The sequence below is a fragment of the Nipponia nippon genome, unplaced genomic scaffold, assembly GCF_047370975.1.
Source record: "Nipponia nippon isolate SJK-2023a ecotype South Korea unplaced genomic scaffold, ASM4737097v1 scaffold_4, whole genome shotgun sequence".
In the NCBI taxonomy this organism is placed as follows: Eukaryota; Metazoa; Chordata; class Aves; order Pelecaniformes; family Threskiornithidae; genus Nipponia; species Nipponia nippon.
This window is the reverse complement of record NW_028262358.1, coordinates 18362233-18432854: the sequence shown is the minus strand read 5'-3', so window position 1 is coordinate 18432854 and position 70622 is coordinate 18362233. Positions and strand designations below refer to the sequence as shown.

Below are 70622 nucleotides of genomic sequence, written 5' to 3'. Positions count from 1 at the left end.
TGAGTGCCCAGCTCTGCAGATGAGTGGAGGAAGATGTTGCAGCGTAGAACAACAAGCCTCAGTGTAGGAGCAGTCATGCTCCATTAGCCCTGTCTAGTTTTAAGTTATTGCACTACAGCCCTCAGACTAGCATACAATTTTCCATGTACCAAACTCTCTCCATCAGCAAGATGAAGCACAAAGTGCCAAAGTCTGAGGTAGAACAAAGAGTTCACGGTGCGATCTGTATCAGATTTGTCCTTGCTATTCCAACTTGATTTTTCAATCCTTTAAGGATGCTTTCAGCTTACCTTGATGTACACTGTGACATTCTCAGCCTAGCAGCCAGAGGAGGAAGGCTGGAGCCTGCTCCCCAATCCTCTTTACACTAACCTGATTTAGAGGCAGACCTCATACACAGCCCACACACCACTCGTGCCCCATCAGGATCTTCCATGTCAACACCTCAACCCTTTCTGTCATCAGTTCAGCTGACAACAAAGTACCAGCAGGCAGCTCCCAGCTCTTGCAGGCATTTGAAAAAAGTCATCTATGACTAGACCACTACAGAGGAGAGATCCAGGATGCATAAACCCTGCATAGATATGAGTCGTCAGCATTTATGACTCACACCCCTTCAGGTTCAGATGATCCAACTCAAAACCAAACAGGCCTGTTCCCCAGTTGGCCCAAGCAGACTTATCAAGGTCATGAGCACTTGGGGAAAAACCTCACTGAAGCAATCATTAGAAGAAGCAGGGCACCTAGATTCTGCCTCTCGCTGGAAAATTTGGATAGGTAGAAGCATTTGACCTGACCGGGTTAAGCCTCTTCATATGGTGACCCATAAAGACAACGGAACATCCCAGGCAGGCTAGTTTGATTGCTTCAGGTTCATAACCATTCTCATTGCTGTACACTCCCTCTATAGGAGGGGAAAGAGAGTCCCTAAGCTTTCCACTAACTCAAGCACTGAAGCACAGCACAGCTATTTCCACACACAGGCAATAAACCAAACAACTTGTCCTATCCAGATCCAGAATTCTGACAAAAAAGCAACGCATCCCCTTTTCCTCCCACAGCTTTGGCTTCTGCTGGAGGCCTCAGCTGTAGCCCAAAGTTCAGTTGATTTCATGCTTCAGTGCACTGTTACTGCCTTGTAGCTCATTTTTCAGACATAAATATGCAAGCATACAACAGCACACCTCATTTGAATGCACGCTAAGAGCAACTGCCTCTGTGCAGGTTGTGTAACATCTGCAAAGGAAGAACCCTGCATCAGGATCTGCCATTAAGAGTCACCCGATGCATGGACCAGATGCAAGTCATCTGCGTGCACTCAGCGCCTCTGTTAAATCTCATCAACAAGTCTCCTGGAAGAGTGGGAAAACATGGATCTAGTAGGTAGGCTAAGATGCACAACTTGTCCTTTGATTAACTATAAGCCAGGAAATGAAAGGGATATTGAGACTAAAGGATTAAGGCTCAAGCTAGTTTCTAAGACCACCTCTTCACCCCGGTCATTGATCTAGAGGTTGATAGCTAATTACATTGTTCACAACTTTCAGAACAAATGCAGCTCATGCCTTCAGGTACCGGTTTCCCCAGTGACATTTCAAGGTTTGTTTAGGCTGTCCCTGGCCTCACTGAAGCTGTTAACCCACTCAAACAGGCCCACCAGTCAGGAAAACCAAGAAATAGATTAAAAAATTTAAGCGCATTATAAACACGACCCTCCTGCTCTAGGCAGATGATTTGTATGCTGCGTTACAAAGAGATCCCAGAGTCCTCTCAGCCCGGCAAGTGGGGCGAATCCTTCTTTAACGCATCTCCCCACCTCCCACTGAGCCCCCACAAGCGCTGAATGAGCGGGGGCTCGATGGCTTCAGAAAAAACCAAGTCCTTTGCCAGTCCGGTCTGATACCAAGTGATATTTCAGACAACCAGCTCCTGCCAAGCAAGCATTCCAGTCTGTTGACTAGTTCTCACTACAGCAAGACCTGCTATTAGGTCAGGCTATGGAAAGGTACATTAGACTGAGTTTGCAGTCCAGCCCAGGCAATTCCTTAGGGGATTACTGCCCAAGCAGCCAGCAAAGCACTTACCTGATACGACAAGCCATCCTTGCGGGGGCTTAGCCCGATCTCATCCATAGTTGGGGTGTTCATCATCACTTCAGTCATTTCAGCTGATCTCAGATAATCAGGGCTAGAAACAAAAGACAGCATTCAAATCATCTGAGGGGGCTCCAGAAGGGCTGAGCAAGATTTAAGTAGCATCGGGAAAGAAAAGCAGGCAGCGGAGGCTGTCGGCAGTCTATTTCTGGTCCCTTCCTTCCTGCCCTCCCTTGGAAGGGGGTGGAAAGAGCCGGTGAACCGGCGCTACAGCCCCTGCCCCCGGGGAGCAGCCCCCCGCCGCCCTGCCCGGGAGCGCGGCCCCCCGCCGCCTCGGGAGGCTTCAGCAGCAGCGCCTGGCTCCTCGCTCCGCTTCCCCCAGCTCTGCCCCCTAAGGGGGGAAAGTAAAAAAACACAGTAAATAAGTGCAAGCGCTGGGGGTTTTGTTCTCTTTTTTTTTTTAAGCTGGTGTGCTTTAGCTCCTGCTGACTTATTTTACAACCTCAGGGACTTCCAAACCAGCGGAGCGCACGGCGCCAATTCCAGCTCTACTTTTGCAGCCTTAATGGCATTTCCAGCTCGAGAAAGTGAATCCCCGCAGTTCGCCGCTCCTCTCTTGCGGCTCATCCCGCTATTGCTCGGCTCGCGCCGCCGCTGCCAGCCTCTTCTCCCCCACAGCTTTCGGCAGAATCACGTCGCGGGGCTCCACGCCGCCCCGCGGCATCGCCTCCTCCCGGGGCACACGGCTGAAGCCCCGGCAGACTCCGCTTCAAGCCACCCACGGCCACAGCGGCGAGCGACCCGCCGGCGTAGAGCCGCCTCCTCCCGCCCGTGGGCCGCGACCCCCCCTCCCCACTCACCAGGGCAGGGGACACAGCACAGACATGAAGTCCCGGCGGAGGCTGCCCCGCGCCCTCGGGGGTGGGGGGGTGGCGGGAGGGGGCACCCAGGCGCTGCCCCACAAGCGGAGCGGCGGAGCGGCACCGGCGGACGCTGCGGGACGCTGCTGCGCTGCCCGGGACCCCCGACCCCGCGCCGCTGCCGCTGCCGCCGCCGCCTCCCGTCTGAACCCCGCAGCCCCCGCCGCGACGCCTTAAATGGCCCCGGGGGGCGGGGCCCGGCCCGCGGCCCCGCCCCTCTGTTTGACGTCAACATTTTCATGAATGGCTTCGGCTCGCGAGCGGGAGGCGGTGGCGGGCCCGGCCCGGCCCGGTCCGGCCCTTTCCCTTCATTATTTTTCACGGTGGCTGTGCGGGCCGAGGTGGGGGGCGGCCCCCAGGACCGCTGCCGGCCGGCCGGAGCGAGGATGCACCCAGCATCACCCGGGCCGGGGCCGGGTTTCATCTGCGGGAGAAGAAACCCCCTTCGTGGGGGTGATGGCGGGGGGGAGGCCGGGGACAGGCTCCTGGCCCTCGGAAGTGGCAGTGGCCTCCGGTCCCCGCTCCTCTGAGCGCCTTCTGTGCCCAGCACCTCTAGCTGGAGTAGCAGCAGAGTGAGGAGCTTCACCAGGCCGAGCTATATTTAGCAAAACGTGAATCAATAACGGGAAGGCGCAGGAGGAGAAGGAGGCGAATCCGTTTGCTGCCCGGGAGGCACGAGCGCCGTGGGCAGCTACGGGTGAAGCGCGTTTCTTGCTTTCCCCTCCCAACACGAAACTGCTGGAAGGCAAAATGCATCTTTGGGTGAAAGGCCTGGGCGCCCCCAAACCCAGCTGGAGTCCTGACTGTGTGCATGGATCCGCTGATGGTGCTCATCCTAAGGAACGGGCTGTGCCCCAAGGCAGATGCCCACAGGGCAGGGCTCTTGGGACAGGACAGGCCCTCCAAGGCTTCTGAGGGATGCTCGGTGGTTTTGGGGACTGCTCTCCCCGCTGCTTGCACGCCCAGTGAGCAGTATCTTGCCGTACGCTGGCAGGTAAAGTTTAGCACAGGGGCTGTTTTTGCTCTACCTGTTGCTCCATGCTGCTGCTCACTTTGCCAGTGAAGCGGATAACCAAGCACGCAACTACAAACGCTTCTCGCATTACCGTGCCTCACCTTCAAATGCAGAGCATACAGCTGCCGCAGCGCTTCATATACGTGTCTATGCACGGGCATATACACGTTATTTGCCCCAGTGTTAAAGTGCTGACAAATGCAAGTTCAGTGTTTCTGAAGGGAAGCTTTGCCCTCAGCTCCACTCAGCCAACCCCCAGACTGTATATAAATGTGTACATACATACGTGCATGTGTTTCCTCAGACCGGATAATTTAATCTTCTTAGATTCATATTATATAATGGGAGCGTATGTGGGTGTTTTACATCAGGCTTCAGCAAGCTGCTGCTTTGTGCCAGATTAAAATGAATCACAAGGAGCTGATCGAGCCCCTGCAGATGCGTGGAAATTCAGGTGGGTGCGGGTGAGCTCGCTGCAAAGGGCCACCAGTAACCTTCCGCAAGCTTAATGGGAGGGAGGCAGCAGGGTGGACTCGGTGCACACGCTCCCCTTGCCCCCATCGGGCCTCCTGACAGCGAGGTTTGGAGCGGGGGAGAGGAGTAAGAAGACAACCAAGTCTCCAAAGTGCTGGGGAAAACCCTGCGTTTCGCTGACCACTCTGGGAAAAAGAGAGAGGCAGGGTGCTTCAGGCGATGTTGATTCACGTTATGGGGTCTCTTAAAATTAACTTTACAGCCTGCCCTGAGTGCCCTCATCTCCCACTGTGTCCAGCTGAAACGTGGGACGTGAGATGGAGCCATAGCTCAGTTCCCTGGGATGTTTCATCAAGAACAAGCCTGCCTGTCTCCCTCAGGCATACACATACTTGCTATGGATTTCCTGGTCTTGTGCATAAAAAATAAAAGCCAACGAAAAACCTGCGCGCCCCCAGGTCCTTCTTGCACCAGGCACACCGAGTCGTCTCTCTAAATACCCTTCTACAGTCGGCAGGGCTTGAGGTCCAAGGTTTTCCCATCCTTGGAAAGCGTATTCCTTTAAATATCTAATTCTTGACACACCCGAGCCCCGAAAGGAGAGCTAGGGACAGGACCGGGGCTCGCCCTCCCCTCCGTCCACCCTCCAGGGCTCCGGCAGCCACTGCTGAGAAAAAGCAGCTCAGGTCAACTCTTCACCCATGTCCTCTGGACGCCCATTTTGCCATCCCAGCTGGCACGGGCAGATAGTTTCATGGTTCCACCTAGATAACAGCCTTTTGGCGGGGGGGGTAATACAAACAAAGATCCTTGGGCGCGTACGTGCCGAGGGCGCGGATTACTTCCCAGCGACTTGGTGAGAACATCGGCCCCGGCCCTGGCCAATTCCCATCGGGAGGCCTGGGGATCGGTGCTTTTATTGCTCGCTTTGGCTCTAAGCCACCAGGAGATTTATTCGTGTGATTAACCATAAGCGCGTTAATAGTCCTTTTGAAAGAAAAGGCACACCGCCCGTGATTTCCACCAACCGCGCTTGGGTGCTTTGCTGGCTCAGGCGCAGCTTAACCCCCCCCCTCGCCCCCAGAAGCGTAATGTTTCTTGGGTGAGGTGTGTACCAGGAGCGCTGCACCTTTGGCCCTTCCCTTGGGGGAAGTCTTTGTGAAGGTATTCAGGTATCCCAGGGATGGGGGGGATGTTTTATAAGCCTGGGCAGGTGTTCTCCATGCAGGGGAGTTGTCCTGTAATAGCTGTGCCTGCTGCTTCTTTGCTTGCCCCGGCCAGGTATGAAAAGCTGGGGCTACAGAGGCGGAGCAGGAGGAGCTGTTATACCCTCATCTGCGGCACCTACCTTAATAAGAACAAGCTTTCCCTTGTAGAGAAGCCTTTACATCAATGTCTGGGCTGAAGGTGAGGGAGCACCATTAACCCTTGAGCTGCTGAGCCACCACCTTAGAAATCTGCGTGTCCAAGCAATCAGTTTTCATTACATCCCAGATCCTAAAAGGCCAAATTCTCACTCCTCTCAGGGGGCAAAGCAAGAGGAGTTTCCTGCCATCCGTGGCTCCGCAGCCGTGAAGCAGTACACAGGAGGAGAGAATAAAATGGGATCAGATCGAAGTACTTAATGAACCACTGTGCTCTTCTTCTGCTCCAGTGATGGGAGCAAGATGCAAGCACTTCAAAGCGCCATTTTTTTGCTTTTCGTTTTCAGCCGGTTCTAGTAACTGGAGCCCAGCCTGCCCTGATTTCCACTTCTTTCCTCCTCTCATGGGCTCACCAGACCCCTGTTCCACTGCTGCATGTTTTTGCATTAAACACTTGGGACTACCTGGTCACCTGGGGGTAGAAGCAGCAGCACTTGGGCTCTCAGCTGGGCACTGAGCTGATTGAAACCAGATGAGCTCTCATGGCTTTTTTTTTTTTTCCCCTTCAGTTAATTTTATAAATCTCTATAATATTTTGGGGTTTGGGACAGTATAAACCAACAGAAGACTAGCAAGTGATAACAGCCATTCACTCGTACATTACAAATGGGCAGCAATCTAGCAGGAGCAGCACGCCGGTGCAGAGCAGACCATCGCTATCCCCACAGAAGGCACTTGTGCATAGCCAGAGCCGAGGAGAAATAAAACTACCGGGGGGTCATTTCCCCAGGTTTTCCCCTAACTTGCTTGCAACGTATGAGTTTTCATTGCATTTACCTTCAACCATGCAAATATAACCATACTACTCATCCAGATTTAGATCCAACAGGGGCTAACCGCATGGTGGCCACGGGGCTGAGCATCCCTGCAGCAGCGCTGGCATCCCAGGCCCTCCACAGCCATACGCTGCTGTTGCCGAGAGGGTAAGTAAGGCTGTGCGAGGCGACGTGACCGGCACAGGGTCACCCCTGGGGTCACCTCCATTCAGGAGCGGAGCTCGCTGGCTCCTGTCTCCCAGCCAGTGTTGTGAATCCTATGGGGAAAGTTTCCTAGTGAAAAAATAAACTCTTCCCACTCGGAATTTAAAAACAAAACCATGGAAACATTGCTCTCCATCCTAATGTTTTGCAAAAAGTTATTTTAACAAATTTAAATTTGGGACTCAATTTGACCGGCTGGTGCCCTTTGAAATAGTTGAATCCAGGCCATCACCGCAACCAGGCCTCGAGCTCCGGCTCGCCTGACACCCTCGCCAGCACCTGGGACATTAAAGCCCCCCTCCCCAGTCGAGAGGGCAGTGGTGGTCAGCTTCTCCCTGATTCCTGGTACCGACACACATGGGAGCTGTCGTGCAGCATGCAGGAGCTTGCTTTGCTCCCCCATGTTTCATGGCCCCCTATAAATAGTTTGCATGTCTGAGGATGCTACAGACAGATTGAAACCCCTGCCATCCGCAGCCCCTCACCTCGGTGGCATCACTGGAGACTGTCCCATACGCCTCTGCCCAGCAAAATCTTCCTAAGAGGCGGGAAATGTCCAGGCTGTCCCTGCACGGCCCTATCTGCGCCTGACCCAGGACGAACCCTCTCCTCTCCGTGCTTGTGGTGCACAGTCTATTTATTTCCTCGGAAAAAAAAAAAAATAGGCTCTCACGGTGTCATTCTTTCCAGCCACTTTCCACCCAGCATCACATTTCACGGTGACTTCCAGATGGTGCTTGAGAAGAAAAAGCCACTTGACGTGCAGCCATCCTGCCCTGCACGCCTGGTTGCGAGGCGGGTTGGGGTGCAGAGAGAAAAAATGGGGTTTGTGCCCCGTGTCGAGAAGCAAGGAGGATGGATACAGCTGGCAGAGCGGAGGGGTTTGATTTTACAGATCCGGATGGGCTGCTAAGGGGCTGGGAATTGGATCTGCTTTTGCAACGTTGCCTCTGGTTTTATTTTACACCGATCCCCAGGAAGGAAGGGGCCGTTGGTGGGAGCTGAGCCCGCAGCCCTCCGACGAGGCCGGCCTGGGAGGGCTCAGCAGGTTTCCATCCAGCTCTGCAGGCCCAATTCAGCAAAGCCCTTAAGCTTGTCCTGATAATTAAGTTTGTGCTTAAGGGCTTTACTGAATTGGGGCCTTTGCTCGCGCGGAGACAGCTGCTGTAGATAACTGGGAGGAGAGCGGAGGGGGCGGCGATGGAGGGGAGGAAAGGATGGAGGACACGATTGCATCTCTGGCTTGAGAAACCTAAAATATGATGACCCTGTTTTCTCCATGGTTTTCCTCACTTTTCTTCTCTGTTGCTAAAGATAGTGCAGCTCGTTAGCCATATGTCCATCTTGGCCAGTGTTTCACCCAGCACCTGGTCCTGGACGTGCCCTCGCGTAGCCTACAGGCTTCCCGGCACGTCTGTCACTCGGGGCTGGTCTCTGTGATGGGGACAAGGGGAAGGCGATGCCTGCAAAGCTCTTCCCTGACTTTCTGTGTGAACACAGCATAAAAATCGTGGAGGATGGGGAGAGGGGCAGAGGAAAGGGGTATAAAAGCAGTCAGTGCCCTCGCTTTCTGTTAAAAACTAGCGATCGCTTGGGGGGGGGGGGGGTTCTTTCTTGGAGCCCACAGCTGAGAGGCTGAAACAGCATCATCTTTACTCTTCCCTGGCCCTCTCCTTTGCCCACTGCTCCCACCAGAAGGGCAGTTTCAGAGCCATTTTGCAATAAGGTAAAGTCCATTGAGCAGCAGAGAATTGGGCTCAAAACTCATGGCACGGGGGTTTGGTGGCGACCTCACAAGGCTTAGATGTCCCACTAGCACCTCCTTCAGGTTCCTGCAAAAGGAGGTGTCATCTTCACCCTTCTGCTGAACCCTGACAGCACGCACAGGAGATCTGCTCTGAAACAGCGTGGGTGAGCAGCAGAGCCCCGTGTGCAGGGGAGGAGAACGTGTCCTCGCTGGTCTGCTCTGGAGATGCACCGAGGACCCAGCGTCCGCAAGGAAGCCAGCAGGAGATGCGAGCTCTCAGCACAGCTCCAGATCATGCCAATGAAAAAGGACACGTTAAGAACAAAGAGTATCTGGGTTAATATTTATATTCTATCAGGGGAAATGAAATGTATTTTGGCTGGAATCAGTGTATGGAAGACATTTTCGTTTAAAAAATGGAATCCTTTACTGAATCACTGCATTTCACCTTTTCATTACGCTAGGGTTTTATTTATTAGAATCATAGAATCATTAACTGCCAGGTCCACTTCTAAACCATGTCCCTAAGCACCACATCCACAGGTTTTTTGAACACTTCCAGAGACTGTGATTGTACCACTTCCCTGGGCAGGCTGTTCCAATGCCTAACCATGCTCTCTGTGAAGAAATTTTTGCTGATATCTAATCTAAACTTCCCCTGGCGCAGCTTGAGGCCGTTTCCTCTCATCCTATCACTTGTTCCTTGGCAGAAGAGACCAACCCCCACCTCGCTACAGCCTCCTTTCAGGTAGCTGTAGAGAGCAGTAAGGTCTCCCCTCAGCCTCCTCTTCTCCAGGCTAAACAACCCCAGCTCCCTCAGCTGCTCCTCCTAAAACTTGTTCTCTAGACCCTTCCCCAGCTTCGTTGCCCTTCTCTGGACACGCTCCAGCACCTCCATGTCCTTCTTGGAGTGAGGGGCCCAAAACTGAACACAGTACTCGAGGTGTGGCCTCACCAGTGCTGAATACAGGGGCACTATCACCTCCCTGGTCCTGCTGGCCACGCTATTCCTGATACAAGCCAGGATGCCATTGGCCCTCTTGGCCACCTGAGCACACTGCTGGCTCATGTTCAGGCGGCTGTCAACCAACACCCCCAGGTCCTTTTCCGCCAGGCAGCTCTCCAGCCACTCCTCCCCCAGCCTGTAGCGTTGCATGGGGTTGTTGTGACCGAAGTGCAGGACCCGGTACTTGGCCTTGTTGAACCTCATACAGTTGGCCTCAGCCCATCGATCCAGCCTGTCCAGGCTGGATTAACGGGTTTATTTTTTTTAACAGGGTGTCCCACTGGTATTTATTTCTCTTTTTTAAGCTGTTGGTCTGATGAGTAGTTCTCTGAGGAGAGTTGACCCTAGAGGCAACATCAGCCCTTCCCACTTTCCAGCAGGTCACTTGCTAGCACCAAGGAGACAGTGGGGGCCTGAGAAACGCAGAGGCGAGTCCCCTGCCTAAGAGGGAGAGAGGCAACATGTAAATCCAAGCATCAAGAAGGCACCAAAACACAGCAGCTGACCGGGGGAATTTATTGCTTCTGTACAATCTCGTCTCTGCTGTTGTACTTGTTTGGCTCTGCTGCCATAATTAAAGCAATGCAGCTCTCCGCTGTGGCTGCTGCTACAATAGCACAAAGCAGCTTTTACGCCAGTAATACTATTTTTGCACGGAAAGAGGACTAATGTTATCAATGTCAGGCACATCTGTCCCAATATAACTGAGCCAATGCTCTAGCTTTGGCTGCTGTAAGTGCACGTAAACCATCGCGTCCCCACCACAAAGCGTGGGAGAGGCTGAATGGGTGGGTGCAAGGCAGCCCCCAGGAGTTTCCCAGCAGGGTTAGCTTTATTAAGAAGAGCTGAAAGGACTGAGGAGAGAAAATCAGTACTGAAAGTTTAATGAAGTTAGGAGGATCATTGCTCACCCAGCATTCAGCCCCAAGCTCCACTGGTTGTTGGATAAAAGGCTTTTAAAGGCAGACTAGGAAGAGGTACGGCCACAGTGCAGATGAGGGGCAGAGGACACCTGAACCAAGATGTGCTGGGAGGTCTGACTCCTCGCAGGCATCCAGCTCCTCTGGGTTTGTGGTACGTCCAGGCTTGGAGAGCGGATCCAGGCACTGGGGAGGGAGGGACTCTGACCGCATGGGTCTTGGCAACGCTCGTCTCCCTGCACGTGTACATGTGTGCAAGAGCCAGCAGGGTCCCGTATGGTCATGTGCCTGTCCCATCCCGGTCTTGATGAAAGGTTCTTGCTGGTGCCTATTAAATCAAACTGTGATGCTCAGCACCAACTTTAACTCTGACCTAAAAAGACCTACATCTGTCAAGGAGCAAGAAGTAATCCCATAAAATCTTCAGCTTCCTATTTAAGAGCAGAGGCTAGTTATCCTTTTGCCTTCTGCCCCGAGAGCTCGCTAAGACGGGGATCGATGCAGTAATTGCTTCTTCGGGGACTCGAGGAATGAATAAAGTAGCTCAGCTCTGCAGTCCTGCGCCCACTCAGTGGCAGCTCTTCCCTCCCTTTCCAAAGGCTGCAACCTGGCCCCAATGGGGATGAGCGTTCCTGCTCCCAGTGGGGCATCTCGCTCCCTGCTTCATGACCCACCGCCCAGAATAACGATGTAGCAGGATGGTTCCTCCATCCCCTTGCCCGCCACTACTGCTGCCATTCCCAAAGCAGCAGGGAAAGGACCCCAGCCCTGGTTCCTCATGGTCTTCACCACGTTAACCCCTTCTTCCAGCAAGGCCCCCAGCAAGGGTTGCTGCGGTTAGTTTTGCACAGCCCTGGGTACTTCCCATGGCAGGAAGCGGCCCGATGGCTGCTGTCCCCTGCCAGCTGCATCATCTGGTCAGCCTGCAGGGGAAGGGATGGGCTTTATCTTAAATCTGTCACTGCTATTGAAAAATTGTAATCAGCCAGCTCAGTCATGCCACGACAGAAGAGACAAATTCTCTGCTCACCTACCTCTACCGACCTCGGTGCAATTGCACCAGGGGAACGCCCCCCCCCCCCCCAACTTTGCCCAGCTGCGGGTACCGCTCCCCACTGCTGAGGGCACTCAGGGCACTCGGTGGCCCTTGTCCGACGTGGTGCCTGTAGGTGGGGGCAGCCCCCCTACCTGCCACCAAAACCTGGGCACTGAAACTCCTGCAGATAGCGCATTAGGGGAAAATTGCCTCCAGAGCTGCACCAGCGGCACGAGCTGATGCTCGCCCAGGGCTTTGAGTCATTTTGGAGCGACGTCAGGCACACTAAAGCGGCATCTGCAGCCCTGGTGAGCAGGGCCCCAGCCTGGAAAGCGGCTGGCTGCCGAGGTCTGGATCCACGGCTCTCCTCCTCCTTGTCCTTGCGTGCGAGGCCGCCTGCGCTCGCCGGCGTGTGCGGGCCACGCTCTCTGCCGGGAACGCGCGGCCCTGCAGCATCTCCGCGCCATCCCTCTGCGGGAAGCGGCCGCAGCCCGGCTCGTCTTCGCATACAGGACAGACAAGGCAGGACAGACAAGGCACGCCATATACAGAGCTGCTCGGCGTTTCACAGCTACAGAGAAAGCCTCTGTGGTGGTTTTGTGGAGGGGACTCCCGTTTAGTAGGCAGACAGCGCCAGAGGGTTTGTGGGTGGGAAGGTGTCTTTCCAAACACAGCCTCAGCCACCACCAGCTTTGTCTTACAGTCAGGGTGTTTCTGCAATACGGAGAACTATCGCCATGGCTTCCTTTCCCCCTCCCCCAAAAAAGAGCATTCAACAGCCAAGGAAGCAGGTTGCGAGCGCAATCACAACCGATGCTACGAGAAGTGGCACTCATCCCACAAGCAGCCTCTCAAAATGCTCCATGAACCCCATGCATGAGCATTGCCAGCACCTCCGTGATGCACAGCCACCCCTGCGGGTGGGTTTGCTGATCAGGCCATGCTAGCTGGGCTCCATAGCAGTTTGGCAGGTGTGGGGAAGGACAAGGATGGCCTTCTCCACTTGAAATTAAAGGCTACATAAGCAGGCAGGAGGACTAGCAGCCAGCCCTGCCGGGGCTGAGTGAGGTGGCTGGAGCTGGCATCGGGTGGCAGATGTCCCTGGACCTTCAGAGCACCTTGGTTTGTATGGAGGAGGAATCATCCTCCTCACCCAGCCATGGACCACAGGGTCTCACTACTGCGGGACATGTGGGGGCCAAGCTGGTTCACAAATGGAGCCAACAGATTCACTGGGGAATGTTGGGCATGGTCAAAACCTGTGGCCCAGCTGCAGTGCCTGGAAGTGAGGGATGGGATAGGGGCCTGACCAGGGATGGTCTTTCTTATAGTAGTACGAGCTACTGGGCCACCACCAAAATCAGCACCTCACGTGAAACATGGTGTTCCCTAACCTCGCCAAAATCACACTGGGCTTGCAAGGTGGGACTGGCTGGATGAACACAGAGCTACAGAGGAGTCGGGCACCCACATCCATGTCTGCGTGCAAGGAAGCTCCTCTCCCTTATCAGCACCTGGGGTGGCCCAGCCTCGCCAGCGCCTGCGTCTTGAGAGCTATCAGCATCGCCATCCTGAGGGTGTGCCTGGTGTGGGTCCCTGCAGAGATAAACCGGCTCTGTGGTGGCGAGCATTTCTGGAGCCAATGCTCCTGGGTGCCACAAATACGCCCTACTTCTTGTGGGGTGCCCTTGGGACAGCAAAGGCACTCATCGTTGGGGAGATGGGAAGGAAAAAGGTAGAGCAGCAGGTCTGGCCAAGCCTTGCTGCAGGCTGCTTCGATAGAAAAGCAATCACTCACGCTCCACCTAAAGGCCTGTGATTTAATCCTGGGGGACCAACAAAGGGAGATCCAAGATAAACAACATCTGTGCATTCACAAATAGGAAATGGAATTGCTTTCATGTCCTGAGACTGTTGATTAACCGGGGTTATTGTTTGGCTTGGCGCTCGCTGCTCGGTGACTTGGAAGGAAGGTAACTAAAAGGGATCGTTTGGTTACACTCCCTAAATTCAAGTATCTTTAAATAGTGCGCGGGTTTGCGTTTTGCCTGCATAAGACTGATGGGAAAAGGTAGCAGAAGAGTGCAGATGGCTATCAGAAGGGAACCTGTGTTTAGTCTGCTTGTGCCAGATGGGAATGGAAAGCTCGCTCCCTTGCCAAGTGTTTAAAAGAGGAAATAGGATGTGATATTCTGCCTCCCACTCCTTTCTCTCCCCTGAAACCAGCCCGCTGCTCTACTTCCAAAAAAAAAATGCAGCTTGGCCCACGTAAAGCCTTGGAGATGGTTAGAGACACACCTCGTTCCTTTTTAATGTGTTTATTATGTGGAGATGGATGGAACAGTATATTTTTATACACAGCTGGGTCCAGCACTGTGCAGCACCTGTCTTTCAGTCTCTCATATTAATCTCTGTAACAGAAACAAAACTGCAAGGTCCCCAAACCGCAGAGATACTCTGCTGTCATCTCCCTGTCTCTGGCAAGGAGATGAACCCCTACCACAGCTCTCTTCTTCCAGCTCCAGACCGAGATTTGTGTCAAACACCATGGCCGACAAACCTACCTGTGAGACAGACCAGAACCTCTCACCTGAAACTCCCGTGATTTCCCCTGGTTAATAAATCCAGGTCTGCCCTGAGCTGCGGCTGCCTGGGGGACTTGTGGAGGTGGCGGAGGCTGAGATCCTGGAGGGCTGAGGCTGGTTTAGGGCGTTATTTTAGGGAGTCCTGGGGGTTAACCCCAACACTGCCCCATTGTACCAGCGCTGTAGCAACCTCGGTGATGTGGTGCATCATTAAACCCTCAGGTCAACCTCAGAAATATCTTGCCGACATGGATGCCATGGATCACAGACTCACAAAACAGCTTTGGGCAACAGCAACCTGATCCAGGGTCTCCTGTCCAGCCCCTGCTCAGAGCTGGGCTGACCTGCAAAGCTGGAGCAGGTCGCTGAGGGCTGGTCCAGCTGAGCTATAAGCAATTCCCAGAGCAGAGATCCCACTGCCTCCCAGGGCACCGGTCCCAGGGCCTCACCATCCCCACCATGAACAGTTTTCTTTCTCTCTACCCAGAACTTCCCTCGTGGCAAGTTGTGCCTGTTGCCTCTTGCTACGTACCTCCAAGAGGAGTCTGGTTCCAGCTCCTCACCAACCCCCCGTAGGCGGTGGGTGACCGTAGTTAGATCCCCCCTTTGCTTCTTCGTTTCCAGATGGGACCAACCCACCAAATAACTTAAAACAATGTCCTAATCACAATAATATCCACCCAGCTGGTCTCAAGCACAGACATTTCAGCAGCATCCTACAGCTGTAAGTTCTGTAGGGCAGCTTTAATCACTTATTTCCCCAGATAATTGAAGAATATTTCTATGAAACCTTTTCGCAGAGGTGAACGGTTTCTTGTGTTCCAGCCCCTCTCTGTGTGCACCTAGAAGTGAAGCCGTGACCGAGCAGAGCAGCAGCGTCTGTAACAGTGGAGCCATCAGGAGAAAAGCAACCATGACTTTTATCACGTCTTCCCATACAGTCTCCAGGCCACCCCACAAACACGCCTGTCTCATTCGCAAAGTCACAGGGCACTGAGTCTCGGCACGGTCCCCACCACCGCAAAGGATCCCGAGGGGAAGAGGAGCAAAGCCCGAGGATGCTGCCGCCGCCGGGCGCTGACCACGCAGGCTTCTTCAGCCTGGAAAGGACGCAGCTCCTCGGAGGGGAGACGGGGCACCCCGCCGCAAGGCGAGGCCTGAGCGTGGTGGCCGGGGTGCGGGCAGGAGGGCAGGCAGGGGGCTGGAGCAGCCCGGCCCCCAGCCTGCCCCTGTCCTGCGTGGGAAGCTGCCAGGCAGCTGCTCGGCTCCAAGGAATCGGAGATTTAATGAGCAGTTTCAGGAATACTCTCGGCTTTCCTGCAAAGCTCTTTGCTGTCTCCAGCACTAATTACTATGTTTCTGAAGCCACTGTCTGTGGAGGCCCTTCGTTACAGCGACGTTGTTGTGGGTAGCAGGGCGATACTTGGCGGGTGTCTGCTCTGCCCGGAGGGCGTGCGGGTGTTATTCCTATCTTTTTCTCATGGGGAAAGAGAGGAGAAGGCTTACCTCCTGCTCTGGAGAGAGGTGCTGTTGCTTGCCTTGCCAGGGGACGGGGCACCCTGCCTCTGCTCTGGGAGGACACAAGGCTCCCCAGTATGGGGTGCAAAGGAGGGGGCAGAAATAAGCCTGCTCAGGACATGCGTGACGACCTGCCTCAGACGGGCAGGAAAGCCACATGGAGACTGGTGAGACCAGTTTAGTAGAGACAGGATCCCAAGAGAGGAGGGGAGAAGGAAAGACAGGGAAGGGGAGAGGTGAATGCGAGCTGGCAGGGTGGCTTGGACCTGACTGGCAAGAAATGAGAGCTGTGGAGTTAGGACAGGGCTGGGTTCACATGGGGACAGTTGTGGGAGAGATGCTTGGGTAGCGCTGGCCTTTTTTGCAAAAGAGGTGCCGTGGGGAATCAGCAGCCAAAGGCCAGCCTGACCCACTGCGAGTGCCTGCCTTCAGCAAAGGCAGGGCACCGGCAGGCAGCAGGCAGAGGCTGTACCCCCAGTCTGCCAAGAAGCCAGCCAGCTGCCCGTCCCTTCTCCCTTTCCTTGGCTGTAAGAGGCAGGGAGCAGTGCTGAACTGCATCTGGAGCGGTGTGAAGCCCTGCTGCTGTGCAAGAACCAGTTTTTCTAAGCAAGGCTCCCCAGATCACAGCCACCTCGAAGCTGCTGGATGGTCGTGTCCCCCCGACAACAGGCAGCCCCATGGGGTTTTGCTCCCCAGCTGCACACCTTGCTCTCAGGTATGGAAAGGTAAAATCTCTCCAGTTGCTCTGGGCTCCTGAAAGGTAAAGTCCTGGTTGAGGAGAGCTCGTGACAAGCAATTTGACAAGCCAAGTTAGAAACACAGAGAGCAGCAGCCGCCGAGCAGGGTGCATTGGGGCACGGGTTGGGGGCCGAGCGCATCCCTGCTGCAGGGCTGCTGCTGGCTGCACTTATGCAAGGAGGGATTTAGCCCTAAGAGTCTTAGTGACGCATCTTGGGAGACTTAGGCTGAGCCTGGCTTGCCGAGACGTGACCCGTGCTGCATTTCTCGTGGTCACCTGCCAGTCGGCATTACGTGAGCTGTCAGCCCGCTCCCAGGCACAACACGTGAGCGCGGTGGCACAGGGGCTTGGAGGACAAGGAGAGGGGAAAACAGGCCAAACCCTTACTGGGTCCAGGCTTGTGCCTGCACCGAGGCTGCTGAGACAGGACGTGGGACTGGTCCCAAAGGACAAAAACCACTGCTTACAGCTGGCAGGGCACCAGCAGACACTTTGCTGTTGCTTTAACTGGAAAGAGGATTTGGCTCAGAGACCCCTCATCTCTCAGTCATCAACAGGACAGTCCTTCTCGCTGCCTTGGGATGGTCACCATTTAGGATGGGGGAGAGCCAGGACTGCGGTCACTGAGCGCTGGCTCCTGTTTGACCCATACTTGCAAGAATTACAGTATGAGTCACTGCAAACAAAGCAGCAAAGACCAAGGCATGATTTAATGACATTGTTGTTAATGATAGTCCCATTCCTAGGTGTATTTTTATAGTTGAGGAAAATGAGAAAAGGAAAGTAAATGTCTGTCTTTGACTTGCAAAAAGGCAGCCCTAGGGCCGGCACCCGCACTTGGGAAGGAAGGAGCGCCCGCAGAGAGCACCCGGGTGGTTTTCCCTAGGAGGGCCGGCTCGTACAGAGTCTGTCCGCCCCGAGAACTGACCTGACTTCGGTGACCATGTTCAGCTGAGATGAAAGTTGAAATAAGGCCGACTGTAATCCCCAAGAAACCAGGCCACTCTCAGGACTCAGGACAATCAGGTCCCATTAAAAAGCATCTGCCAGTGTGATGTCCCGAGGCTTTCATTATCTTTCTTAGCTAGAAGTCATTGGCGAGGGCTGATCTCCTGCGGATTTTGGAAGAAGAGCAAAAGCCGCTGCGTGGCAGCGTTGGCACAAGGCAGTTTCAGGTGCAGCAACGTTCATTTTCCAAATTTCTTGGCTCCCAAAGGTAACGGGCCGGTGCCGTCAGCAGGCAGTGTGCTCGGCTGCACTGAGACACATAGAAACTTAGGAAGAAAAATCTGACAATCTGGGAAAAGTGAAGTCCTGGAAGTACTCGGTTCAGGACAGGGCAGAGCTAATAAGCAGCAAAGAGGACACCGTGGAAATGCCTGCTGTTGTTTGCTTCTTTCTTTGGCATCCATTTGTCTTTTGACTACTGCAAAGTCTCCGAGCCATAACTAGGAATGAAGTCGTTGCAAGAGTTCCCAGATCTAATTGAGCTCTCTTGAAACTAAACCATTTATAACAACCTTTTGCAAGGACAAAACACGATGTACTGTCCTTCGGTACAGCCAAGAATATGCTGTCCTGGGGCCTGATGGGTTCCACTACAGCACACAAGTGATAGGCAGCAAGTCAGAGACCCACTCCTTGCTCCAGCAGACAAACAGTTAGGCAGCTTGAACCCGATCCCATTGAAATCAATGGGAATTTTAAGATCCCTTAAGCAGGAGTCGCGGGATGCAGAGCTCCGGTCTGGGTGCAGGGGATATTGTCAATGTAGAGGAAGCAGAGCGGGCTGTTAGGAAGAAGATGGTTTGATTTCCCCTGCATCTGACTTTCAAAAGGTAGTGACATCCCCTTCAGTCCCTAACTGAAGTGCATCTAATGGGACCTTTATTTTCTTTTTTTTAAGCGAGAAGGGACACTCACTGCCCTGCCTCTGGTAGGCCAGGCAAAAAGGCTCACATAAGAGTGGCAGAAGCATGCAAGGCCAGATCCAGACCTCGGCTCATGTTCTGGACCTCTTGCTCCTCCTCTCTCTTGAACAGCTAGACCTGGGTGGCAACTGAGGATTTCCTAGTGTATTTTTGGAGGAGAACTCTTCTAGCTGTCTAGAAATCATCCATTCGCCTTTCTGCCTGTCTGGGCCAAGAGCACATGATGCCAAAGTCACGAGCTGACCCTGGGTGACGCTCGGGCATCCCTGGCTAGTATAGCAATAGAGCTCTGGGCCATGGTGGGACCAGGCACTTATCCACTAAAAAAAAGGTTGGTTTGGACTAAAGAAGAATGTTTGCAGATGATACCACCCTAAGTTAGCAGGCAGTTACGGCAGCATTGCAGACAGGAGGGTTAAAATCAAGTACAACGAAGCCCTCCTGGCTGGCCTCAGACAGTGTCTTTTGGGGATGATTTTTCCATTTGCTGAGAAAACCGAACCACCAGAAACGTTTGCTTCAGATTGATCTAAAATGAACCCAGTTGACCTTCTTTCTGATTTGATTAATAGGAGGAAGAATTTATTATTTGCACAGTTTTAATAACAAGCCATCAAGGAAAAAGCCTTGAACTGTGGGTGAAGAGTGTCGGGAGCCTTCTGGAGAAGGGAAAGGTGTCCCAGCCTGACCTGCAGCGGCTGCAGCACCATGAGCTCAGCGGAGCTCCCCAAGGCTCATTGAGGTGCTCGCTCGTCCCCGTGCCCGAGCCCTGCGTGTCGCAGCCGGACGGCACCCTCATGGCAGAGGGGTGCTGCCAGGACCATCCACCTGATCAGAAAAGTCCTAGCTGCAGCAGGCTTTACAAGAAAGAGCAAAGCCAGCCTGGAGCATTTGGAGTGGGGCTGGAAAGAAGAAAGACTCGCAGCATTTTTTTTACTACTAAAGTTGTTTTAAAATGTTGTCATGTTTCTAAAATACAAAAGGCCGCTATGTAGAACAGGCCAAAACCAACATGATAATATAACAGGAACTCATCTGCCCTTTTTTATGCCCTGCTGCCTTCCATCCTCAGCAGGCAAAGCCCGGTGTCAGAGAACCAGCCTCGTGTCCAAAGAGGTCACGATTTGCAAGAGCAAAGGGATTTGGCAGAAGCTGCGGTTGCAGAGCAACATTGTACAGCAGCAGCTCGTTTCTTCTGGGAATAGGGAAGAAGGGATGTTATTAAGTAATAACCTTTATGCCTTTAATCCTCATTTCCTTCTTCTCACCCTCAACCCCTTCCCTACCAGCAAATTTACCCACTGCCACCCACCCAGGTGGCACAACAGCGATCAAGGCACAAGAGCCCGCAAACGAAAAGAACGGCCTGAGCAGCAGCGTCTGCGTCTAAAACCAAACCTGACTTCATCCAAGGGCCAGAGACCTGACGTGTTACCTGAAACGAGAGACGTCGCTAGTGGTTGTCCCTCCACTCCCCGGCGTAGGTTTCTGTATGCTTTAACGGGAAAAACTGAGTCCCGCTGGTTGCATTTTGCAGGCAGGGTGAATGACCTGCAAGGGTTTTTTTTTTTTGTTTTTCCCCCCTCAAAGCAGGCGACGGGCCGTGGCGAGCCCCTGCCATGATGTTTCCTGACAGCAGAGGGGGTTATTGGGCTGCTTTTCCTCCGCCTGCCCTGCGGAGCCCGCCCGGCCGCCGGCGGCCCCCCCGCGGGGCTCAGCCCGGCCCCGGCCCCGGCCCGCGTCGCCCCGCGGGGGCTCAGCTCGGCCCCCCCGGGCGGGAGCCGAGCCGCCCCACGGGCCCGGCGGCTGTGGGGGCACGGCTGGGTTTGTTCCCCGTAACTCTGGCCTCCCTCCCGGAGGGCACTGGCTGGTTGGGTTTTTCCTATCGCCCGTGTCGGGAGGGAGACGCAGGGTGAAAGGGAGGAGTGGGTGCAGCAGCCCTCTGCCTGGGAGGGGGGTCTGCAGGGGCTTTTTGCCCCCTCCTCATCACCGAGGGCCGTGGGTGGGAGAGGGAGGTCTCACCCCGCAGCCGTCGGGGAGATGCACCACCAGCCTCTCTGCAGATCCTAAGCTGCTCTCGCTCCGTCTCAGAGCAAAACCCCACCGTGGGCAAAACTCAGGAGCACACCTCTCACCTGAAAGGTGTCCCCGCAGGGGGGTCTTGGCGCGGGATGGAAATTCATTCCCACCGCCGAACTGGAAGTCCTCGGCTCTGTGGGACCTCGGGCTGCAACCGTCGTGGGCCAGAGGTAAATGCAGTAGGTGGACTTCGCTCTGGGCAGGTACCGGCGCAGGACAGTGGGGCACAGCCTCTCTGTGCTGCTGTGCTGTACACCTGCCCAGTGCCGGCCCAGTCATGTAACTGGTCCCCCTGAAACGGTGGGTTTAATGGCAAAAGGACACCAAGTGGGGTAGCAGTACACCTTTTATAAATTCCTTTAGCTCCTGGGGATGAAAGGTATTCTGAAGCTAAAATATTAAAACTACCCTGGATTATTCATTGAGCATCAGTTATCATCATCACATTTACTGTCAGATGTTTCAATGTTGCTATTCTGCTCTAGGAGGGAACATATTTTTAGGCTGCTTTCCCAAGGAAGGAAGTTCTTGGGGTCAGTCATGCACTCTGGTTGTCTGTCTGTCCTCGCCAATTTGGGAACCTCCTGGTTCATTTCGGCCTAAGTTTACAGAAGGCTGGAAGTCTCCCAAATACTGTGTTCCTGCAGGTTAATGAGCAAAGGGGATGGTGGGGGAGCCCCCGGGCTGAGCTAGTGGTGTGGGTGCAGGAAGAGCAGGCACCTGGCGGGGCGGGCGCGGATGCTCCCGGCGGCAGGAGAAGCTTTAGGCAGGGCGGCATCGCCGCCGGCACCAGAGAGCTCAGCCATGGGACACAACCCCACAGGAGACTGGGCTTCCCTGACTCTGCTGCCCACTGAAATTGTCTGTATAAATACCCGTCAGGTATGAATTGGCTATTTGTTCGACATTCTTTCTACTACTTCTGCCTCCCCTTGCTTGTACTTTTATAGCGTTGCAAAGTTGGAACAAGTTTGGGTTTACGAATAAAGGCAGCCTCATCTGCAAAACAGGATGTTCCAAAACAAGATCTAATTTTCCTTTGCGAGAACCTAAGGCGAAAGTAAATTGATACCCACTCTAAAGGCAAACACAAACAAGGACTTATTATTTATCATTAAAACATCTTAAAAAGGCTCTAGAGCCCTAAAAGCAAAGTTTCATGCTGTATAAAAGAATTATGTTTCTGAGATGTATCAGTTCAATAATTAAAACAGCATCTATGAAATATAAATGTAAGATATTAATAAATTAAATTAAATTAAAGCCACTGAAAGCCAATTATCTTGTAAAAGATCTCTGATAGCTAAACTAATGAGATGTAGAAAGATTAATTTAGATCCCCATTTTAGGAAGTGATTATAAATTGCTATAATGCCACATCCAGTTACTAGGTTGTTATTGAAACTTGTGAAATACATTTGGAAGGGCTTTTAAATATTCAGAATGAAGTAGAAATTAGAAAGGAGTTAGAAATAATTAAAAATTAGCTGTCTTGTCACATTGGAGCTTTAATCCTATTACATCTTCTAGTTTACAAAGCTTCAGAAGTCTCTCAAAGTATTGATCTGTGGGGACAGTGAGGTTTACGAGCAGGGATTTATGTGTTTTAATAATTGCAGAACTTCAAATATTTCTCCTTGTTTCACTTATTTGGGGAATTGCTTCTTTGTAGGATTATCACACTTGCCGCCAGTGCGGCCTGATGGATTTCTTTGGCCGTAGGGCAGGTCAGGCCATCACCCGTGGTCCCATTGAGCACCCAAAGACCCACTGCTTTCCTTGCAGCTCCTGGTGAAAATGCTGAGGAGCATCAGTCGTGGTCTTTTTGGTCACGATGAAGCACAAGGCCTTCGCTCCTCTATTCCTCTTGGAGCTGTTGTAGCAAAGCACAGGGCTCTTGGGGAAAATAGAAGGCTAATGGTGGTGCCATGCATGTCTATAGCCCACAAAATATGGTCTTGCCACTGCCAGAGGTTGGCTACTGAGGTTCACCAGCCTTGCTTTGGTTGGGACTTGCCATGTGGGGAGCTTTGCGTGAGCTCCGTAGCTGTAACAGCAACCATCTAACGACCCGGGGCCCTCACCCATCTGCACTCAGGTTTTGCTTCGCCTGGTCCAAGGGGCGCCGAAAGGCCTCCAGCAGCACGGCTGGGCTGTATCTCTGCAGCGCAGCAGGAGCAGCTGTGGGCACAGCAATCGGTCCCTGAGTCGGCAGGAAAAATGTGTCGTGGGGGTGCGGGCAGGGGAGGGCAGCGGGGCCTTGAAACCTCCGGCACAGGGCGATACCAGCAGCCCCGGAGCTATGAACTACTCCCCCATGGGCAACCGCTGCACCAACGGAGGAACGTGACCTTGGGTCTGGGAAACAGCGCTCGCGGGCAGGAAGGAGGGTGAGGAGCAGTTCTGCAAGGTGTGCATGGCTCTGCCTGGAGGCCCAGTGCGGATGTACCTGGCTCTGGGGACCAAGGACCAAGGAGCACGGCGGGGAGAGCCTTAGAAACAGGGTGGAAACAGCCCCAGGTGGACTCTAGCAGAGGAGGAGGCAGAATCCCCACCACCACCACCCTGGAGAGGCAGACGGAGGGGCCCCACCATCAGCATCGCACTGCTTGGAGGTGAAGGACTAGGGGACCGCGACGCCTGCAGCCCTCCCTGGGCAGCAGAGGGGTGAGCATAATCCAGGGAAAGCTGTGGTGGCTAAGGGAGCGGGTGGTTTTGATATTGATAAGGGATTTTTTTTTTTCTTTTATCCTCTTTCTCTCTAATATTCTAGATAATATCTTCTAGCATTGTAAGTGGATTGATGAGGACTCTTTGATCAGACTTTTAAAACTTTTAAATAGTCAAACAGCAGATTCTCCCGTGTAAGGCGTGTTTCTCTAGCCCACATAAAGGCACGAGCTGTGGCGCATCCAACTAGTAGAGAAGGCAGCAGCCCTCCTGGGAGCCCTCACGGCATTTTTGTGGGCACCCCTTCTGGGAGAGCCTTTTTCGGGTGCCATCCTGCGGCAGTCAGGGACAACCAGCCACAGGGCTACCCTGTGTTCCCATAGCCCCAGCAAGTGTCTTGCTTAAAGCAGAGCACCCAGTTTTGGGGGGCAGCACAGGCACCCCTTTAAAGACTTGTTGAAAATCTCGAAGTGGGAAATTCAGCAGGAGGGAAAGCCCTCTGTCGTCTGCCTAGGAGGAGAAATGCTCAAGGGATGCCTCTAAGCATCCCTGGACAGGGGAACAAAAGCCCTCTGCCTTGTCTGTGAGAAGAGCTAAATTAGAAATCCCTGCTTGGGGGAAGAAATCCCTGCTTGGGGGATTTCTTGGTTGAGAAAACCTTCTGGAGGGAAGAAGTGCCCTAGAAAAACAACAGAGGAGCAGCCCAAACTTGGGTGAGCCTCTGCTGCCTTCTCTCCGCCTGCTTGAGTTGTAGTTTGGAAGCAGCCCTTTCTGTACAGTCTGAAATATCTTTAGGGGAGCCAAAAAGATGTCAGAGCTGGCAAATTGGGTTATGCAGTGGGGACCAAACCCCTGGGGTCCAAACTCTTGCAGAAGTATCCAGCAGGCAGACCTAGAGTTTGCCAAATTAAAAGAGACGGCTAAGTCTAAACTCTTCTCCCGAAAATCCTTAAAATGTGCGGGAGTGTGGGCTGTGTGGTTAGTGGCCAAAAGTGCTGTTGAAGAAAAACAGGCCGCCCAGGTAGAAATTCAGAACCTAAGGGAGGAAAACGACAAACTGAAAGCAGAAATAAAGGCTCAGCGTCTTAAACTAGAGGAGGGTAAAACTCGAGAAGGAGTTGCTGCTGTCGAGCAAGTGCGAAGCGTTCTCCAGTATCAAGAGGTGTGTGAACAAAAAAAGGTCATTTTGAATGAAAATCAGGCATTGAAGGAAAAACTAGCTGTCAGTACAAAAGCTGTAGAGGAGGTGCAAGGAGCAATCCGAGTATTAGTGCAAAAAATACAGATCCTGAAAGAGAAGGGCACAGACCACCGAGCCTGCGAGGCCAAGATGGAGAAATTAAAAGCAGCGTTGGAGGCAAAGCACAGCACGGTCACGGCCCTTACAAAAACACCCTATGAAGGAGATGATCAGCGGTGGGATGGAAAAAGATGGTTTAATCCAGATGGCAGCCCCTCCGTAGAGGAGCACAAGCCTGCAAGCCTGCGCTCGCTAGTTTTTGAGATGCCGGAAAGCTTTAAAGTAAACCCCATTTCACTTACCAGTGCTCAGGTGGCTGCAAAAAGGGAAGGTGGAGGAGCAGAGGGGAGAAGCAGGGGAAATGTGCAGCCACAGGCAGATCGAGTTATCAGGGGGGAAACAAGCACTGCTGACCCGGCTCCACACCGGTTCAAACCGGGGAGCGCCCAGGGAAGGAGCAAGCAGTCGGCAGGGAGTGCCTGGGCAAGGGAGGATGGAGGGGGCTCGGAGGAAGGAAGGGGCAGCAGAGGAAGGGAAAACCCCAGGGAGAAGAGGGACTCGGAGGTGCTGCAGACCGCTGCCTCCACCAGTGAGACCCCCCAGATCCCCTTCTTGGGGAAAGGGAGGAAAGGAAGGTGGCAGGGCAAGAGGCAATGGCAGCACGGCGCAGCTCCCCGAGTCATGGTACAAAATACCGTGGCCAGGAGGGAGTTAAGCACGATGCGAGTGGACATATGGAGGCAGCTTCGGAAGCAAGGGGAGGATATGGCCCGCTGGGATAACGCTCCCACCAGGGTTTTGCTGGATCGCCTGCTGGAAATCAGCGGGAGAAGAGAGGGAAGCGGGCCTGAGGCCCCTGCCCTCCCCATCATAGTCTAGGGCAGCTGGTCCCCCCTTCCCCGGGCTCGTGGTCAGACCAGAACCGGACCACTGGGGAAGGCCCCCGTGCTGGGAGCACTGGGGGATTGGGAGCAGAGCCCACATATCACCCGTGTCATGTGAAAAGCCGGGGCACCGGGTGCAGGCTGCGGCCGATGCAAATTAAGAAGGCTCCTCTGATGGAGAAAACGCAGGTGGAGTGAAGCGTTAAGGGCTTTTTTGTTTGCTTATTTTTACAAGAGAAACAAAGAGGGAGAAGTTGACTTTTTCAGCAAGAGCAGCCAGGGCTGCGGTGAACAGAGGCTGCTTCAGCTCTGCCACCGCCGCCCCCATGCCTGTTTCGCTGCCAGGAGTCCGGGCAGGGATAGCAAACCCCGATCAGGCCAAGTTAGCAGAGGCTGTTTTGGGAAAAAAGCAGAAGGCTTTAAGGACTGATAAAAACACTGGAGCGAGGCCAGGCTGTGATACCAACGGGGCTGCAGCGTTCGCGAGCAGTGATGTGCAGCTGCGGGACTGAGAACGAGCTATAGGTATGAAGGGTTGTGCAAGGAAGGTTACAGGAGTCCCAGGCACGGTATAAACCCTGAGGGTGAAGCAAGAAGAAAAGAATAGCATCTTCTTTCTGGCTCTTCTGTAGGCTATCCAGAAGGGTTCGGACTTTAAAAAAAGAAAAAAAAGCACCGTTTTCAAAAATCATACCTGCCTGTTATCAGAGGTAAAGCAGTAAAATCAAGAGGCACAAGCAGGGCAAATTCAAAAGATACCAATACAAATGAAGCAGTTCATGCTTAGCATTAGTGTTATTAAATTGAGTAGTGTTTTTACATACGCATGTGGAAGTACGTGCAGGAAAGAAATTCAGGAGCGGTATCAAAAAAATGGAAAAAAGGATTGAAACAGAGGAATGCTAACTAAGTGCTACCAACACATGAAAAGCTAGAAGCTGGGAAAATGGCAGATTAAGCATGTATATATAAAGGTTTGAGGGGAGGGTAATTAGTGATAAAATATTCTAATTGACTTGGGACAAAGTTCGCTTTGAAAGCTAAAAGTTAAGCCTGTAATACATGATTTTAGTTGATGTGTTAACACCAGCTTTTTTTCTTAGAATGAAGAAAAGGTAAAATAAAAAAAAAATCAAAAAAGACCAATCATGGAAAAGAGTATGCATTAAGGTAATAGATTTTTAATTAAAATACAAAGTTCTTCTGTTACAGAGAAGAGACGGAACCAATGGAAAACAAATACGATGGAGGATTGGTAAGCAGCAGTTTAGCTAATAAATAAGCTAATAAATTGTATAAAAATATACAAAGATGAGTTTATTAGATCCTTAATATCATCAAAAAGTCCTATGGGTGTAAATGATCTACCTTGTTTAACTAAGATGACTATGAATAACAATCTTTGCTATTTTTGTCTTCCATAGGTAGCATAGAAGAATAAGTAGCCATTCCAACTTATCAATATTATTAATTGCATGTTGCTTAACATTTTCTTTCCTGCTTTTATTCTGCTTTATTATCATAGAATCATAGACGAAGGGAAAAATCTAATCTTTGTTTTTAGATCAGTTACTCTTGCTGAAGTTCAAGCAAGAGAAAAGCATAAGCAAACTGTGGTGACAAGGAAAAAAATGGATCCAGTTTAAAGGGGTCACCATCTCCAAACAAGAGAAACCTTGTTTCCCTTGATGAGGATGGACATACCTCCTATTATTGATAGCAATCGTGATTAACAGATCACCAGCACACGATGCAATGCCTGTATATGTAACACTGAAAACATGTAGTTGTATCTGCAAAGCATGATACTATTTTGAGTACTACAAAAAGAAAGATGAACAAATCGAGTGTAGAAGTTTCTGATAGGATCAGTTATATTTAAAAAAATATATCATTAGTGTAGCTTTACTTTAGGAAAACTGCATAGCATGGTTTTGAGTATAACTTAGAGCACCTATGTGTAAGCTGATGGTGGTGAGATGGGTAGAAAACTGAAGGTTCCCCAGTGATGGGGATATCAACACAATACATATGTGTATGATATGTAATCATGTATTGGTCTGATGAAAAATTCTATTTTGTTATGGAGGAGATAGAATCATAGAATCATAGAATCGTCAAGGTTGGAAAAGACCCTTAAGATCATCGAGTCCAACCATCAACCTATCACTGCCAAGTCCATCTATACCATGTCTTCAAGCACCGCATCTATCCGTCCTTTAAATACCTCCAGGGATGGAGACTCAGCCACTTCCCTGGGCAGCCTGTTCCAATGCTTGACCACCCTCTCGGTGAAGAAGTTTTTCCTAATATCCAACCTAAACCTCCCCTGGCGCAGCCTGAGGCCGTTTCCTCTCGTCCTATCGCTCGTTACTTGGGAGAAGAGACCGAGATGATGAGGTGATTTTAGAAACTTAGAGCAGGACGGTTTCTGAGATGAGAGCTGTACACCAGTGATGACGGGCAGCTCCCAGCCGCCTCTCTGGAAGGATGCCAGCAAGCAGGAGGCACTAAAGACGTGCAAATTGCATGCAAGAAGATACCAGTTTTCAATCAGTTTAGAACAGAGTTTAGCCAGATGCGAATATGAAATGTATCCCTTGGTTTCTAGTGTGTCTGTAATCACTTATGTGGGATCCAGCTGTGTTTGTGTGTATACCCAGCATCCAGAAATCACCTCTGCATGTCTAAGTTGTCTGATAATACACGTGCATTTAACATGACTTTAATTTAATGGTACGATTTTAATTATACAATGCTTTTAGAAGTGACACTAAAATTACTAGAAACTTTTTAACTGTGTACTAAACGAAGCCTAGTAATATTTTGTTTAGGTTTTGAGCTGCTGTGGCCAGTAATGGAGCATCCAGTTGTAACATTTGTAGTCCCACAGGCAGTGAAACAAGCCACCAAAGCAAGGTTTGCAGTACGTGACAAGACTGAGCAAGTTGCTCTTACTACAACCACAATAAAAGGTGCTGAGCAACATTCTTGGTGTAAATCCCTCCTTGGCGGGATTCCCATCAGCTACTGAAACTTTAACTAGCCTGTGCAGCCTAGAAGTGTAATCCTGGGTATTTGGTTAATTGCACAAATTATCCTGTCTATAAAACCAAATATTAAGTAAACCAAGTAGCAGCTATACAGCAAAGCCAAGACCAACAGGCCACCCTCAGACCCACACGAGGCAAGACCAGATAGGAAAAAGCAAATGCCTCCAAGAAGATTGATTGCTCGGTCCTGGCAAGGAGCCTTGAGCCACAGGAGGGTTTGCAACGTCCTTGCTGGACTCGTGTGTGACAGCTTATGGCTGTGGACTATCAGAAGGGGGTCTGTATGACCATAGCCCATGAAGGTCTTGCCGCTGCAAGAAACAGACCACAGGCTGTGTACTAATACTGCAAAACCTAACGTAGAGGTTCGCCAGCCTTGCTTTGGTTGGGACTTGCCATGTGGGGAGCTTTGTGTGAGCTCCGTAGCTATAACAGCAACCATCTAACGACCCGGGGCCCTCACCCATCTGCACTCAGGTTTTGCTTCGCCTGGTCCAAGGGGCGCCGAAAGGCCTCCAGCAGCACGGCTGGGCTGTATCTCTGCAGCGCAGCAGGAGCAGCTGCGGGCACAGCAATCGGTCCCTGAGCCGGCAGGAAAAATGTGTCGTGGGGGTGCGGGCAGGGGAGGGCAGCGGGGCCTTGAAACCTCCGGCACAGGGCGATACCGGCAGCCCCGGAGCTATGAACTACTCCCCCATGGGCAACCGCTGCACCAACAGAGGAACGTGACCTTGGGTCTGGGAAACAGCGCTCGCGGGCAGGAAGGAGGGTGAGGAGCAGTTCTGCAAGGTGTGCGTGGCTCTGCCTGGAGGCCCAGTGCGGATGTACCTGGCTCTGGGGACTGAGGAGCACAGCAGAGAGAGCGCCTTAGAAACAGGGTGGAAACAGCCCCAGATGGACTCTAGCAGAGGAGGAGGCAGAATCCCCACCACCACCACCCCGGCGAGGCAGACGGAGGGGCCCCACCATTGGCGTCGCATTGCTGGGCGTAAAGGACTTGGTGGGTCTGTGCTACCTGCAGCCCTCCCACCTTCTCCTGGGGAACAGCCAGCGCCTCTGAATCCGGTGCCTGGGCAGAACCCGGGGCAAGCTGCAGCAGCTAAAGAGCTGTGTGTGTGTATTAGTTTTGACACTGGCATGTTAAGGATTTTTTTCTTTTATCCCCTTTCTCTCTAATAGTCTAGATAATACCATTTATCATTGTTAGCATCATTGTAAGTGGATTGATGGGGACTCTTTAAGCAGACTGGTAAAGCTTTTAAGTAGACTAAAAATAAATCGTATGTCTTTTCACGCAAGTTGTGTTTCTCTAGCCAATATAAATGGCACAAGTTGTCGTAAAGCAGCCCTGACTTCTGTGAGGGCAATATTTGCTAGGCTGGAATAACGATGGAGAGAACGATGAGCATCCAGTGGTAACCTCGGAAAACTGTGTCTGGTCAAGTGCCACCCTTCGTTGTCTTTCCAGGCTACATATGATTAAATGAGCCTTCTCCTCACAGTATATGTAAATCAGTGAAATGCCCAATTTCCAAAGCACAGCCTCCCAGGTACTCGAAAACAGTGCACAAGCCCTGTCTCCGACACCAGCAGCCCCGCTACAGAGCGTTGTATCTCAGGTGTTTTAAGATGTAGACAATGTTGTTCAAACACAGTGCAAGCTGCTGGCTCGTCCATCCCATCGTGGAATAATGAGAGTATAAATGTGGGTCAGGTCAGAAGAGCAGCCATTTATTTACGATAGCTACAAGAGAGAAGATTGAGCAGCAGAGAAACAGGCTCTGCTGGTGTGAACACCACAGGGTTTATATTCTCTCAGAGATGCTATGCAAAAGACAGATAACGGGGTGCGAGTTGTACATATCTGTAACACACACAAGGCTACAGGACCACTCACAGCCAGTCTGGATTCTGCTTTCTTCAGCGCATGAACTAGTTTATCACGAAGGTTACACAGTGATTACTGTTTCAGGAGACAAGGTGAAGGTTCAATCAAGAGGCCTACTTACACCCTAGCATTTCTATTTCCACAGTCCTCCAAAGGTTGTTTGTTATGCGCAGGGAGACTGCCCATTACGTGGGAACAGAGAGCTGCTATCAGCTATGATGGTGGGGGGAGCGGTCCTTCCACCCCGGCCTTGTTTCATCAAGATGACAGGGTGATGCAGGCTTCACACTGTGAGACACAGCTGCTGCATCACATAGCCAGTACTCATGTGCATAAATACCTTCTAGCAAAATGCCTGACTTCCCACTGTGAGCAAGCTCAGTCCCTGCTGCTGGTGCCACCAGCCCTCAGGAGAGTCACCCCGGGGGCCAGAGCATTGCGTGGTGCAGCCAGCACAGCACCGTGAACCACCCCCTACCTACCACGCTCAGAGACTCTTCCTATTTTGCCTGCCAAGGAAGGGATTTGAAAAGATTTGCTTTACCTTGGTGACTGACTTCTACACACCTTCTCATTCAGAGTCTCCCACGCAATTTTCATCAGCTCGGCGTCAGTAGAGTTTCATCACAGGTTAGTGTCCCCGGGGTGGATGGAGAGGTGACGCACCAGCCAAGGCCAGGTACACTCCTTATGGAGACAGGAGACTACACTTTGGGGGAAGGGCAGAAAGGAAGGGACAAAGGAGATTTTAATGTAAAATATTACAAAACCAAGAAGAAATTACCCTTTTCACAGGAACATCTCCAAACACTCCTGTACCAGGACAAGGCACCAAAACCGGCAAGGTCAGTATTTACAAAAACAGCTAGTCTGAAAAGAGCAAAACCTGATTTTCAGAGCAAGCAATACTTCTCACTTGCCTCTGTGAGAGCAGAAGATGCTCGCTGCACCCCTGCAAACCCTGTCCTCGATTCCCCACGTCGAGCATTGAAACAGCAGCACCTACTATGTGTGGCTGCGTGGGCGCCAGCCGGGATGAGCCCAGCAATCCCGGCACAGCCACAGCATTGGCACGTGTGTACAGGAGCCGCAATGATTCCCCATCCTCCTTCAAGGCTGCACATAAGCCTGTCCCCCTTCTCCAGCATACTTTGCTCGTTGGTCCATCCCTCAGACAATGCTCTCCTAACAACACTGCAGAGCCTGTATTTCTCTTTAAGGGGGCTTTAAACTCCCCTTAATGCACGCCCTAACTACAGCAGTCATCAATTCGTGTTGATACTTCCTTTTATTATCCAAATTCCTCTGCTTGCTGGGTTGCCTCCCTGGCCTTGGGATTAGACTTTCTGGCATATCTTAAAAGCACCAAGTATATCACACACCCCTGCACACCTGACCCATAAAGCATTAACACTCTTCCTTTCTTCTTGCTCATTATCTCGGATGGCCTTTGACTAAAAAATCCAGAACCATATTTTCCAAACTTTCAAATCCTGGCTTTAGCTCAGTGTATTATCAGGTACAAACCATGAAACTGGCAATTACTTCTGAAATTTGCTGAAGTATGTGTGCATTTGAAATAAAGGTTTTGATTCAAAGCTTGCAGGAGTCAAAGTATCTATTAAAAGAATGGTACGATTACAATATTGTCTGTTAGGTCTGACATATAAATCATTTCACTACCTTCTGCTTAATGATAGTGAACCAATGGAAGTGTGTCTAGAAGTAAGCAAGGAAGAAAAAAGATCATTTACATGCAATGGTGTTCGTTTCCTTTCTTCTTTTCTTTGGCAAAAATGATAGAGAAAAGCATTGGGAGTGAGCCTCAGCCTTTGCCTTCGTCTTGTTGTTCTTTTCCTTTTGATGTCTGAGTAAAAAGGGAGTAAGAAAAGACGACTTCTGTAGAAATAAATGCTGCAAGATTTACAGCACAGCTTCTGCATCGATTGTTCCCCAGCGTCTTCTGAGCCTACTAAAGCACTCTGAGTGAAAAAGCATTTTCAAGTGAAAAGCATTATAGAAATGTGTTTCTTTAATAAAAATCCTTTGTGCCGTTTACAGATCCAAGCAAGTGTGCTGTGTCCAAGGGCATGCTGCCTTCATACAGGCAGGCCCCAGACTGGCCCGTTTTGCTAGTCACATCACAAAGTCATGACCAAAACGTTCCCACCTCAGCTATTTCAGATGTCTCAAATCTCTCTCGCAGAGAAGCAAATTTTCCCCTTCCAGGACATATATTTGCATTTCTCCAAGTAAAATATCATCTGGTGATCTTATTCCCACATTTCCAACCTCTAGATGGATGCATTCCTAGAACAGGGAGGAATGCAGCAAGGATAGATGTTAGCATAATGTAGGATAAAGGCAAAATAGGAACTGGTACACATCTGGATAAATCCCTTAGGTAGGACTCCTACAACTTCCCAGTCCTACAGAAGGAAGCGGTGGTATAAACCCCTAGCTGCAGGTCATTCCTTGCAGGAATGTTGTTAGTATCAAGAAACTTAACAATGAGAGTCTCAACAGTGGTTCTGTTCACTATATCACAATTCAACAAATCTAGCAAACTCATCAGTCCGGCTGGAAAAAGAACGACGACAACAGAAGCAAGGAAACTGTTGGGTATTTCATAACTGTTGTTGCACTCTTTTGTTTCCCCCCTCTCTTATCTGATATTCCCTCTTTCCTCCCCCGGTTTTGGGATATTTTTTGTGACTCCTTCAATGTACTTCAATTCTGGTAGTAAGTCTACTTTTAGCCCACACCACAGATGTTTCAAAGGCAGTAACTGACTCAAGTTAGTCTTGTGATGGAAACTGTGTTGTAGCTTTATGTTGCCATGGCTTTTTTAGTTGACAAAATAATACTTTGGAGAGATAACTTCTAGGTCTTTCGTAGCCCTCTTATTTCACACAGGATGGGGGTAAGTTGAAGGACAAAAAGTAAAATGACCTTGTAGGAAAGGGGTTGTAGGAGAAGGCTGGTGGCAGAACTGGGCATAGACCCGAGGCCTCTTCATTTCCAGGGCTGTACCAGCTGCCCTGCTTCGGACTCCATTTGATGCAAGTAGGATTTTCAACAACAAAATTTAGCCTGATGCTGGTAAACGCTGATTCACTCAAACAGTCTGTGAGGACGTGCTGGGTTCAATGAAGCTTGACTGAGATGTGTTCCTGTGGTCCTCAGCAGAATTTGTGGTCAGGGTGCTGCTTACATCAGCTTCCCCTCCTCACAGTGCAATGCTTATGGTTGCAAAGGGGACCTGGTTTTATATCAGAACCTACCCACACATTTTGGGGCAAGGACTTCAATTCAGTGCTTATAAAGCTACAGTGAATGCACTGGCCACCAGCTATTAACTTCTGCTTGTTCCTCCTCTCCTCCTTTGAGAAAGGGGGAGGGGGGAACAAATCAGGCACCGATGTTTAATACTGCAGTGCAGCCCTCTGCAGAGATGGAGAAAATGTCTAAATCGGTTCCTGTCAGATGTAGGCGTTAAGTCACGTTCACCCTCTGTGCAGGCTGTGCATCCCAACTTCACCAGACAGAAGCTGGCCGCTGATCTTCCCCTATTCTCCCCCATAAAATATATTATTTAAAAAAAAAAAAAAAAAAGGAAAGAAAAAAGAAGACGTCAGGAAAAAAAGAATCAGTCAAAACATACCAGCTACTGCTTCCCTCTGCATTTGCATCTCAGCCTCATTATGTCACCTGAACAATAGGAATTCTCTTGGTCTATTTTAAGGCAGCAGCTTCCTTGGAAAGCTCCAAATCTGACATCCTCGGTGCGGAACACTGGGGAAATAAAGTTGCTTTAGATTTCCTATAAACCAACACGAGACTAACAACGTCTGTTCCAAAGCTTGATGTTGCAATAAACAGCGCTGAAGCATAGCTTTGGGAAGAACCTGACCCGAGTTTTATTTCGGAAGGAAACAAACACGAATTGGGATCTGGCCTGAGAACTTGAAGTGGCACAGGTGTATTTTACCCCAAATATTATATATCCTTCAAGTCAGTCACAAACCCTCATCCCCCCGCAATCCCACGGACCTCTGGTTCAGCCAGGAATACTGAAATACTTTAATCACAAATTACAACTGCAGCCTCCTTGGGAAGGAGGTCTGAAGTTATTCTGTGAGGACAAAGCAAATCATCTTCGTTAGCAGCTTTGACCAACCAGGAAAATAAAATGAGAATTTTCAGGGGAAAAGCTTTTAAGGACATATGTTTGTCTTAAGGCCCTGGTATACTTATCAGAGAAAGGTTCTCCCCAGTAAGGGCAGAGTGCCCATCCCTCAGCTAAAAGTTAGGCAGGGAGACCTGGCAGAGGCTCAGAAAGCAGGCAGAACCGCATCTCTAGGCTGCAGCGATTCAGGGAAAGTCCCAGGTAATAAATAATTTGAAAGCTGCCAAATTTTGCTTCAGGTTTCACTCCCCGATATTTCTAGATCTTGAAACTTCCACAGAGTCCCTTGTGCTGTCAGAGAAGGGCTCTTCATTAAAATACAGCGTTGATAACAGATGGCATGTGGTATATACCCAGCCATTAACATTTTTTGAACACAAACATTGATTATTACAATGGGCATATCTCACTGTAAAGCTAATGAAGGGGGAGTGAGAAGCAGACGCCCCCAGGAGGTGAGCTGGCACTGAGCTGGGTTCAGACCACCCCATAAGGGTCAGCTCAGCTCACGGGTGAAGTTGGAAGGGAATGCAACAGCATTTTCTTAACAACAGAAATCTTTAAGATAGAGCAGATGTGTGGAACGCTGGTGCTTTGCAGAGAAGCTGGATTTATCCCACAGGGACACGCAAACAAAGCAACACGCAAACAAAGCAACACGCAAACAAAGCAACATGTGTAGCAGACATTTGACAGTGGCTGGCATTCCTCTCTGGGATCTGGCCACATCAAATATCAGAGGAGCACAAAATACCCCTCTATAAAAAAAAGGTATTGAAGGGAGTATGCAAGGCAATCCTCCATCTATAGATACATACTGCAGTGCCCAGCTGCAGCATTCTCTTTTTCTATTGTTTCTCAGGCTGAGGGAGGAAAATAATGGTACCTCTATGCAGGGGTCCCTATCACTGCTTGCTTCCCCTCCTGTAAATTAACTTTGTCACCTCTATCACACCCCACCAGCTGCAGCCAGGGCAGCTTGGGATTTTATTAAAGATAAGCTGGGGATGGTAATCAGATACACACAAAGCACAGAGGCAGCAGCCTAGTCAGAAGTGCTGCATTTGTTGAGGGAGCGATGGAAATGATCCTACATTAATCTTAAAGACTTTCAGGATCAGTTTCAAAACGGAGAGCTGGAATATCTGTTGAGGACCCTTGTTCAAGTCTCTGGCACATTTCACACCAATCTTACCTGCAACCTAGAAAAAAAAGGAGTCAGTAAGAGCTCTGAACACCACTTGATCTGGTAAGAAACAACATGGATTTGGTGAAGTAGAAAGAGGATGCAGAGAGCAGCCAAGGCCAAGAAAATACAGTATATGATGGGACTGGAGAAGGGTGGAGCCTGGTGAAGGTCAGAGTAGGTGGGAAGAATAGAGAGCAAAAGGTCTTCAAGAAAGAGGATGGTGGCTCGGCAGGATGTCACAACAAGAAGCGTTCAGCTTGTGATGAACAGGCAGAGATAAAAGACAGGAGCGAAGGCAGGGAAGAAATGAAGATGGCAGATCACCAGATTTGTTTATTTAAGAGGACTTAAAGAAATCACTGAAAGGTGACTGAAAAATGATACCATTTCATTGCTTGCTGTCATGTGAATTCAGCACCAGTCTAAGCCTTGCCATAAGGGACAACTGAGTTAATATTTGGGGTAATATAACCTTACTGACCATTACCCTCAGGTTACACATCCTCAGCACGCCTTCACCAAGCAGCACTTCCCTGCCACCCCAGGCCAGCCATCCAATGTCGATGGATAAAGATTTTTACTCAGAGTCAGTGCACTCCCAGAGTCACAAGCTGTAAGACCTCAGAACTGTAGCGTAAACTCTGGGTGAATCATCTAAGTCTCTGAGCATCCACACGCAAGAGTGAGTTGTCATTCTCAGCTTGTTTTGTAAAAGGCCTTGGAGTCTTTGGGTTAGAACCTTATATAAAAATGCTGGGTAATATCATTCTCACTTGTCAAATATAAACATGTGCAGTATGTGGCATACAGCGTGGAAAACTGTGATGATTTGCTAGTCATTCCAAAGCTGATCACAGCTGTTACTAAGCTTGATAGTAGGAAAGGACATCACTTCCACTTAGTGCTACAGTGTAAAGCCTAAGCTGTGAGTGGTTAGGGCATGCATTTCACCTGAGCTGCCAGTTCTGGGACCTCAAACCAGGATGGTATTTTGTACTGCCTACAAAAAGAAAAAGAAAAGAAATGGTTTAGTGTTCTTATAACAAGTATTTCAGTCTGGTCCTCTAACTGATGCAGATGGGAAAATTTACGGCTAACAGCAAAGTCACACAAAACTCTAAAGACCACCTGCAGAGGTATTCTTTAGGGAAAAGGTGCTTACAAGTAAGTTCAGGAGACTAGCGATCTAAGCACATGTGCACAATGTCAAGTAAAACCAAAACCCACCAGTTAGTTACTATGATTTCATTTCTATTCTATATAAATCCTCTCTATATATGTGTACATACTCTGTATATATACAGAAATAAATAAATAAACAAATATTTCTACTCAGACTAAGCCTGTAGGGAATGAGTAGCTCCAATGAAGGCAGCTGATGACAAGAGAAAAAACAGTGTGTAAGAGAGAAGAATCAGGTCCAGAGTCTTTTAAACACTGATTATTTGGCAGCTAGTCAGTGCTGGAAAAAGTCACTGAACTAAGCCATTTCTAAGGCAATACCGTAGACACTTAATTTTACAGTGTTAAAAGATGGACAAAAACATGTGCCTCTGCTCAGTTTTGTACAACTATCCATTTAAGACAAGAAAAACCAGATGTATGTATGCATCCTGAAAAGAGATATCAAAGCACAATAAATGAAAGGCAAAAATGTAGTTTTCCATTCCTCTGTCCAAACCGATGCACTTGTTGGCAGCTGGGCTCTCCTTTCTTTTCTGGCAAACTGAAGCGTCTGTGCAAAAAGCGACTCCTAAATTAAAGCTGCTTGGCACTTTCCAATACACAGCTCTGTTTTCAGCTGGTTATAATTTTACTTACTAAGAATTAAACAGTCGGGTTAAAGTTTTCCACGCTGGAGGTCTGCTTCAGGATAGGTTATTATGTTCTAAAATAGTTCATCTAGAAATGGTTAGGCGCTTCTGAAAACAAGGCTCAGGGGATGTATATAATTTTGCCCGTTTAAAACAAAGTGTCCAATTACTTTGTTAAAAAAATTTTGTGACACAATACCTTGGAGCTGGGCCTTGAAATTTGATAGGGTTGTCACACCAGTGCATGCCTTTTGCCCATTGCCTGCGTGTCTGCAGAGGGACGCGTTAACGTTCCAGCTCAGTTCCTTGTCCACGCTGCGCACCAGCCCCGTGCAGAAGAGATGAGCAGAGCCTTCTCCATACTTGTCTCTCCTGAGCATCTGGGCCACCAGAGCAGGAACTGGGAACAGTAAGATCACTTCCCTTGTGTCTCTGTTCTTCGTGCCTCCCTGGCAGCACAGAAGGGACAGGGATAAAAACCTGGCTTCAGAGGTAGTGCCGGTGCAAGCAAGCCTTGGCTGCTCTTTGCATCACCCCAGCAGTCTCCTAGCAAGGCTGCATGTGCTGTTTGCGTGACAGCCCAGTGAATCAGACCAGCAACAGCCTTTCTGTCTCCCTGCACCGGTTCACCACACAGCCACGCCACCAGCATTTCTGTCACCGCGCAGGGGTGAGGAGGAGCCTGCGGCGAAGAGCTGAGCCTGGCACCAGAGAACCGCAGCCTCTGATGCCGTGCTGGGAGGAACAAGGGCACCTGCTGAACGCTCAGCAGGGATGCAAGGAGCGGGGAAGGAAGGAGAGAGAGGAACGCATGGCAGTGTGGGGAGATGACAAGAGGCAAAAGCACAGAAGGAGGAACAAAGCACAACAGGGCTGCAGGGAATAGGGAGAGAAGGAGTAGAAAAGGAGACAGGTAAAGGAGCCAGGAGCATCACCTTCCCCAAGGCACCTGTAGCCAATATCTAAGCATCTAAGCATCAACACTTCCAGCAAGTAACTGCAAAACCTCTGGCAGAGCGTCCTTCTCTGCCTTTGCCTTCCCCTCCATCCCTGTAGCAGGCTTCCACCAGCTTCCTCTTCAGCCTTTAGACATAAAAATACCAACGCCGCTGAAATGAGTTTTATGGGGGAAATAGCTTTTGTGTTTATTTTTGATTTCATACAAAGAGTGGAATTTTTTGTCCTAAATCTGCACTGGACTGAGTGTTAAAAGCTGCTGGTTTTCTGTGCCTCAGGTTTGTTTTGACAGGCAGCCAAGGTTTCCAGAAGCCCTGAGCTTACCTGCGGCTTGATAGAGCAAATGAAGCGGGGTGAGATAGACAGTAAGCTACCTCCAACTGCTCTTCCCTTTTCCAGAAATGTGGCACATGAATCATGGGGCATTTCTCTCCTTGACAGGGAATATGCATGGAGCAGGAACCTTCCCAACTCAGGAGGCTGGAAGCAAGAGAGTCAGTCAAGCAGTTTGGGTAGGAGATACAGAGTAATTGGCATCTTCTCATCTCTTCCTCCAAAGCCCTATATGGGGTAGGAAATTCACCAACTCCAGGCATCAGGAGGGGGAAAAAAACAGAAACAAAAACAAAACCAAAACCCCACCTCCCCCACCTAACCAGAACCAGCATACAAACTGGAAAAAAGTTCCCTCTCCCATGCTGAGACCTTACATCAACTGAAAACCTCTAAAGCCTAGGGCTGACATCTGCTCAGCCGCCTTTGATGAAAAGCTTCCTCCAGCTGCTGGTTAAGTATCAGTCAGCCTTGGATCTTAAGTAGCAACGGTTACTGCATCAAATGGGGTTTCCAGTTCAAATCCCAGTCATGAAGCAGCAAGCAATTACAAATGCTTAATCCGAGTTTCTTTTACTTTTGCCAGTTAAATGCACATTGGGAAGTTCATATCCAAATTACCTTTAGAAACAAAATTATTAAAAAGTCAGAGTCCGAAGTTCGCAATGGTGGGATGGAGGTTGTAACTACAAGCTCAGTGCATACCTATAAGAGGTTGATGTTGCTGCCATCCTTACTCTTGTGATCACATACCACTTTCACCCCCAGGCTGCACGTATGCAGGGAGAGGATAACCATGTGCTACCCAATCCATCGGAAATCTGGCATTTTTCAAGCGTTCTACTTTTGTGACCTAAATCGTATCTCTCTAATGTACTTTCGGCTACAATAAGAAATCACGCTGGGAAACTTCATCCCAAGAATGGAGGCTTATTGAGTACATCACTAAGCTAATCCCTCCTCAGCAGGGAGGGATGGAATAGACAATCCATCGATCCCTTCTGAGCCAAAATGACTAATCCATCATGCTGGTATAGTGATACTAGGAGTGACCCTCTAATATTGCCAAAAGCAGGCACTTCCCCAAATCCTTAAACTGTAATTCTGTAGGGAAGGTGCAGCAGTCACTACAGATTCATGCAGTTATGGCTTTTTTTTGCATTTCACCATGTGCATCTGTGGGTGCTGACTGAGCTAAGGTAGGTTTTACTTTCCCCCTACTCCCTAAAGCAAAAAGATTGCCCTAAGGAAGCCTAAGCAACTTGCTCTAGTTGAGGGCATGGGCAGCTGCACTGTCTGGACTAAAGCATATCTGCACATGGATTTCCACACCAGACTAAACCTAATAAAAATGGGTAGGACGGGGAAAAAGATCTGCTGGCCAAATACCACCAGCAGCGTAGCCACAGAGTCTGTTTCTGCCCCCTGTCCGTGGGATGCACCTGAATTCTCACCACCTCCCTCAGAGCATCCCACCTTCTTGACAGTGCACTGGAGCAAATGTCCACCCCTGAAAAGTAATAAACATACTCTTCTTCCTTCTGTACTCACCATGTAGTTGTGCTTACAATAATAGTCTTCAAACACATGCAAGGACAGAAGATTGTGGTACTCAGTTGGTCTACAAGGACAGATGAAAGTCACCAGGTGGTTTTTTGGCTAAGCACCCTTGTATGAGCTAGCCATTCTGCCTTGTGTTCCCCTGGCAGGAAAGGGGTCTCCCTCTTTCACCAACTGCATCTATTGCAATGTCTGCCATTAGTCTGCAAACAACTGTGGCATGCAGTCTGTTGTAATTCAGTAAACTTACTGTTTCAAACACTTGTAAATGTTTACAACAGTCAAATCAAATGCTTCCAAACGGACAAAGCCAAATCCCAAATCTAAACATCCCTGAGTCCTAGAGGGAAACAGCCCTGGATCCTGATGTCAGGCAAGCAGACACCTCTCTCATGGGCAGAGTCGAAACGTAAGGTCTGAACACCCTTCTCTCCACCTACTGCTGTCAGACACTTAGGAAATGCAAATGAATGCCATAGCTTTTTATTCCTTCTCCTATTTTTACTTCTGTAAGAAATGCAAGTTTCTGCTAGTGTTAAATGCTTCAGATAATAAGAACAAAAACAGAGCCTACTTTGAAGGACGAATACTTTCCAGCTGCCTTCACCCAAACACAAAGAGGCCAGAAACTTAGCTCTGGTTCTGCACTTCCCGTTATCAGTGTCCCACAGCAAGGACATTCAATGAGGTTTCTCAAAAGAAACAGAAACGCTTAAATTCAGTCTCTTCCTCGGTTTATCAGGCGCCCTTAGATCCTCTACGGTGCCCAACTGATTTCCACCGTCCCTGAACACACACAAGTCATCAAGAAAAGGTGCAAGCTTATCTCTAGAATTTCTTCCACCTCTGCTGCCGCTGAGTGAAATTGTCTGGTTTAGTAAGGTTTGAATCCCCCCTCACACACACACACACACACACACACAAATATTTTCTTTACTCTTTTATCTGTGTTTCTCTTCCATAACCTGCCTCCCATTGAAGAGACATTATGGCCATTTCTTAGACAAGAAATGCCAGGGTTTATTTTTGCAGTAACAAGTCAAACAGGAACGCAGCCACCCCTTCAAACTGAGCAGAAGACAGAGCAGCCTGTACCAAACTGTAGGTATTTCAGGCCCCTGAGAGAGAAATGCCACGTTTAAGAGGCACAGACTGCTGTCTCACAGTCACCTCCTTTTGAAAAGGAGAAGCTGCAATGCAAATGTAAACAGATCCCACCGACAATAACATCAGATGGAAAGAGATGTAGCATAGCAATGGAAGTGTCCTGTGAACAAGGTGTACGAGGTCTTCCTTCACATCATCTCTACCCAGAGCAGGATGTCCAGTCAAGTATCATTCCCAAATAACCTCTGCCTAGACTTGAGGATGAGAGAGATGATAATGTCACGAATACCCTGCTGGAAAGGCCCTTACCTAGTGAAAGGCTGGCATTAGACTGCCAGCAGTTTTACCAGCATCACAGAAATCCATTTGAATAAGAACAACCCTATCAGTAAACAAACAAAAGGCTGGAAGGCAAATGTGAGATTTCTCCCCTTATAATTTCCTACACGTACCAGAAATCCTTACACCAGAGAGAGGTGGTGCGGGAAGCAACAATGAGACCACGCTGTCAAAATTAGGCTTGTCAGAAGCCGTTGAATGTCTTTGCCACGTAATAGTTGATGAGACAGACAGGAGCTCATTTTCTTTGGCCATAATATTTCAGATTTCCTGAAAGAAGAAAAAGGCTTACAGAGTGACATCGTCAATCAGGTCATCACTCAAAGTGATCTTTTTAAGCTATTGAGCACTTTTAACTCCAGCTTGTGAAGAAAAGGGTCTCAAAATTGCATAGTTCTTTCAAGTCCTGCAAAAACAGGGCCCAGATTGGAGAGCGATCCTCATCAGTGCCCCAGTCAAACAAAGTCTGAAGCAGTCATCCCTGTCAGGCCTCAGGGAGTCCGCAAAGCCCTCAAGCCACAGGAAACCAAGCTTCACCGGATTTTTTTTTTTTTTTAAATCGTTTTTTTAAAGAATTGAAGGCAGGCCCAAGAAGGAAACGCAACACGCTATTTCTGGCTTTTGCAGAACGGTACTGGCAGATCACAGCTTAGGTTTCTCTTCCAAGATAGGGTTGATTAAGCAGCTAGCCTTTTCCCACGTCAATGCTACAGCCTGCCCAGTCACCTCTTCCTTACATCTGGCAATCGTGTCCTGAACTGCAGCTTCACTGGTTCCTTACCTGTTAATTCACTGACGATCTGCTGACTGTTTCCTACAGCTCTGGCAGAAATCTGTAGAGACCAGTTTGCCCTGTAAGAATAAGCCAGTGTCAGCTGACTGTAGCCATCCCCAGAGCCCAGTGTAATGCTGCCTTTTCTAACAGAGCTACAAGATACGTATGCCATTTCAAAAGTTCGTTTGAACATCCATAGAAAGCATAACTAAAATGCTACTTCAATCCACAAACACACCATCCAATATTTTCATCTTCCCAAAACTGTGTTTTGCTGAAATGGTAGTCAGGAGCTTTAATGAAGTACTTCAGTTTTGGGTACACCTACACTGCAACTACAGGATGAAATCATAGTGCAGGTAACAAACTCTGATACAGCTAATGTTTGGCAAAAGTCACAGCACCACTGCTAGCCCAAGCTGCAGCCCAAGAGCACAAATTCTGGGGTCTCCATAAACCACAGTGGAGTCCGTTGTGCACTGTGATCTCCTTGCTGCCTTCTTTGCCTAAGGCAGCATAGGCACACCATCACACGTCAGGCACAAGTTCGCTGTAGTGGCACGTTTTGCTGTGCCAGCCGTGCCTTGTTTGGGAATCCAAGGCTACTGCGCTACTACAAAATAACATTTAACACCAAATAGCAGTGTCTCCTCTGTTGCTAGCAGTAGTGTAACCAATCGTCTTGTTCCCTACAGGTAAGTTATCTGTATTCACACACAAAGCGTCTCAAGGAGGAGCAGTCAAAATTTATGAGGCTAAACTCTCCCACAGAGCCATCAAGGTGATACCGATGGCAACAGCCTGTAGGTTAAAAGAGCAATCCGAAGTCCACTGATTAAAGCTGCAGTGGGCTTGCTTAAGCCTCATAGGCTTTTAATGAATTCACCTCAACGGTGGTTTTCAAATCATAGACTTTGGGGTAAGTAATCTTTAACATCTCACAGTCTAACATTCTACCAAAATGAAGAGGTCTTAAGCCCCTCGGGCTCCATTGCACCAACAGAATGATCCTTTCACCTCAGTTCTTCAGCTGCAGCTATCAAGTTGACCAGCTGCTAGCAGAAGGCTTCTCCCTAATATTTGCACGCAAAGAAAAAAGGTCACAGAATTCCAGATATACAAATTCCCAATTCCTCAATTCCCAAGCCATTTCAGAAGCTAAAACTTCACATTTCTTGCAGAAGCTGGAGTTTTGCTTAGCTTGCTGTCTTTTCAAAGACAGGGAAAGAGGTTCGGCACCCAGAATTCCATTAAATCAGCAATTTCCTGTTTTTATTTTCTCTTTAACAGGAGTAAATGGAATGCTTTCAAGTGTCCAAGTGGTATGCATGAAGCTTTACGTAGCACCTTCCAAAATCTACAGTACACTCTTTTGCCACCTCTTCAGAGAGACGCTCATCAGCAGCTTGTCCCTGTGCTGTAGAAATGCAGCGGTTTACTCCATGTAGGGAATGGAAGACAGGTTATGTCCTTCAGGTGACAGACTCCATGAAAATTACTCAAAAAGAACGGCAAATATCAGTTCAGGACAAAACATACTTTATTGTACTGTAATGTCAGAAGTACAAGAATAGTACTGCAGAGAACCATGCTAATGGGGCTTTTAGGGTCTGTGAAGGACAGAAGTACAAGATAATGGGGTACTACTGTACTCAGTGCAAAAACTGATTCATTTGAGGCACAAGTACACTATTGTTTAAGCAGCTTGATTCAAGCACAGCTCTGGTATGTAATCTACTCTGTTTTCTTTCTATGTAACAATTGTATCATAAAGCTACTTTGACATGAAATAGGCAGTAGATTCAAGTCAGGGGTGTCCAAATTGCCACTTGGCAACCGAAAAAATTAAGAAGAATACTCTGCATAGTCACCCTCCACATTTTAGTTTCAGATATGGAGCTGTGGCTAGTGAAGAAAAGTTATTCTGAAAGGTCAGTGCCCAGGTCTGTTTGGTTGGGTGGGGGGTTTTTTTCCCTCTTGTATGTCTGTGGGTAACTTATTTCACGTTGACCACAATTTATCCAATAAGAAAAGAAATAAACTTGTATCTTTGATAAGGAATTATACTTATCTAACATTCAAATTAATTTCAGCCCTTGAGATCTTAACTTATGGCTTAAGACACAATGAAAGTGTTTGGGCACCCTTGAGTTAAGTTAATGAAGAGCATTTTTGCTAAAAAGGCAAGCAAGATCATTTTTTTAAACAGAGCTGACCTCTACAAGAAGAAAGCAGGAATCCAAGTCACTAGTTACTACTAGGCTGACATGTACTGCTGCCCAGAAAGATAAAAACATAACATCACAATGAAAAGGTTCAACAAAGTTGAAAGATAAAGGTTTTGACACCAGAAGCAGCATTTGAAAACAAGCTGTTTAAGTTAATCTTTTCAAGAGATGCAGATTGCATAACTAGGCATGAACAAACATGCTGCCAATCTTCTCCTTTTACGCAGCAGCTGTGTTTAACATAGGACATTCTGGGTTTAAAGAAAGCTACTTGAAGAAGAATTAAGATTTGCAATTGCCTGTCTATTTAATGAGATTAGTAGAGAAATGAAAAAAAAAAACTACTCCTGAAACAGTAGTTTCTCAATGGATCCCTATCATTACAAACACAGCTTCTGATTCATAAGCAACGCAAGACTAAACAGACAACTAATATTTTATATTATTACTATGCTTATAAGTTACATCAGTTAAAATTAAAAAAAGCCAAGCAGTTTTGCCCTATTTCAAGAATAGTTTCCAATCAACACCAGTTTACATGGTGAATGGGACTTCACAAATAAACAAGGAATGGTGACATCTTTGGGTCAAGAACGACAAGAAATAATGGGCTCTGTGCTACCAATCAACCTCAACAAGAATATGGCACAAGGGCCAGCCCAAGCTGTACCAACACTGAACCTTTAGCACTCGGCACAAATTCGGATCTCTTTACTTTAGCTAGCAAATCAAGTGAAAAGATCGGGTAAAAAAAAACAAAAACAAAACAACTAAAAACCAAAGCCAAAAATTGGAATATACTTTTTAAAAAAACATCTGTAGTTTTAAAATAACTTTATGCTGACATCAGTTTGTGCAAACTAAAAAAAACTCATTGATTTCTCTCTAACAAAAGACAAATCCCCCAAATATTTTCCTTTTAGCCCATTGTATCTGTAGATACAATTTCAAATCTAACCGATGTAAATGCAAGAGAGAAAAAGTTACAGCATCTGCACAACATTCTTTCTACAAACAGCTGCTGGAGGGAAAGTAAAATATAAAAGGAATAAAGAAAGGAAGGTTCCATCTGAAATACTCTCACAATCTTTCCCACTCTGTAGTCCATGAATCCGACTCTGATGCTAAGGTGACAGTGTATGTAAGCAGATTTTTTTGTTGATTTTATTATTTTTGAGTTTCAGTTGAAGAGAACCTGCGAAGAGACACAAGTCTCTTCAGGAATTGTCGGATGGAACATGCTCCTCAAATCCTTCACTCTCTCGGACCAACGCTCTTTCCAGGATAACACGGCCTTCCTTGTAGCGCTGGCTGTCTTCAGTGGCAAATTCATAGATCCAACCCAGTTTGCTGTTGCAGTTCTTGCAGCTCACGTCTCGAACCATGTGGCGGCCAGTGAGCATGACCCGATCCTGAACTTCACTGTATTGCAGATTTACCACCTGATACAAATATACAGGGGACAGGGAATAGAAAGGATTAGTCTGCCTAGAGCAAAGCTTGGTAACAACGTGCATGACTATCAACATTTTAAAAGTAAAGAGCCTGCGGCACTGCACATGAACTAAAAACTGCAGTGTAATAAGTCAACAGCCCTTGAAAATCTCCTGCTTGAGAAAGTAACACTTTAAAGATGTGCTTCACAGGGATGTATAACCCTTACTGTCTAACTGAGAGACATCAAATGCTATCACAAGATGTACAAGAGTGCAGAGTACTGTGTTGAACTTTGAGTGAGAAATTCCTGGTGAACAGCTTGTAAACTAATTTATGTTAATCCACTTGTAATATATGTAACCCATTTCTAGCAACTGATGTGATCACTTAATCCCAGAAATCAGAACCAAAATATTAGAAGACGTACTTCTTTAAAAATCTTGGGGTGCTTTGGAAATAATCATCTAAGAAAAAGGAAGGCTTGGTGGCTGAGAACGTAGGCATTATACATTCACCTTTTTTTGTGTGCTATCTTGGCAGTTTAAAATATATTTTTAACTTGTTTGGGCAGCAACACCACAGAACCAGGATGCATAACTCGTTGCGAAGTTGATGTCAGAACTACATTCAAACTGCTAATACGTGGTAGGGTTCTAAAAGATGGGGCTGCACTGCTTTCTCAACTTTCCACCTGACTGTGCTTGCTCTCTCTGCTTCAGATGTAAGGCTTCTGACTGCAGAAATGTAAAAATCAAACTTCTGTGATTAAACTCCACTGTGTAATGCAAGAAAAATTTGAACCCCAGGATCCAGTGCTTATTGGATGAGAGAGAAATCAGATGCACAGCTCTCTTATAGTTCTGCAGCCTAACACTTACATATAAATATTACTGACAGGATTCAGCATACCAGAAATCCCAAGGCCAAGCACAGTTAAGTGAAGACATTACTGATGCCTCTATCAACTCTGCCAATGACCAAATGCCTTTCAAGAAAAAACCCAAACCAAAGCACACCAATGATTACATGACCAGGAACTCTGTGAGAAAGCAAAGGACGATCGCCGTTTTTTCAATGAGTCTAATGGACAAGTCTATATGGAAGGGTTAATAAATAATGCTACAATTCACTCAGAGTTATGACTTCCATATTGCAATCTGTTGAATTAAATCAAATTTGATCAATAAAAAAATATTAAACTAAACCAGAGTATTATTGCCTGTAAAAGAGATTGTGGTTACCTAAAGTTGCCAAACTACTGTTAGCTTAACTGCATTTTAGAAATTAAACAGAATACTATCTAGACCTTTTTTTTGTTTTTTAACTGAGTAAAAGTGCAAATGCCTTTGAAACTCTTTGATAGACAAAAGATACTCTCACAGTGAATTTGCGATTCATATTACAGAAGTCTGCAAAGTTAAAACTCCATGCATTTTGGCATGATGCCTCTATATACACAATCCTCTTTATAGTCTTCTGGTATTGCAGATAAACTAATTTAGATACCTTGCCATCAATAGTGAATGCCTAATTTGACTTCAAAGACAGCTGAATAGAACAAAATAAAAAAAAAACAAACAAAAAACCAAACAGTAATTACACAAGACTTTAGCCAAGAAGATTTTTAGTTTTGTTAACAGATTCATATCCTATAAACTCATTTTTCAAAAGCAAACAGTAGATCCCCCTCAGCTTCTTACCAACCTTGTTAAAAAGAAATGCTCTTCCTGTGGCCCCTGTAAAACGAGTAGAGATGAGCTCAGAACGATTGGTCAGAATCGTGTCGCAGTTTGCACAGGAGAACAGGCGAGTGCCACCAATATGATCCAGAAAAATTCTTCCCATTTTTAGAACTTACGTAAGTTTATACTCAAGACCTGAAAGTAAAAGGAAGATCGTATACATGTAAAAAAAGCATTGCAGCAAAAAAAATAAAACCCCAAACACCCCATTATATACGGCAGAATATTCTGCAAACCAATTCAGCTAATGATCGCAGACGTTCTTTCTTTCATAGATGAATTACTGAATTTATAGACTGCATTCATCCTTTCTCATCAAGACAAGTTCTTTCCCAAAGTGACCCTCTCGCCAACAAGATGACACACCTCGATACAAACTAATTACATTAAATGAGCAAAACATGAACTGAAACCTTTAAAATACAGTTCAGACATTTGCAGACCACTACTGGACCCTACAGTTCTTAAACTCAAAAGCTTCCGCTTCTTTTCTATTTTCTTTTCTGCTTTAATACAATACTGAAATTCCATTCCAGTATATTCCCAACAACTCACCCATCTTAGTCAGTACTGGGAAATGAAGCACTGAGAAGTACATTGAGTCACCAAGACAATTATAGTTTAATTTTCCCAAGTCATCCCCCCTTTTTTAAATATATATTTATTTTGTCACTTCCCCTCAGCTTTGCACGATTTATGACATGCAACCACACAACGCCACCATCCAGGATGCTTTAGTCTTCCAGTATAGCAGACTGGGCTACTGTATTTGACTTGACACTTGTTTCATATGCATAACAATATAAGAAAGGTTTGGATGCTACTTCACATAATAAACAATCCACCCAGGCTTTACACCAGACAGCTTTATATACAAATGTTTAAAGCTGTCTAATCTAAATACAAAATACTGTGTCATTTACCCAAGCTATTTCCAAAGCATCATCACTAAAATACCTGAGCAACTCCAATGAGCAGAAAAAGAGAGCTCAGGAAGTTTACAGCAGATCTGCAGTACCTGATAAATAAACCTCTTCACTGCTTGGAAAAATTAAAGTATCTCGCCAAAGTTACACCAACTAACATAAATTACTCAAAGTTAACTAGCGAGTAGGCACAGAACGTATCAGACAGCTGAAAACTTAAATCACGAAGGATGAGATAACATGACAAAGGAATTAAATGATGTCATTTCCATTTCAACTGCAGAAAAGTTTTATGACTAAACATCTATAGTTGAACAAGTTAAACATACCTCCATTTATGCTTCAGATGTGGAATCAGAAAAGAGTATTGTCTCTGCTTTTTTCATGCTGAGCAATGCAAAATAAATCTGACACACTGCAATATTAAAGTTGTGGGGGTTTTACTTTTCAGAGCAGGAGACAGTGTGCCCTTCATAGAGAAATTAATCAAATTTTGTGCTCCTCAAGTTGAATATTCTATGTCAAATGCCTTTAAGAAGCACAAATATCTAAATTAAACCCATTTCAAGTTTTAGGGGACCAGTTTCTTAAAGCTTACTCTGACATGCACAATGCAGATAGACTAAAACAGGCATCTGCAGACACAAAATTTAAAATATCATTTTTACGTGTAAAAATCATAAGTCACTGACATCATGATTTTTTTTCCAAGTGCTTTATTTCACCACTTTGTTTTCTTACAATGTGTGGTAATAAAAAGGGTTCCTAGTATTGAACAGAGTGATTTTAGCTCAAGTTCCTTACATTCAGATTTTTGAAATCACTGTTAAGTCTTCTGTATCCCATCTGAAGGATACATAAAAATTCAAAGACTCTTTCCCTTAGAGGTGATATAATACTCATTTCTCTTCTTGAAAGGATAAATAAAACAGGTCTTGAGTTTGACAAAAACATTTCAAAGACTTAGCTGAGTGTAGGGGTGTGACTCCACTCAAAATACAGGAAGGATTTTCCTTCAATTTCTCTAAGCATTATACCTTTCTAACATGCCTTTATCTTTCCTAGCAAGCGAGGGCAAAAGAAAAAACTAAAATGTGAATAGTGACAGCATGAAGGAAAATCAACAGACTATAAGTGTGAATAAACAGGTATCAGTCAAAGTCTCCAACCAGAAGAAACCACAAATACAAGCAATAAAAGCAATTGTGACAGATACGCCCGTAAGGCACTCAACCTAGCTCCATGTGTCATGCTTACTAATTTTGGATAATGTTATTTTTGTGTTGATTGTATTGTGGATTAAAAACAATTAACCTATCATAAGTTCCAAAAGGGTATTTCTTTCAGGGTAAACATAATGCTTACCCTGTCAGTATTTTTAGAAGCTAACATAAAACAAATCCAAAACCATCCCTCTCTTTTACCAAGAGCAACACAAACACTAGGCTTGGTAAGGGACAAGAACAGATCCATTACACAGACTAACCTTGCAAAGCATATTTTTCAAAATGACATGCATATGAACACTTAAAATGCAAACACATCACCTATCTAAAAACATAATTCATGTTACTGCACCCAGAAAAGCAGTAACCCAGAGTCATTAAAAACAAAATTTAAATACTTCAGAAGAGAGCGCAAGTGTAATTCTTACAAGCAAGTTAGAAGTCAAAGCAACATACAAATGTGTTACTTCTGGATACGGCATTATGCATGGATTGAAGTGCTGAGTCCTGAAGATACTGAACATTAAAATAAATGCATGAAGAAATATGTTCAAAGACTTAAGGATGAAAAACCTGCCTAGTAATACAAGGCCTAAGATCTTCAATCATTTATATCACCCCAAAAAGCTGAAAGTAACCTCACCAGGTCTCTAAATGAGAAAGAAACTCCCAGTAACACCTGGGTCCCAACAGAAAGACAAAGTGAGATTCATTTGATGGTAGCACAAGGCTGTGAGAATTCAGGCTAAAGTTACAGCAGAATCTAATATGCCAGCTGGTACCGGAACAATTTTCTTCAGAATACAGTGCATAAGAAAACATGTATTCTAGAAATAAATAAATACACATTTAAAAAAAAAATGAAATTCGACAATCTGCATTATAAGAGTCAAAACAGATTAGATTTTGAGTATGTTTTTTTAAGAAACTGCTAAAATAATGTAATCCTACTAGAATGTCTAACGTTTAAAATAACCTTTACACTTAACTGCCCCATGGTAGATTTCAGTCAAAGTAGACAGCAGCCTACAACTATCATTAGCTCTTGGTTTTGATTGCTACAGGATTTCAATGAACCCACATTAGTCTTTGTATTACTGCTCACAGTAGTAAAAAGCAGAAAAAAGTTGCAAAATGACTGCTAGTAAGGCAGCCTTCAAATGCTGCATTTGATCATGAGTTTTCTAAATAAGCTAACAAGGAACTCTTGCTTTTTCCTCTCACATAAGGTAGAGAATTTAATTTCAAGCCAAAAACACAGTATTCACTTCTAAGACCAATTCAGAAGGTACTTGCTGTGGATAAAGATTGTTCTCTCCTTATGCAGGGATCCTGAATCCTGCAGGGTATATTCATTGTACGCTGGAAAAAACAGAAGCACAACAGACCAAGGGAAAGCAATTTTTCATTGCTCTCAGGCTCATATCCCTTATATACAGAAATGGTGTGTACAAAGTCACCCAAGATAACTGTGCAATTTTTTTCCTATAGTTTTTACTTCCCATGTAAAAGGTGTGGGCGTCTATTTATGTTCACACATACATAAATGATCTGAAAAAAGCCACTTATAGGCAGCTTTTATAGGCAGTGGGAGGGCTCTCTTAAATGAAGAAAAGCCAAAGAATTGTGGAACATTAAAGCATTTCTAAAGCTTAAGATCCTCCAATTAGGGGGAGAAAAATGCACTAAGTGCATTTACCCATTCATCCACTCTCTATACTTGGAAATAGTGAAAATAACTTGACTGGCACTCTGAACCAATGGAAGTTCCCTATTGCTGTTCACAACCCCACAAAGTGACACTACCGTATCACACCAATTCCATCACGCTAACTAGCGGAATTTTCAGAAGCAGTGGACAGGAATTTCGGTTATTCACAAAACCAAAGGCTGAGGAAAAAACAGAGATTTTTTTGGCCCATGATTTCATCTTGAACATCAGCTAAGCATTCTTTGTTGGATATGTGTCACTGATGAAGTCCTAGCGATCCTGCCCTCATGCAAATTACCAAACACAAGTCGTAATATTAAATTAATGGTGCCCATGCAAAAAAGGCACAACTTTTTTACTTTCACTAATGGGATACAAAGTATCTACCACTTGTCAAATCTACACAGTTCAAAGAGGTACTTTTATGAACTGAGAGCAGATGCCACTGCGTCATTAGTCGGCACCCTGACTACCACTATCGACCTGCATTCTTGAGAGGACCTTGAGCAGAACAGTCAATGCTAGCTCGTATTACCTAGCTAGTAAGGCTGGCTCACAGTGCATTGTTTTGACAGTACAAAGCTTGATACAACTTCTTAGTCACGCTGTGAAACATTTCCTGCCTGCCTGCTTCTCCCAGTGAGTGCATGGACGGACAGGAAACACAAGCACTGTGGCTGTGTGCTATAATATGTATTCCTAGAGCAGCGTGCTCCCAAACTTCCACCTGTCTTTCAGTGTTCATTTTGCCAACACTGAGCAACAGCTGTCAAAGAGCTGACATTCAACAGCTTAAATGTGACCACTATCTGCACAGAGCTGAAACCACCTGAAGCACTACTTGGTTGGTATTTGTACTACCTAATCTGCCTACCTTCGCAAGCAATAAAGAACAAAAAAGTAACACAAAGAATTATTTATTAACATTTTTTAAACTAACAGTCAGTGTTTTCTTGTCCCAGAGTGCGTCTCTTGCAGACACAGGACCGTCAATGTTTGGGAGAGCCAGCAGGCACTTTCTATGTACACACTGGACTGTGGATATTTCAGGAGCCTCAGTGTTGCTTCAGCACCATCTACTGCATCTCAGATCTACAACAGAAAACAGCTGCTAGTTAAAGGATAAAAAATATGACAGCCTCTCTTTTGCCATTTCACTGACAAAAAACATTTTCCTTTGTACGGTGAGCCAATGAGCACTCTCCCCCCTGAAAAAGGACTGTGCGTTCCCCTAGGCAGAGTAAAACATTCTCAGGATGTACTTACTCTGGAACCAGGCTTAGGCTTCATCTTCACATCTCAGGAACCAGGCTTAGGCTTCCTCTTCTCATCTTAGAGATGGACAAAAGAGGAAGAAGAACACTTAGCACAGCTACACAAGAATACACATCAAAGAATCACTGGGTAAGCAAAGAAATAAAACTTGCTCTTTACCTTCCCAGGTTTCTGCTGCTCACACGTGGTGGTGCATCTGAAAATACACACGTGGTCAGTCTCTTAGGAGGTCTGAGATTCAGCCATCAGCCACTGACTTCTGCGACTGTTGAAGTAAGCAGGGCCCTGCCTCTGGCCTCTGCCCACACGCAAAATTCGTTATCAGAAAGCACCACACGTAGCCAAATGTGAGGGAAGAAAGTGAGCTGGAATAGTATGCCACGCTCATTAGAACCATCCAGCTACTGTAGCAGACTGTACAAGGAAGTTAATACAGTCAAACGACTGAAGAGGCTTTGGCAAAGAAACGAAAGCTGTGCCCAGATGCAGTGCACAGCACCTGCCTAGAACAGGGTGCCTTGCAGGATGAAACTGCATTTGTGCAAGTTACACTAGTCTAATTTTCTACTGTAAGTTACAGTAGCATAATTTTCTATTGCAAACTGGCTTTATTTCCAGGTAAGGTGAAAGCTTCGCATGAGGATACTGGCATTTAAATATGTTAACATAACATTGTATCGGTGTACGCAGCAATACAGGGTAGTTTGTTTCAAGTTTACAGAGAGCAGAGCCATACAGATGGGTGCTTGTTTCTAATACAGCCCCCATATCCCGGCATCTCCCACGCTGTAACTTACACCCTCACAATACTCTTGCTAGCTAACATATTAAAGTATTGGTTTACAAATGGTATCAGACTCAGATTAATTTTCTTTCCCACTACTACACCGAGTCCAAAAGCAGCAACTATTCCTGTCTCCTTGCTTCTTTTTCCCTTCCTTTTTCCCCTTCCCTTCCCTTCCCTTCCCGTCTCCCCTTTCCCTTCCCTTCCCTAAGAGAGGAAAAGGATCACCTTTTCCTCTATTAATTCCTCAAGTGTTTTTAAGAAAGCTGTATTTCCTGGTTTTGTAATAAATTTATTCTTATACTAATTAATTCTTATACTAATTCAGCAGATAAGACAACTTTTGCCTATTAATCCATGCTGCAACTTTCAGAAAGCTAAACGAATTCAGATTTTTTTTTGTTTGTTTCATTAATTTTAGTGCTGAAGTGATACAAGTCTTCCCCTGGAGACACCACTGGTTTCATGAGTCATGGGGTGGGGGGAGGGGGTGTCAAATAAATGAACTTTAAAGAAATGGCGAAAAGACAGTGATAATCCAAACTTCCATACAAACTACATCCACTGGCAGAGAGGCTGACAATATGCTTAGTGCCTCACACCAAGGAATTCTCATATCAACTAGGAGAACTCCTAAATGTAGGTAAAGGCTCCAAAATTAAAGACAGCCTTGCTACCAAACGTCCACAGGGTGTGGGCATTTCCTCTATACATTTAACAAGATATTTTGAAGTTAAATCTTGCTTAAGCGAATCACGTATTTCAGCAAGAGCTGAGCAACTCAAGATTTCAACATAGGTCAAATGATAGTAAACAAACACGAACCAATGACCTAGCTTGGACAACACTACTTGAAGCTTGTGATGACTACCAGCAGAGGGAATGCTACATATATATATATATATATATATATATATTTATTTGTGTGCATGTGTACAACTCTCAGTCTGTCAGATGACAAGTAACAAATCTCCTATGTTCTTGTCATCTTCTCTGCTGGGCTTTGAGGTGCAATTTCTTTTGTCCTCACACACTTGGCAGCCACATCTGAAACTCACTCGTCATTATTATTAAAATCTATATATGAACAGTTAGGTCTGCATTCTGTAAGTTAAGTACTTTCACAATTACGGAAGTGAAAGTAGCAGATGACAGAAGCCTCCAAATAATATTTCTAAAGAGTAACATTAGAAAAAGAGAGTAACACTTAAAAATGGACAGTTTCGTTTGTCACAAACATTATTTGAATTCAGCTACCCGGAACGAGACCATACGTGACAGGATTATGTAAAGCTGTTATACAGTTATACATACAGCTATATATATAGCTGAACCAGCTGCGCGAGGGAATCTTTACGGCCACGGAGCAAGTTCCCTCACTTTCTGCCGGCAGTCACAAACATTAATTATGCTAATAGTTGATCTATTATCATTAGTTGCTGACATCAAGAGTTGCTCTGTGACACCTACCACTCTGAGAAGAGCCATGCCCTGTGTTTCTCTTATGAGACTGGTGTACTTGCTTTGTTATTCCTTCAATCTAACCCTAACACCATGCTTATTGTTTAAAGAAGATAAATTATTTACTCAGTTCTATCACTGTACTAGACCAAAACACAGCCTTTACTGTTAAGTAAGCATGCCGGATTAATCTAATCTGTATCTGCTCGCGCAGTACAGCTGAGGTGCGTACACCGAGTAAGCAGCGAAGAGACAGATGACAGTCTTTGCATTCCTTTTTGCTTTGACTAGAACCTTTTCCAGAGCGAAAAAGCGCTTCCCTGGGAATCTATACTTCCACGGGCAAAATCCAACCGAGGAGCTGACAGGCGGAGCCGGCTCACTGCCGAAAGGAGCGGCGAGCGCCTCGGTAAGGAAAGAACCACCGCTCCATTTCTGACAACCGGCTTCCCGTGGAAGAGCCACCGATCAGGCAGGGACACGGGGTTTACCCGGGGCCGCTCCGGCGATGAGTAAAGCCTGCGAGGAGCGGCGAACAAGCAGCACCTTCTCCTCGGGGAGGGAGAAGGGAGGTGCGCGGGCGGCGCTGCTACCCACCGCTGCTGCCGCCAGACCCGCGCTAACGGCAGGGCAGGTGGCGGGGGGGGCTGAGCCCCGCGGAGCCCCGCACGGCGGCGCCGGCCTGCGTGACCCGCTCCCCGCTGTCACGCTGAGGGGAAAAGCGGGGAGGGGGGGGGGGGGCGGCCATCCCCACCCCCAGCCCACGCGTGCGCGGTGGGGCCGCGCGCGCCGCGGCCGTTGCCCCCCCCCTCCCGCCTCGCGCCGCCGCCGCTCCACACAAAGCCCCGCGCGGGGGCGGGCCCCAGCTGAGCGCCGTCACGGGGGCGCGCGCAGCCAACCGCCGCCGGCTCGGCCCCCGGCGCCGCCGCCGGGCGCTGCCGGCAGCGCAGGCAACTTGACAACAAACAGGAGGAAACAGCTGACGGGAGGCCCCGCCGCCGCCGCCACCGCCGTGAGGGACGCCCGGGCCGACCACCGCTCCCCCGGGCGGCCCCGCCACCCCGGCTCCCCGCCGGCCGTGCGGGGGCGGGGTGGGGGACACGACGCGGCGGAGGGGCCCGGGCACGGTTCCTCGCTCCCCCGCCCAGGAACCGGCCCGAAAAGTTGCCGCCGCCCCGCCGGGGAGGGGAGCCGGCGGCGGTACGGGGCCGGGGGAGGAAGTTGTGGCCGCGGCGGGGAGGGGGGTGCTCGGTGCCGGCCCTGGGCGGAGGGCCGGGCAGGAAGGCTGGGCGGCGCTGGGAGACGCTGACGGAGGAGGGGACGGGGTGGGGGAAGGCCGGTGCTTTGTCGCGGTACCGGGCCGCAGCGGGGCAGGCAGGGCCGGCGCTGCCCCCCTCCCCGCCGCCGGGCCGGAGCGGATCGTCCGGGGCCCCGCCGCGGCCCGAGAGACACACCGCCGCGGCCCGGAGCGGCGGCCGCCACCTCCCTCCCCAGCCGCCGGCAGCCCGCCCCGGCCTTCCCGAGCAGTGCGGGGCGCGGCGCGGCCCCCCGCCCGGTTACCTGGCGCAGGGGAGCGGCGGCGGCGGCTCCGTGCCCGGTGTCTTCCCCCCGCCCTCCACAGCCCCGACGCTCCGGCTCGGCCGCGCGGCTCCGCCCCTTCGCGGCCCCGCCCCCACCGCACGTCAATCACCGCCGCCGAGGCTCCGCCCCCGCCGCCTCACGGCCCGCCCCGCCCCCGATCGCCTCACGGCCGCGCCCGGCGGGACGGCGCTGCGTCCCGGCGGCCCTCAGCGCCCCGGCTCCGGGCGGCGGGGAGCGGGGGCCGGGGGGCAGCGCCCAGCCCTTGCCCGCCCGCCGAGTCCCCTCTCCCAGGCGCCTGTCAGCGGCCGCCCCGACCCCCGTGCCCTCCGCGCCCCCATCTGCCTCCCAGGCCCCCTCCCCTCAGCAGCCCTGTCAGGAACCCCGTGAGAGGCGCCCGCTTCTTGCTGCGGGAGCCGGCAGCCGGAGCCACGCCGGGCGTGCGGAGCAGGCCTCCCCGTGCCCCGGGAGCACGCTGCCGTCGGCCTGGCTGGGAGGAAGGGGGTCCCGTCTCCAGGCCTGCTGTCCTCCCCAGGGCCCTGCGTACCCCGGGCCTGGGCCTGCCCTGGCAGTGACCTCCACCGTGCCACAGGCCCTGTGAGGGTCAGCGGCGGGGAAGGGCACTGAGGTGACCCTTGGCGGCATCCTTCCTCAGCGAAGCTGGGACTGATACTGCTCGCAGTGTTTCAGGCGGCTTAAGTTGAAATCTTTGTGTGACACCTTAAATATTGCCCATGATGGAGATGAAAGGTCAGGGAAGAAAGAGCCCAAGTGTTTGTGGCCCTTCTTGGCTATTGGTTGCAAGTGTTACCAGTTCACTGCCAGTTTTAATGGCTCAGTGCTCACACAGAGATTGCATCCTTGGCAAATAAATAGTGGTCTTGGCCAAAATACAATAAAAAAACCCCTTTTGTTGTCGGTTATGAAAAAGACATGAAAAGGGGTGGGTTTTTTCCTTCTCCTGTGGGGCAAGCCATGCCATTTTAAGGATTTCTGTTCTAATAATATCACGTCCATGTTACAGAAAGCGTATTTTTCACGTACAGTGATTCCTGGGTCTATCCATGTGGTAACACCAGAGGAGCTGCAGGAACTACAGGAAGGAATGACTCGGCAGGACTCTTCTGTCATTTCACATCAAAGGCAAAGGGACATCTCTGTGAATGTACGGCAGGCAGCACATAATTACATGCCCAGCTGTTCTTCAGCTGGTGTCTTCTTGCGTGGAATCTTTCTTTAGAAATGGCTAGGTAGAGGGGTACACAACCGTCTGCGTGAGGGCAGAGAGTCAGTGATGGGTCAACAGCGACATATGTTAAGAACTGCTGTTTGCTTTGGGCAGCCCTGCAAAAATTCAGATCTCCTCAGTATGGTCAGCTCTGGCCTGATCCTGAACAGCGCTGAGCACTGGCGTTTCTCATTGGCCTGTCATCAACCTCACTTCAGATCATGCAAAGGAAGTGAAAAGCGTCGGAGCAGTCTGTCAGACAGCAATCGCCTCTTAATTAATGGCACGGGGACAACAGAAGTACTAAGAATATCAGAAGGCAGCCATAAAGACCATGCCTGGGGTCCCATTTACCCCCAGCAAATGGAGGAAATACCTGGTCTAACATGCCCTGTTCGTTAACGGATTGACCTGAGCTGCTGTTGTGCCGCACTGAGTAAGCGTGAGCTTTGTCCCCAGTGGGTCTGCTCAGTCTTGTCACGGGAGCTGTATGAACGTCCACGTCTTAATCATCTTTGCAAAGCTTCCATAGAGATCACTGTAAACAAAGCCAAAACAAGAGGGAAAAAGAGAGGCAAAGTGACAGTGCCGTAGTCGGCGTCAGTGACTGGTTCTTACCCAAGGACCCGTGAGCTCTCTGCTTAGCTCTGCTGCTGAGGCATCTGCACATCCCCGGGCACATCAGCTCTTTTTGCCTCATTTTCCTCTCTACAGAATGGGGGGAGCAACGCTACCTGCCTTACCGCGTGATTGCGTGTTTGCTTAAGTACCGTTCTCCAGCCTGGGCATATGGAGGGTATGTGCACCTGAACATTGCAATCGTCATAATAATATTACCATGAAAATAAAGCAAAGCCCAAACCTATGAATGGTATTAAATTCTCAGCAATAGGAAGGGTAGCTGTACCAATCAGAAAGAAGCCAAATTGACCATGAGACAAGCAGAGAATGGATTAGCCTCTGCTTGACAGATGGTGCCAGGGACTGATGTTTTTATTTCCTTTGCAGAGGATCTCAGAGGACGGGGGACAGGGGAGGGTGAGCTAGGGCACGTTTATTAGAATGAAGCCTCAGTCTGTAGCAGCTCTGCTGAAAAAAAAACCCCAAAACACCAAAAGCAATTTCCAATTAGTTTGTAAGGGACATGCTACGTATCAGCTATAGGGTGAAACACAGGAACAGCAATATTGTACCACGTGGCACTTTTAATTTTCAAAGTGGCCTGAAAACATTAACTAATCCTCCTCTGACACAGGGAAATGCAGTGCAGCCAGCAGTTTGTTCCTTTACTTCTTACCCTAGCATTTGGGAAGACCCTGGGCCTTTTCCACAGCTGATTCACGTCATGACAGCTCAAATGGCTCTGGAGGAGCCAGTCCCCTGTGCAGCACGACTGAGCAGAAAAGGCTGTGTTAGATCTGGAACTTAATGAACCAGACAGAGGGGAGATGTCTGCGCCCAACAGCCTTAGTAAGGCCCACCTTTAATGCTTGTCCTATCTAAATCCACTCTTCAGTGTTGTGAGCGACACTATAGGAAGCATTTCAGGGCAAGTTAGGTGACTCGCAAACTCAGAAAGAATTGTGCAGTGAAACTCAGACACCAACATCTTGATCTAATTAAAACCTCTGACAAAATTTCAGTGGAATTCAGTGGGACCTGGGTACATCCCATTGAATTAGTGTCAGGGCTTGGGGGCTGCTTGTGCAGATCTTCTTTCTTTAAAGAGAAAACGTTGCAGCTTAGTGGTTTTTACTCCCACTCAGTCTCCAGAACCACTATTAATTTTCCGGTAAGCTCGTGGATTCCTGTGTGGCAAAGCTGAGCCTACCAAACCAGGCGTGCCTGAGGTGGGACAATGATCTAGCGGGATTTTCCACTGCTGTTTCACCCATGCCCAGGATTTCTGGCAGCAGAGAGGAGGCAGCTGAGATACAGAGCTAGACTTACAGGCTGTGATCCCTCTGAGAGGCAGCTCGACTCCTAGATGTCCCCTCTGTGCCCTCTCGGCTGTGCCTCTCATCAGAGGCTGGGTTGATCCCACTAGCTGCTCTTGTTATTTGCCAGTGGCTACTGATAGCCTGTGTTTTTTTCAGTGGAGCTGATACAGCCTGCAGCTTCGTTCTCATAAAGTGAGCCTACCGACACACAAAAACATTTAATTACCTTTCATTTTCCCTCACAAGCTGACACCTATTGCTTTTGGCTTACCTGAAAGCTGACATGGGCCATTTACAGATACTTTTTCAGATGGCTGTGTTTTGCCAGGGGAAATTATTTATACAGTTGATCTCATCAGTGCTGAGGAGGTCCCTCCATGCCCTCACCATAGCGGCAGAGCTGATCTCATTACCCTGTCACCACACCTGGTAGCCGTTAGCCAGATTTTAAAAGGTGTTTTAAGTGTACAACTCCAAAGCACCCAGGAGCCATATGAAAGAACAAACTTAATGTCCAAAGAGGGACTCAGAATTTATGTGCCATTATTAAGATGTTGGGAACAGAGACAGTGAGCAGGCCTGATGCCTGCGTAACGCTCTCCTGCAGAAATGAAGAGTCATCGCTGGGAACACCGCGGTTCAGGGAGGCCGGCAGAGGGACAAAAATCACCCTGAAGCCGGTCACTATTGCAGCGAGCGGGACTCGCTGCCGTTCCCTAGCAAAGAAAGCAAGGTTACTAAGTAGGATGGGAGTTGATACAAACACATCAAAGATGGGACAGGGACCTTGCAGTTTTTTTGCATTGCTAGGCCTTTTTTTTTTTCAGTCTTGGACAGTGGAGGACAATTACTGAAATAAGGAAAGCTTTCAGGTTGTGGTCTCTTGCAAAGGGTCAGGCTGATTATTATTCTTGCTGTATACAGGCTGTGTATAACCACCTCATCTTGCCAAGGGACGGGGTCACTCGATCCCGCCTTCCTGGAAAACATTTAGAAACCTGACCCGGCTCAGAAGATCACAAGAGGCTTGGAGGACAGGCTACCTGTGCGACAGCTGCGTGCTTGCGATTTCCTTTCCTGCTGTCTCTCAAGTCGCTGTACAGTGGCAATGCTCTGCAAAATCATACGAGTTACCAATCTTTTATTTTATCAGGTGTCCAACACATGGATGGTAGCCATCTGATTATGCCGCTTCCTCCATGCAAAATCTTGGTCTGATACACACGTACGTGAGTGGAGAGAAGACGCAACGGGGCGGTGCTCCGTTGACCCAGCTGGACATGGCAGGCAGTGATCCAGCTGCCGACTCCCCTGTATTTTACAGCAGGGGATTTCGAGTGAGCTTTCATCCTCAGCTGAGGAGGTAAAGCTGGAACCATTCCTTTGGCACAGAAAAACAACATTGGAACAGCTGTCTACCAGGAGGGGAGCTAAACATTTTGGGGGAGAGCAGCTACTCCGATGCACGTGGACTTCATCAAACAGTCTGGGCTGTCCCTATTGTTTGTGAGCACTGGATGAGAACAAAGACAGATTGGGCTAGAAAGGGCCCCACACAGAGACATTCAGAGCACGTACTGAATAGGACACTTTAACGGCTACGCTGGATCACTGTTTTTTGATATAATCAGAGTAATCTACTAGCTTGGGAATATATATACACACACACACACCTGAGGCCCAGATGAATTCCCATAACCGTTTCTTTTTGGTTGCACTTATCAAGAGATGAAACCGTTCCGTTACAATTGTCACTTCACAGACAGAAGAGTGAGGAACAATCTTTGTAGCGCTGTCAGTCTTTTTCATTCGCTGTTCCTGGAGCTCTGGGTGGGGTTTCCTAGCTGCAGTCAACACAGCATTTCCTTGAAGGTCTTGGAGCGGATTCAGTATTGCTATCAGTCTTTTAACAGCACCACCCCCTGCTCAGGAGGCACACTTTTGGGTGTCAGAGGGGAGCCTATTTAAAGGAAAGGAGCCAGCCTCACTCTAGACTTACTGCTCTCTTATGTTCGTAGATATCTACCCAAAGACATTTATCAAAGATGCTAAATTTGGAGGGAGCAGAGAGCAACAGGCAAGCAAAGCCTGGGGGAAGAAACAAGTGGGCCACATAAAAAGGGGAGACAGGACACGCTGTCCCAGGGAAGGGCACAGGACACGGAAGCCTACCCAATAAGTAGCTTCATCCATACCACTGAAATGGTGGGGGAGAGGCTTGTTTTGTGATCTTCTTGACAACCTAATAACACTTGGTTGTAGTCAAACACTCCTGTGAAGGCAGAGTGCATGCAAGACAGGGAGGAGAGCTCAGCAGATGTGCGCCCTTGTTTAAAACCAGTCTCCAGGATGAGAAGCCTTGAGAAGGCAGACTTCAAATCGGATTTCTGCCCAGCAGCAATGACATGTGGGTGCCACCACCTCCTTTAAGGCACAGTGTGCTCCAACAAGTGAAACTTGAGAGAAGCCCGCACCTGATGAAACAGAAAATGCCTAGCTCCCCTTCTGCGAATGCTTGAGAGGGCTTTGAGGGGGCTGTCAACTCAGAGACCGGCTGTACAGCTGAGTAAACAATAACATACTTGCCTCTGGGATAAACTAGGAGAGATGATGCAGGGATTATTCCAGGGCATTACCGAGACCCCCACAGAAGAGAGAAAGGATCTCTTTCCTTCCCAGGTACAACAGTAACAAAAAGCTGGAAGTTGTCTGCAGGCCTTGCATCTGAACATATAGTGATGAGACTTTGTACTTACATGGTGTCACGCACACAAAGGTTTTAAAGTACTTTGTGAGTAAGCAGTGCAATTCTTGCTTCAGACATAAAAATTAGTACAAGAGAGGCAAAGCAAATGATCTGGAAGAACCTTGTCCTGCCCGAGGAGGAATGGCAGGGCTAGGCCAGGAGCGCAAGGCAAAGAGTCTCCCATTTGTTGTGCTCTCCAGGCTCCAGTTTGGCCGAGAGCCCAAGGGAAGGGTGCTTGGGGGCTTTCATGTGGTCAGGTGCTTACATGGCAAATTTAATTATTCCACACATGTGATTGGCCTTACACAGGGCAGGCTCTAAGTTCGGCTAGCAAGGGACTTGCTAGTAAAGGTAGCCTGAGTCACTCATATGCCAGTGAAATAGGTGAAAACAAGAAGTGTAAGGAGTACTACAGGTTTAAACTCAAATGGGCTCACAAAACTGTAGAACAGCATGCATGTAAGCAACGCACTCCGGGCCAGGTTCAGTTGTCTTATTTCACGGGCACTACACATACAGGTTGCTCGCATTTGGCAGAGGTGAGCAAGCTTATTTCCTAGATTTGCAGGACTTGACAGGAGGGGGATAGTTGCCTTCGCAGGTGATTATGCATCAACTAGTATATCACAGGCAGGCAACAGGGCATCAACAGCACCTCAGCAAGGAGCTGAGCTGTAGCAATGACAGCTTGCTATGGGACCTGTACACCCAACAGAGCACAGGGTGGAGGGCACGGCAGGCTAGGTCCTGGAAGAGGAAGGCTTTAAGGGAAGAGCTGGACACTCCATGCGTTTTGAGGGGGCACAAAGCAGGAACAAAGCAAACAAAAACAGTAATTTGCCAATAAAGCATGGAAGAGTATTCCATCATTACAGCTGTTGCATCATTATTAGTCAAGCTTCTAGGCATCTGCTAATGTGACAGCTAATTATCATCATTATTACAGTGTTTAGACAGATTTTTAAAAGGCATCACGTAGGTGCCTCACTCCCATTCATTTCAGAGAGACTTAGGCAACAGGGACTTAGCTCATAGTCCAGCCTCAGACTGGGATATGGGATGTTAGATGAAGTGATCATGCCTTCAGGAATCTCTAACCAGCAAAAAGCAAATGTACTTTCACAGGTGCCCTGTTAAAATCTAGACTGGTTTGAAAAGACTCATTACACTGAACTAGCTAACCAATCTAATGCTACATCTTCACCCTTGAAAACCAGTGTGAAAAACAGTCTCCACCTCATGCTAAGTGCTGAACAGGAAAGACCGTCGCATAGCTGCAAAGGTGTATTGTGCCTCCTCCTGTTGTGTTCAGATACATTAATGAAGAGAAGATAACAGCAATGAGAAGACACCAGCACAGCAAGACAGGGTTTAATTTAATGGAAAAATACTGCTGTAAGGACTGCAAACCTGGGAAACAGTGCGTTACCATCAGCAGGAGAGCTGGGTGCTGGGCTCCCTCAGATGTCGCCTTTGCAGGCACAATGCCATTGAAAAGCTCTTCTCTTACGGGCTATGCCAGCATGGTCTTTAGTGAGCTATATCAAGATAGCCTTACTAACTGGCTTGTAAAGAAGTTAATACCGCAGGTCTGAAAGGAGCCCTGAGAACATGTGGTCATCTGCATGTCCAAGCATAGCCTGTGGTTTAGTAGAGCTTAGGACACCGTCAGGCTCTTAATTTACAATGTGTGGAGAGATGACAGGAATGCCTAGCCCATGCTTGCTTACACCACCAGCCACCCCCCACCTCCGCTCAGCAGCATTCAAAAAGCAAACTCCAGAGGGATGAGTAGATAGATCTGAAGAAATCTGTAGCAGACAACAGAAGGGTCCCACATAAACCCATTCCTAAGATTAAAAGGAGGAGCTGCAAACTATAAGTAGACATATTCCTCATGGGACCCATTTTTGCAAGCATGCATAGACAGCTCTGCATGAGTGAGGATGAAGTGCCACAAGTAGGTGGACCTCCTTGCAAAGGGTGCTAGACTGAACTGCTTCTTGCAGTAACTTAAATAAGGGCAGGCTTAACTCCAGAATATTTGTCAGGGAACAGCGATGGCCTGCTGTTCCCAAAGTGCAGGCAAGCCAGGAGCCAAAGGCAATCCCAGCACAAGTAGTGCCCTCAGCGACAGAGCACAGTCCCACAAGATCTGAGCACAGCAAGCAGGGACAGATGCTGGTAGCAGGGTCCATCAACAGCCCCAGACAGAGCAAGCAACAAACCAGGCCCAGGCTCCACGCAGGAACAAAAGGAAACAGAACCAGGACTGGAGACAAGCCGCAACATATACCTGAGGGACCCATCCAGGAGAAAAGCTACCTAAAGCGGAGGTCCACGGGCCATCCAGGAGGCAGGGCCACAGACAGGCAGACCTACAACACAGCTCAGGCAGGAACTGAGCAAATGCTCAGTCCAGAGCTTAAATGGAGCCCTGGGCAGGGGGTGTGGGTGGGGGCCCCAGGTGAGGGCTGGTCAGTGCAATTAAGGCCTTTTAGTGCCCTCCGGGCCATGACTGTATTTTAGACTTCAAATGGCACCACTGACCTAGGAAGTGGATGGTAGGAACAGGTTAATTTGAACTTCTCACAGTACAGCACTTATGTTGGTATTTCCTAATTCTTGTTTTTCAAAAATCCAACTATTATAATTTAGTATGATCTTCCCCCATGGAAATGTACTGACCTCAGTCTAGTGGCATCTCGGGCTCAAATCTGATCAGTTAGCAAGAGAAACATGTCTGATCTCATTCTAAATCCTCGCAGATTTTTGCCCCAAAAATCATGCACTCTCTTGGCAGTTTCTAATTCACTTTGGGAAGACCCAATTTTAGATAGCTGAGAACAAAGTAAGTCAAGAAGAAGCACATCACAAGGACTAGGACGCTTTTAAACTTGATGTTCGATTGGCCTGTGTTTTCTTATTTTGCTGTTGCCCCAGTACCAATTTAGTAGCAATCAGTACAGAGCCCTTCTGTACTTTTCCTCACCTGGCAGATACAATCTGGTAGTCAGACCTACTGGGTTTTGGGGTTTGTCTGTTTTTTTTTTTTCTTGCTACCTCAAGCTGAGAAGCAAACTCAGAACCTCACAGCGTGCAGACAGTGTAACTGCTTGTGAGCAAAGGGAGCTGGCTTCTCCCGGGTCAAGTAAGTCCTGAGCCAATGCGTTTCTGTTTGGAACTTGTGAGTAGCTCCCAAAGGAACAAAACAATGCAGTACTCCTTCCCCCCAAATAGCAAGCAAACAAGATAGATAAATCCAGTCACGCTTACACACACACAAAAATGGGAGCTGATGAAACAAATAGAACAGCTCAGGACTAGGGGCAGAAAAGCAAAATGACAGAGCCAAGAGATGGATTAAAAATAAATAGGTCAAAATCTGTCTGAAACACCAGGAAAACTTTCCCTGGCAAATTCACTGCAGCACCCGATAAGTAACTGAAAGCAGAGTTGAACCATGTGTCAGGCAGGTGAGTTAGTTGTTAATTACCCGCCGGGATCTGAAGGCACCATTAATGGCTATCGATAGCATGGGAAGCATCACGCTCCTGCCTACCTCCCTAACTTCTAGGACAGTGATGCATACATAAGCCACGTTAAATTGCCACGCAGCCGTCCACGGGCAGCCCACATACTTAAATCTGTGCTAGCTCATGGTTACTAATAGTTGTCATTAGCTGCTGAAAAATGAACATGGTGGATCTCAGGCGGGGGCGGGGGGGGAGGTTACTGAGCAGTGACTCACTGTGTACTCACTGGGAGCAAAACGTCAGCAAACACAATTGGGACCGAACAAGAGATGGTTGCTAAATGATCAATTTAAGTTAATCAAGACTTCGTTATTCGTGAGGTTTTATTCTGGGTAACCTGGGAGGTTTTCTTTTGTGTGGCATAGCTCTGTCTACGTTGACTCATCAGACTTGAGGGCAAATGATCCTTAGCCCTCCTCTTAGCTATTAAATTACAGCTACGAAGCTTGTTTGTTTTATCTGTTCCTCAGTTCTTTGGCCCACACCAGCAATCTGATCTTTCATTTGCAAGTAGGCAGTGGTAAGCTCCAGCTCTGAGTTAGCTGTTGAACCCAGAAGTCCAGGTAATGCTGGGACAAAGCTGAGAAACATAAATTAAATTGAAACCTAGAGAAATTTGTCTTGACACCGCTGCTTAAAGTAAGCAAACTGAGCAAGCAGTGAGCTGAAATAGCCGTGTATGTAAACGATTTGAAAATAGACTGAGGTGCTAAGTTAAGGCAGGAGATCACCTTATAAAAGAGACCTTTTATGCATATCTCACTGTAATATCATAAGCCATTGATTTTCTCACCTCAAGCAAACTGGTGTTGGGGAGTTTCTTGCAGATTGTTCCTCCTCGCTGTGCACGGTGTGCTTGATTCTGCCCTCCTTTGCTTTTTGTGGAGTCATTTAAGCTATGCGATCCCTCCTCTCTAGGAGAGCGTTGTAGAATTATACTCCACATGAGACACAGCGGTTTAGAAATCAATTTTTGGCTCATGACAGCAGCTCTCAAACTAAGCCCCACAGCATCGAGGAATTCTTTCCTACCAGCTGAGCAGGACTCAGCTTTCCAACTAACACTGGTCTTTTTCCTCATTTCTAGAAACCAGCATATGCAAAGTGGAAAGGCAAATAGAGGAAATAATTTCCTGATGTTACTCTCCTGTTGTTTTGACATATAACTGTTGGAGCCGTAGCAAGACTGATCTGTGGCTGGGGAGGGAAGAGGAGGCCATCTGTGCTACAATGAACAGGAGATGAGGTCTTCACAAGGCACTTCCCTGCTCAAATGAGTCTGTGCCAAAAAAAGCTGGCAGAACGCAAGGGCTTTGCTCTTGGTCCTACAAGCAAACCACCCTTAGGGCTCTGCATGATGGCCGAAACCCATCTCCCCTTTTTTTCTATACAAACTCGCATATTAAAGCAGAAGGGAGGTAGAGGAATGGGTTACATCCAGGCAAAGAAGTCAGGAATAAACATCCCTTCAAAGTACAGAAGCAGCACGCACAGAGATGTGATGAGTAGGTGCGGTCTATTTCTCCTCTCTCCTGCGCTTGCTGTGACTGCGGGCTCTCGGGACCTGCCCTGCACACTGCCTTACACTTTGGCAGGCCTGGAGGAAATCAATTCCAAGCTTCGTTCACAGACGTTTTCCACATCTTTCCTATTTTCAGCCTTGACCCTGCCCTCCGAGGCCCTCACTGGGACCTGGGAGCTGAAGGCGAAACATTTCAGGTTGCAGTTGTGAAGATACTGGAATATAGCCTTTAGACCAGTTATGATGCTAGTGAGAAAGGGGTTAATCTGTTCCCAGGCGGGAGTAGTCTGCAGGCAGGGATTTGCAAGGCAGCAGGGGCCGTACCAGATGTGAGGGAATTGATTAACTCACCGCATGCCCCGTACCACAGAGGAGCTGTGCATAATTGGTACCTTATTTTAGCAGGGAACAGTTTTTAGAATGGGGTCTATAATTAAGAGCTTAGATTAAATCCACCCTGATTGGGGAGAGAGAAGTGGAGAAAACAGCTGGGACTGTCTGGTACCACAGTGGTCTGGGCTTTATCCTTTCTTGAAGCAGAGGGAAGAAAGCCTTAAGAAAACCAGACATTTCTGTCACAGAGTTACCCTGATTTTGTTAGAGGGAAACAGAAGCTTTTCCTACCCTGAAACAGTGTGAATTCTGATAAGTGCTTATTTTTGAAAGGAGTGATTCATAGATACTTATTTTTATTTAAAGATGAATTGTTTTCTGGGGGATTTAAATCTTCCTTGACAGTGTTTATAACTTGAAATGCCACAAAGCAGGGCTGTCATGTAGCAATTGGAGGATAATACTGACGAGAAGAGAAAGAGAAACTGGCTATTCTCGTTCGGCTGTCTGGATGGGAAGGAGCCGCAGACAGCGAGCACACAGAGCCATGTGAAACAGTGCTAGAAGCAACCTCGAGAGGTCACCTCTGTTGCTAGGCAGGATTCGCTAACAGAAGCAGGGAAAGAAAAATTAGCCTCGGAAAATAATTTCAGCTTTAATAATTCAGCCTGGTGCTGACACCAAGGCACAGATTTGATTTTTAGATGCTGATTTTTATTGTGGATGTAACCTTCCCCCTTTCTTTTCTCTCCTAGCCCAATTTGCTTTGAGAATGGTCCTCAGCCCAAGCTCATGACTGACGTTATCTGGAGTCAGCGTCCGTGCCGGTGGCCCCCGCCGTGATCCCACCAGTGGAACTAAACCACCTGGAAAATTTGGGCCAAAAGGCCTTGTGTGGACAGCCCTCCAGGGAGACAGCGCTTTTTAATTAACTGGCAGAAAATGTCCGTGGGGAATGATTGCCATGTGAGGGGAGCGATCCCCCCTGCACACTATAATTTCTGCTACCTGTACAGTGGAAAAACCTTGCAGTATTAGCCCTTTTTTTCCTCTCAGCAGAGCTAAAAATAAGGTCTCTGAAAAACACAGAGTAATACTGGTTTGGAACGGGAAAGGGAAGCAGCAAAGAAGTCTGGGACCTACATGGAGGGCACGCTGACAAATTTGCAAAATGTTCTCAGTGATGGCAGTTCGCAGGGAATATCGGGTTCTGAAATTCATCGTCATCTGTCCCATAAGTAATTATTTGAGTGGATTAGTCACTACTGGCTTTGGCAGGGCTTTTCATTTGATTTCCAATAAGAGGCTGCAATCTCCAGTCCTGTCAAACCTGCTTGTGGCACGCTGGCCAAAAAAAAGATCCGTGAGGACAACATGGTGCTTGTCTTCTAGGCAAGGAGGCAGAAGAATATTAAGTGGCATTTTGCGGGGACAAAAGGAGAGCTGTCTGTTCACATTAGCCTTGGACTGTTTGTTTTGGTTTTTTTGTTTTCCATACAATGAAAAGCTCCTGGGATTAAGTTAAAATGTCAGCTTTCTTGGAAAAAAAACCCCAAACATTTCCAGCTTTTGGAGTCCTGATATCAAAGGTGGCTTGCATTGGGCCAGTGAGGTGGATCCTACACTGGCAGCTCAAACCTTGCTGCTGTAGAGCAGGAGTGGTGCTTGCCCGCCACGAAAACGTGAGGCTGCCAGCTCGAGCCGGCTCAAGAGCTGCACCAAGGCCCGCTGAGGCATCTGATCAGCCAGGGAGCCTGGGGAGCGGGGCTTGGTAACCTCGTCAGTCGTACCTGTGAAAATCATCCTGACTCAAGATTCACCATGCAGAGAGAAAATAAATGTTGGCTTGAAGGAACATGATCAGCAGCAATATCTGAGGGAGAGGACTTGGAGTCCGAGACCGTTTGACTATAAATCCTGGGAAACCCTGAAGAATTCTTGCACTCAGATATGAATTTGGCGGCTCTCATTCACACTTCCAGCAGATGTTTATCCAAGCGCCAGCAACTGCTGTTCGCAAAGGGATTAAAGGGCACAGGAGTCACTGAGGTATCTCTTACCTAGAGCTGGGGTTTAATCATTTCAAAGTGTAATCGCAGTTTGTACCATACGGTAAACTGCTCTTGGTTATTCAGTTACTCTTTCATGCTTCCACTTTTCTGCAGAATGATCTGCAGATCCTCCAAATGCAATGAAATGTACTGGCACATTTAATCAGCGTTGATTCCCTGAAGAAGTGCTGGGAAACAGGATTTAGAGACAAGAGCTGAGCATGCCGCATTTGCCAACCATATGCTGGGATATTTTCTTTCAGACTGGGCTCCAACAGTAGCTTGTATTTGAAGGCATAGAAATGGAAACAACACAGATTGGGAGTAAACAGCATTCAAGAATCATGTTGAAATCTAGCATCCTTTATTCAGAGAGGGAATCAAAAGGAAGAAAAAAAGAGAGAATGAGATAAGGGCAGATCACATCAGAGGC

The 70622-nt window shown here is 48.1% G+C and overlaps 2 protein-coding genes and 1 long non-coding RNA gene across 10 annotated transcripts in view; all 3 read right to left on the bottom strand.

Moving 5' to 3' along the window:
- Positions 1 to 3160, bottom strand: part of LBH (LBH regulator of Wnt signaling pathway) — a 12238-nt gene extending 9078 nt beyond the window's left edge. The window contains exons 1-2 of the mRNA XM_087776453.1: positions 2954 to 3160; positions 2085 to 2187 (exon numbers count right to left, since the gene is read on the bottom strand). Of these exons, the coding sequence (XP_087632579.1) occupies positions 2085 to 2187; positions 2954 to 2979 (129 nt within the window). The 5' untranslated portion in view covers positions 2980 to 3160. The remainder of the gene's footprint in view (positions 1 to 2084; positions 2188 to 2953) is intronic.
- Positions 3161 to 31972: 28812 nt separating this feature from the next.
- LOC148053172 (uncharacterized) lies at positions 31973 to 42155 on the bottom strand. The gene is made up of 6 exons (XR_015708076.1): positions 37594 to 42155; positions 36532 to 36580; positions 35486 to 35593; positions 33867 to 33997; positions 32373 to 32512; positions 31973 to 32069 (listed from the first exon to the last, which is right to left on the bottom strand). It is a non-coding gene; the product is annotated as an uncharacterized LOC148053172 (long non-coding RNA).
- A 1828-nt stretch (positions 42156 to 43983) lies between these two features.
- YPEL5 (yippee like 5) lies at positions 43984 to 56922 on the bottom strand. 8 transcript variants are annotated; one of them, XM_087774015.1, is made up of 7 exons: positions 56816 to 56922; positions 53170 to 53206; positions 53002 to 53066; positions 52676 to 52827; positions 51321 to 51386; positions 47835 to 48007; positions 43984 to 46135 (listed from the first exon to the last, which is right to left on the bottom strand). In XM_087774015.1, the coding sequence occupies exons 6-7, from the start codon at positions 47973 to 47975 to the stop codon at positions 45911 to 45913; spliced, it is 366 nt and encodes a 121-aa protein (XP_087630141.1). In that variant the 5' UTR covers positions 47976 to 48007; positions 51321 to 51386; positions 52676 to 52827; positions 53002 to 53066; positions 53170 to 53206; positions 56816 to 56922; the 3' UTR covers positions 43984 to 45910. The 8 variants fall into 8 exon arrangements, with proteins under 8 accessions (XP_087630141.1, XP_087630138.1, XP_087630139.1 ...); XM_087774012.1 differs by lacking the exon at positions 51321 to 51386; XM_087774013.1 differs by lacking the exon at positions 51321 to 51386 and having other exon boundaries at positions 53170 to 53375; positions 56816 to 56900.
- Between the last annotated feature and the right edge of the window lie 13700 nt (positions 56923 to 70622).

Bases quoted from the DNA above. Each gene is read 5' to 3' on its own strand.
- YPEL5 (XM_087774015.1), bottom strand. From the start codon at position 47,975: ATGGGAAGAATTTTTCTGGATCATATTGGTGGCACTCGCCTGTTCTCC. The intron at 46,136-47,834 runs GTTGGTAAGAAG...TATTTGTATCAG, and splicing joins GAGCATTTCTTTTTAACAAG to GTGGTAAATCTGCAATACAG.